General features: G+C 42.1%; 2 protein-coding genes across 2 annotated transcripts; both read right to left on the bottom strand.

The window, feature by feature from the left end:
• Window positions 1-31,396: 31,396 nt before the first annotated feature.
• On the bottom strand, window positions 31,397-41,569 carry LOC308077588 (phthioceranic/hydroxyphthioceranic acid synthase-like; the record flags this gene model as incomplete). The annotated part of the gene is made up of 6 exons (XM_080418333.1): window positions 31,397-36,964; window positions 37,233-37,414; window positions 38,293-38,499; window positions 39,292-39,452; window positions 40,261-40,414; window positions 41,512-41,569. 6 exons carry the CDS (start codon window positions 41,567-41,569, stop codon window positions 31,397-31,399), a joined length of 6,330 nt encoding a protein of 2,109 aa, XP_080274459.1.
• A 19,071-nt stretch (window positions 41,570-60,640) lies between these two features.
• On the bottom strand, window positions 60,641-71,601 carry LOC308077587 (patched domain-containing protein 3-like; the record flags this gene model as incomplete). Its single annotated transcript, XM_080418332.1, has 6 exons — window positions 60,641-60,655; window positions 62,405-63,084; window positions 63,268-63,978; window positions 68,229-68,374; window positions 70,225-70,352; window positions 70,915-71,601. 6 exons carry the CDS (start codon window positions 71,599-71,601, stop codon window positions 60,641-60,643), a joined length of 2,367 nt encoding a protein of 788 aa, XP_080274458.1.
• Window positions 71,602-72,089: the final 488 nt, after the last annotated feature.

Below are 72,089 nucleotides of genomic sequence, written 5' to 3'. Positions count from 1 at the left end.
CTCATACTTCCTCCTCCACACTGGAGATTATCTGTTCAGGTAACAAACAATGACTTCAGCAATGACACTTATCTATACAGTCTCTTCTTTCATCTATCTATCTATCTATCTATCTATCTATCTATCTATCTATCTATCTATCTGTCTGTCTGTCTGTCTGTCTGTCTGTCTGTCTGTCTGTCTGTCTGTCTGTCTGTCTGTCTGTCTGTCTGTCTGTCTTTGTGTGTATGTGTGTGAGTGTGTGTGCGCGCGTGCGTGTGTGCGCGCGTGCGTGTATGTGCGCACTCATTTGTGTCTGTCTGTCTGTCTGTCTAGTTGTATCCCAGCTTCTGGTCAGACTGAATTAAATACATCTTTTTTTTTTGGAAAATGTAGATTGTCTGACGTGTTTGATATGTATGTTTTATAATATTGAAATGTAATGATTCAATTATAAATTTGATGTTAACACACACACACACACACACACACACACACACACACACACACACACACACACACACACACACACACACACACACACAGAGAGAGGCAGAGGGATAATTGTTATGGAGGGTATCGATATGATCATTTGTGACCAGATGTGTTTTTACGTCAATTGAGATACATTGTTTTTATGTGTACTACTTTATTCACTATTTGATGTATCCTTTTTAAAAACATGTACATTAAAATGTCTCTCTCTCTCTCTCTGTCTGTCTCTGTCTCTGTCTCTGTCTCTGTCTCTGTCTCTGTCTCTGTCTCTCTCTCTCTCTCTCTCTCTCTCTCTCTCTCTCTCTCTCTCTCTCTCTCTCTCTCTCTCTCTTCTCTCCAGAGTCAGTGAGGTTGGTGAATGGGACTAGTTCATGTTCAGGCAGAGTGGAGGTGAAGTCTGATCAGTCGTGGGTCTCAGTGTGTGAAGGTGACTTTGACCAGCAGGATGCACAGGTGGTCTGTAGGCAGCTTGACTGTGGGGCTCCCTCAGTTCTCCAGGGGGCGCTCTACAGAGAAGGGAAGGCTCCAATGTGGACCAAAGAGTTCCAGTGTGAAGGCAGTGAGTCTGTTCTCCTGGACTGTAGAACCTCAGACTCAACTAGAAACACCTGCTCACCTGACAAGACTGTTGGACTCACCTGCTCAGGTGAAACACACACTACACTTTAGGTTTCATTATTATTTTACAATAAAAGTAATTGTGGGATCGCTTTAGCAATGTTATCTTCACTATTTATTATTATTATTGTCTCCGCCGGAGGCGGAGAGTATGTTTTCGCTTCGTCCCGCTGTGTGCCCCCCTCCCTCCTAGCCAAGCTAACATTTGTCAAGCTCCACGTGACAATATGTTGACACCAATGCTTTTGATTGGCTAGAGGGACGCATGACGAAATAAAATCCTATAAATAGGTGTGTCACTTCAAAAAGCCATTTATGCTTTTTGAAGTGAGGTAAGACAGGATCAATCAGTCTTGATTGGAACAGTACCTTCCAGTACAAATCACCTGTCCGTGCGTGTGTGTGTCCCTCTGAGAAAACCTAACATTGGTCAGTTTCACGTGACATCACAATATGTAATATAAATATATAAATAGCTTAGACAGGAGAGGCTGAGATCACACAATGAAACTAACTCCCATTATGCAAACTGAAGAAGCAGCAAATCAGCATCTGAAACCTTATGAAGAAGCAAAGGCGCAGAAGGCCAAAGCTAAGAAACAGAGAGAAAGAACACTAAACAGAGACAAAGAATCCCTAAATGACAAAAAACGAAGATGAGCCACAAATGCTGACAACATGACACAGCAAAGATTGCTACAATCTCTGGAAGAAAAAGTACAAGAGTCTGTAAAGAACATCGAAAGGAAAAGAAGGCACTGGTCACAGTATTCAAGTAATGAAAGACAACATCAACAAGCACATAACACCAGTAAGAAGAGACGCTACAGATCACAAGAACTAGAAGTTGATGAAGCTACGACGCGGATTCTATGGCAGAAATAAAAGGCAGAAATCTGTCTTCGTTCAAAGAGATATTTCGGAACTTAACGTCTACAAAACACATTTTTTATAATAGAGTCGGACTACACTCGTACAATGATGAAACGAGACTACAGACTACTGTTATAAAGATATTACCAGAAAACCGTTCAAAAGATGCGTCATAGTATTTATACATTTTTGTAATACAGTAATACATTTCTGACAATTAATATTATTGTCTGTTCTTCTTTTTTAAGAAATACATAAATAACCTTCTATATATGAATCTTTTTTTGTTCTCTTTTTTTCATCTTGTTTTATATTCAACAGTGCAAGACAAAATATGATTTTTAGAACATATTTTTGACAATAAATATTTCTTTATGTTCCTCTTCTCAAGGGTACATAAATTACTTTAACATTCACCTTTTAACAAACTTTTTGTTTAACTAAAAGATATATCTTTTACCCTACTGTATCTCATTAGTTATTGTTATGATAATATAATTGCTATATATCAGATGCGTCATAGTATATATACATTTTTGTAATACAGTAATACATTTCTCACAATTAATATTATTGTCTGTTCTTTTTTTTAAATACATAAATAACCTTAGATGTATGAATCTTTTTTTGTTCTCTTTTTTTCCATCTTATTTTCTTTTCAACATTGCAAGACAAAATATGGTTTTTAGAATTTTTTTTTGAGAATAAATATTTCTTTAACATTCACCTTTTAACACATTGATTGCCTAGATCGAGTTAACTCGTTTTTAGAATCCATCGCTTGATTGCCTAGATCGAGTTAACTCGTTTTTAGGTCTTTTCATTGGTATAAGGTAGATTGCAATATTCCACAACTTGTGTATTAATATTAAGCTTCTACGACAAAAGAAAAGTCACATGATCGTAAAAGTCACGTGATCTGAGCAAAACACTACAAATCCGGGTGCAGAGACGCATTCCTTGTGGCATTCTAAACAAACAACCAGCAGAGACAGACAGAGAAAGAGAGCGAGAGACGGTGACTGAGACAAAGAAGGAGCGAGACAGACAGAGAACGAGGAGCGATCGAGAGAGAGAGAGAGAGAAAGTGTGAGAGGAGAGAGTAAGATATATATATATATATACATATATATACCCATATATATATATATATTTATATAGTATAGTAGTAGGCGTACATTTGTTATAGGTGGGAGTCGGGACTAAAACGAGTCGCTCGTTTTTAGGGACTAAAACGAGTCGCTCGTTTTTAGGCGAATATGCCGGCTGTGGGAAAGAAATGCAAGGCCAAACGGCTTCGGAGGGACCCGACCCAACGAACAATTTTGGAGACCATGTCCTTCACGGCTCCCTCGGGACCACCACCACCACGACCTGTGGAGGAACCACCACGACCCATGGAGGACGAGAAGCCGTCGGCGGTGGCGTCTTTCACCGCTCCCCCGCGACCACCTTCACCACCTGGGGGATCCGCAGAGATAAAGGCGGAGATGAAGGCTCCCAATATCCCCGAGGGATCTGTGGTCGTGCAGCCATCTCTGTCGGCGAAAGACATTTATGCCTTCACGACCACAGAACCCTCGTCGCGACCACCTCCGCCATCGGAGGGATCCGAGGATGCGAAGACTGTCCCCGAGGGATCTGAGGAGACATCGGTGTCTTCGACCGTCCCCCGGCGCCGTCGGCGACCGGCACCGGCACTGAGGGCTACAAAGCAACCACCTCCGCCACCACCGGAACCCGAGGGATCTGCGGTCGTGAAGCCATCTCTGTCGGTGAAAGACAATTATGCCTTCACGACCACAGAACCCTCGTGGCGACCACCTCCACCCCTACCACCTCCCCCACCACCTGTGGCGGTATCTGAGGCTGAGCCTGAGGACACGAACCCACCGGTACCAGACATCGATCCCGGGCACGGGTTGCGTCGTAGCGGCAGACAGAGAACCGCGTCGTATCGCCCAGACCCAGATACTACTGACGGTGAAGAGAGCTCCAATTCGGACTGCTCTGGCAGCTGGGAGCCAAGCCCAAGGAAAAGATGTCTTGATCCGTTTACCAGTGGTAAGAATATATATATATATATATATTATTTTTTTTATCATATTTTACCTTTTGGTTGCACTCTGAAAATAGCAGATCTACAAGCTCACAACGCCTCGCGCTGCGACGCGTTGGGAGCTTGTAAATCGGCTATTTTTTGTACCTGATATTTGTATAAAGTCTGTGGGGCACTATTTATCAACCTTATATCGACATATAAAATGGTACCAAACGACTCGTTTTTAGGCGAATATGCCTATTGGAGACCATGTCCTAAACTACTCCCTCGGGACCACCACCGGTATGATCATTGAATGTTCGCCTAAAAACGACTCGTTTTTAGGCGAATATGCCTATTGGAGACCATGTCCTAAACTACTCCCTCGGGACCACCACCGGTATGATCATTGAATGTTCGCCTAAAAACGACTCGTTTTTAGGCGAATATGCCTATTGGAGACCATGTCCTAAACTACTCCCTCGGGACCACCACCGGTATGATCATTGAATGTTCGCCTAAAAACGACTCGTTTTTAGGCGAATATGCCTATTGGAGACCATGTCCTAAACTACTCCCTCGGGACCACCACCGGTATGATCATTGAATGTTCGCCTAAAAACGACTCGTTTTTAGGCGAATATGCCTATTGGAGACCATGTCCTAAACTACTCCCTCGGGACCACCACCGGTATGATCATTGAATGTTCGCCTAAAAACGACTCGTTTTTAGGCGAATATGCCTATTGGAGACCATGTCCTAAACTACTCCCTCGGGACCACCACCGGTATGATCATTGAATGTTCAGCGTCGCTATCCCGCACACACACACACACAATGTAGCCCGGTGTGGATTTCTAGGATATTGCACTCTGGGTCAGCCAGTTATAAAATATGTATTTATTTTATTCTGTATCTATCTATATGCATGTGATTTATTTGATTATGTTGACGATGTAGCCTATGCATTTGTTGACTTGTAGATCTGGGGGGGGGGGGGGGGTTTGGGGGGGGGTGGTCATTTCATGACAAATGTTTTGATACAGTTATGGGTCGACATGAGGCCATGTCAACAAAGATTTTTGTAGATCAGTTTTTTTTTGGGGGGGAGGCATACTTCAAAGGGAAGTCAACAAATGTTTTGATGCTGTTGTGGGTCGACATGAGGACATGTCAACAATGATTTTCAAATCCCTTTGATGGCTTTAGTTTTTGGGGTTGAGGCCAGGTGCACCGAGGGCCCCACCATCATAATAAAATTCATCAAAGGGGACTAAGGTCACCTTATGTCCATCAACATCAACAGTGTTTGATCTTGTTTACTTTCAGACGACGAATATGTGTCGGATGGTGCAGAGTCGTCATCTCACCATAGACAGTCTGCTAGTTGTAGGAGAGGTAAGACTTGAGTCTGTTTCAAACATTTTCGGTATGTAACTCTTGTGTGTACAAATGGAACCAGTGAAATCAGTGTCTAACTTCTTGGTTCGTTGGTTTTTATAGATGGCATTTTCTTCATAACGGGTCCATTTGGTTCCATTCTAAATGACCATTACAGTACAATGTTATTTCTGCCAGTAATGTCACACACACAATGATATGTTGTGCCATGTTGTACTTATTTGCATTCAGATTTACCACAGTAATACAAAATGGCTACAACCCCACTCTGCAAATGCAGATAAATGTCATTCATTCTAAGTTCCACAAAGTAATGCACCACCACATGCTGGCAGTGAAGATCATTGTACATCGTATTTACCAAACTATTTGATGTTTTACTTTGATTTCAGACATGATGGATTTGGAGGAAGCAGGGCCATCGCGTTCAACCGCAGTACCACCTGTCGGCCGTGAAAGAGGTAAGACCGTTTTCACAGCTGGTACCACACAACATGATTTTGACAACACATTTTGTTTCAAACATTTTCTGTTGACTGTTGGTTTTTATAGATGGCATTTTCTTCATAACGGGTCCATTTGGTTCCATTCTAAATGACCATTACAGTACAATGTTATTTCTGCCAGTAATGTCACACACACAATGATATGTTGTGCCATGTAGTACTTATTTGCATTCAGATTTACCACAGTAATACAAAATGGCTACAACCCCACTCTGCAAATGCAGATAAATGTCATTCATTCTAAGTTCCACAAAGTAATGCACCACCACATGCTGGCAGTGAAGATCATTGTACATCGTATTTACCAAACTATTTGATGTTTTACTTTGATTTCAGACATGATGGATTTGGAGGAAGCAGGGCCATCGCGTTCAACCGCAGTACCACCTGTCGGCCGTAAAAGAGGTAAGACCGTTTTCACAGCTGTACCACACATGATTTTGACAACACATTTTGATTCAGTTTTAGTCATAGTCTGTTGAATAAAATTCCATTTAGTTTTAGTCATATTTTCATATAAATATATCCTATGGCTGTCTCTCTGTATTCTATGATCCTATAGTTTACAGAGACACTATACAGTCTCTCTTTATTCTATGATCCTATAGTTCACAGAGACACTACACTGTCTCTCTGTATTCTTCAATGATTCTATAGTTTACTGAGACACTACACATGTATTCAAAAGTAACTGTTTTTGACATAGGCTTCCATTTGACAACAATATTATTGATATGTATGATTTGATGATCAGTCTTTCTGGGGGTTGACTTGGCGTTGTGTTCCATCCCGCTAAATCCTGTTTTGGATTGGAAGATCTTATTTTGACCACAACACCCAGTCCCCCATAACTCTTGAGTGTGTGTGCAAATGGACCCTACGGGTCCATTTGGTTCCATTTGTACTGTAATGGTAACTTAGGGCTAGCTATTTATGTGTATGTCTAGGTTTTCTTCAGATTAGGACACTGATTTCACTGGTTCCATTTGTACACACAAGAGTTACATACGTTTGCAATTGTATATCTATGATCATTATGATCCTAGTTTACTGGGACACTACTACTTCTACATGATCCTATAGCCACACAAATAAAAAAGATGTATTTTATGGTAATTGTGTATTTCTGTAATTCACAGGACGTGGTGGTAGGCCCCCAGCTGTAGCGACTGTGTGGAAGGACACCGATTGGGAACCTAGGGCAGACATCCCCTTCACCGCTAGTCCAGGTCCTCGAAATGCTGCAGCTGAGTTGCAGTCGACCATTCCTGTGGACTTTCTGGCGCTTTTCCTCACTGATGAGCTGCTAGGGATGATCGTTGAGCAAACTAACATTTATGCTCTAGCGTTCATCCAGGCCAGGTCTGATGAAGAAGTGGCGCAGCATCCACATAGCAGAGTGAAGCTCTGGAAACCGGTTTCAGTGGGAGAACTGAAAAACTTTTTCGCCCTGTTGTTCCTCACTGGCCTTGTGCGAAAGCCTGATCTAGCGCACTATTGGTCGACCGATGACCCTCTACTCACACCGTTCTTCGGCCAAAACATGCCACGCAACAGGTTCCAGATTATCTGGCGGTTTCTTCACTTCTCAAACAATGAGGCTGACGCTGCTGCTGCTGCCGCTGCTGCTGCTGCTGCGGAAGCTGCTGGCGAGGTTGCTGTTGTTGACAGGCTTTGTAAAATCAACCCGGTCTTGCTGTACCTAACGGACAAATTCAAGGAGATGTTTGTTCCAGGTCTCAACATCAGCATCGATGAGGGGATGCTTCTGTGGAGGGGACGCCTAGCATTCCGAGTGTACAACCCACAGAAGCCCACCAAGTATGGAATAAAGTCATATATTCTGTGTGATTCTGGAACGGGGTACTGCTACGCAATGAAGCCATATTCTGGACAGTACTCCTCACTAACAGACACAGTCACTTTTCTGTTGCAGGGTCTTACAGGGTACGGGTTTTCTTTGTTTATGGACAACTACTATAACTCAGTGGCCCTGTATGAACTCCTCCTTCAGAACAACACGCATGCCTGTGGTACTATGAGGCTCAACAGAGGTGAACCACAAGCCATGAAGGATGTGACGATGTCCAGCCTGAGAGTGGGAGAACGGAAGATGCTTCACAATGGCAAAGTGATGTTATTGGCCTGGCGAGACAAACGCATCGTTCGATTGATCACAACCCAGCACAAGGATGAGATGGGGACCCAGCTTGTGAGGCAGAAACACCACAGAGACAAAGTGCCACAGGAGAAACCAGTTTGTGTCCTGGCATACAATAAGAGCATGAACGCTGTTGATCGGCTAGACCAAAACCTAAGCTACTATCCCTTCATCAGGAAGACAGCCAAGTGGAGCAACAAGTTTGTGGTCTACCTATTCCAGATCAGCATGTATAACGCATTCATACTCCACAAGGCAAGGAATCCAGGTAGCAACTGTAAATGCATGTTCGACTTCATCCTCAGTGTTGTCAAATCTTGGACCGCTGTGAGATATGCCCCAGTGGAAGCAGATTATACCCCCCCACAAGATGTCCCAGCAGACCCGCCTGTCCCCCCCCCGGCCGCCTGTCAGCAGCAACCTCGCCAGCAGCAACCTCGCCAGCAGCAACCTCGCCAGCAGCCTCACCAGCAGCCTCATCCTGCACCCCCCCTGCCCCCCCCGCCCCCCCCTGCCCGCACCCGCCGTCAGGGGCCCCCTCCGCCCCCCCCTGCCCCCCGCCTGCGTCCTTATGCACCAAGATCGCGCGAACCTCGTGACCGATTGAGTGGCAATATGAAAGTCCATAAGCTTGTCGATGCCCCCCCCACCGCCAAAAAAGAGGGCCCAACAAAATGGTGCAGAGTTTGTAAGAGGAGAGGGACTCGGAGTGAGTCAAGGTTACAGTGCAAAAGCTGTTTGGTACCCCTCCATGCTAAATGCTTCCATGATTACCACACTATGGAGAAGTATTTTTGAATCATTTTGATTGTATTTGTTTGTTTTACTTACTAAAATGCACTTTTGTTTTAGTTTTATTTTGTATTTATTTTTACTCTGATTTACGACGTGAAGCCATCTCTGTCGGTGAAAGACATCTATGCCTTCACGTCTTATATCGATTATGCTTATGCTAAAATGCACTTTTGTTTTATTTTCATTTTGTATTTTTTTTTTTTTGATTTATGATTTATTATGCTCTGAGCCAGCCAACAGTTGGCAGTAAATGTGCTGCTAATGTCTCTCACTGCCCCAGAGGGATCTGAGGACGTGGAGCCATCTCTGTCGGTACAAGACATCTATGCCTTCACGTTCTCAGAACCCTCACGGGGACCACCTCTGCCTCTGAGGAGACATCGATGTGCTGGCCAGGCAAAACACACAATGATGATATATTGTCATTTTGTATATAAAATTGAAAGGTACTTGAAAAAGTTGTACTTGAAAATGTGAAAGCCATATAAAGTGTGTTCAAATGTGTCTGCCTGAGTCGTTTCAAACATTTTCTGTAGACGGTAGACTGTTGGTTTTATATCATAGAAATACAATTGCAAACTACCAGGTATGTAACTCTTGTGTGTACAAATGGAACCAGTGAAAACATTGTCCTAATCTGAAGAAAACCTGGACATAGACATACACAGAAATAGCTAGCCCTAAATTAGAATTACAGTACAAATGGAACCAAATGGACAATACGGGTCCATTTGGTTCCATTTGCACACACTCAAGAGTTATGGGGGACTGGGTGTTGTGGTCAAAATAAGGCTGTATAAAAGACTGTTGGTGAAAGCAAGCTATATTCAACTACCAATAGCTAAAGAACAGAGCATGCTAGGAACTCACTTTTTATCATAGATATACAATTGCAAACTTGCAGGTATGTACTCTTGTGTGTACAAATGGAACCAGTGAAATCACTGTCCTAATCTGAAGGAAACCAAATGGACCCTACGGGTCCATTTAGTCAAAATAAGGCTGTATATACTCAGACATGCAAAAGTGTCACTTTTCAGCTACAGTCACCTTTTTGAACCCAAATAGGGCAATTGTGTGACACCTGACCCGAAAGAAAACAACATGTTGTCACCTTTTTCACCTCGGGGCTGTTTGCATGCCTGTATACTGTAAGACTGTTTCACTCTAAAAAGTCAAACATTTTCTAATTTGATTGTTTTATGTCATAGATGCTATCTGGATCTCAGTGCTGTATGCATGGGATTCACAGAAAGCACGGTGTGTATTGAGGGAGGCCTCACTTACCGTTCATACAGTCTATATGTCTATATATGGTTTCTATCAGGGGTCATCAATGTCTACTAGATGAATCCAATACAGATGTAAGGATTTAATTTGACCACCAGAGGGATCCACCTAACCTAAATTATAAGAGGACTTCATTTATTCATATAAGAAGAAGTCATTTAGGAGGTTAGGAGGGTCCCCCTCTGGTGGTCAAATTAAATCCTTACATCTCCTAAAACTGTTCCATCTTGAAAGATGAGTCAGCCAAAACCTCTCCCTGTGTGTGTGTGTGTGTGTGTGTGTGTGTGTGTGTGTGTGTGTGTGTGTGTGTGTGTGTGTGTGTGTGTGTGTGTGTGTGTGTGTGTGTGTGTGTGTGTGTGTGTGTGTGTGTGTGTGTGTGTGTGTGTGAAAAATGATAATGGTGTGTAAACAAACTCAAACATTTGGCACATATAATGCCAAGTCTTGAGACACACACACACACACACACACACACACACACACAGGCAAAGATTTTATTTGTATTTATTTATTTTTGCACTAATTGCACCATTTATTGATGTTGAACTTGGAATGATTATTTATTTTATCATATAGTAAAAAAAAAAAAAAAGACTGAAAATAGTCACTTCAGTGTTCATGTTCATTCACTTTGGAGTGCAACAGAGCGATAAATGTACAATCTAAAGCATATTTATTTTATAAACAAATATTGTTTACATGACTGATGTCAATGAAGGCGCAAAATATATGTCAAAGACTTTTGAAATCATTTTATGCATCTAAAGTGTGTCTTTTACTAAAACGGCCATAACTCTGAATCTAAAAAAAAAGGTCTGTTTTTGGTGAAACCAAGCTGTATTCAACTACCTCTAGCTAAAGAACGGAACATGCTATCAACTCACTTTTTTTTTCAGATGAAAGAAGAGATTCTAAGCTTCGTTTTGAGATATTCCATTTGTTTATAGTCATAACACAAAAAATTCTGCGAGTCCTCAAATATGAGTCAGAATGGTCAAAATTCCTGGCACAGGCTGATCCTGTTATAGAAAAACCTCTGGCAGTCAATGTGTTAACAAAGAACTTTTTGTTTAACTAAAAGATATATCTTTTACCCTACTGTATCTCATTAGTTATTGTTATGATAATATAATTGCTATTATATAGTAACATGTACTATTTTAAGTAAGAATTAGGACATTCCTAGAGAACTATGGTTAAAGATAGGGTAAGTGATTTCATTTGATTAAAATAGCACGGGTCTGCTGGCGGAGACTTGTGCTCCGAGGAGCACATTTTCTAGTTATTATTTCCCCCGTTTTTTGGGTCATTTCAATGGAGAAATGCCATTTAGTGATGTCATAATGCATAATGCCATTCTAGTCATAATGCATAATGCCATTCTGGTGACGTCATAATACTGATGTCATTGTTATATGACCCTACTATAACACTACTAACACTATCAATACTCAATACCAGCAACATTCTTAGCGATCCCACACTGTTTCTTCAGGAACAGTACTTTCTAGTATAAATTGTTATAGTGTTTATTCTATGGTCTCTGTACAGAACCCATCAGGTTGGTGGGAGGAGCCAGGCACTGTACTGGTAGAGTGGAGATGAAACACCAGAGAGAGTGGAGACCAGTGGTTGATGATAGCTATAATCCATCCTGGAACCAGAAGTTATCATCTGTAGTGTGTAGACAGCTGGACTGTGGCTCTGCTGTTTCAACACAAAGGAGTTCTGGTTCTACATATCAACCTGCATGGAAGATTATATCTTCCTGTGTTGGATCTGAATCTTCACTGAGGGATTGTGGAACAATGGAGTCTCATAGTTCCTACTACAGTCTGGAGGTGATCTGTTCAGGTAACAAACAATGACTTCAACAATGACACTTAACTAAACAGTCACCTATTTCATCTATCTGTCTGTCTGTCTGTCTGTCTGTCTGTCTGTCTGTCTGTCTGTCTGTCTGTCTGTCTGTCTGTCTGTCTGTCTGTCTGTCTGTCTGTCTGTCTGGTTGTATCCCAGCTTCTGGTCAGACTGAATTAAATACATACAATTTCTTTAGGAAAATGTAGATTGTCTGACACACACACACACACACACACACACACACACACACACACACACACACACACACACACACACAGACACAGACACAGACACACATAGAGAGACAGAGAGACAGAGAGATCATTGTTATGGAGGGTATCGATATGATCATTTGTGACCGGATGTGTTTTACGTCAATTGAGATTGTTTTTTGTGTACTAATCTATTCACTATTTGATGTATCCTTTGTAAAAAAAAATTACATTAAAATCTCTCTCTCTCTCTCTCTCTCTCTCTCTCTCTCTCTCTCTACACTACAGAGTCTGTGAGGTTGGTGAATGGGACTAGTGTGTGTTCAGGCAGAGTGGAGGTGAAGTCTAATCAGTCGTGGGTCTCAGTGTGTGAAGGTGACTTTGACCAGCAGGATGCACAGGTGGTCTGTAGGGAGCTTGGCTGTGGGGCTCCTTCAGTCCTCCAGGGGGCGCTCTATGGAGAAGTGAAAGCTCCAATCTGGACCAAAGAGTTCCAGTGTGAAGGCAGTGAGTCTGTTCTCCTGGACTGTAGAGCCTCAGACTCAACTAGAAACACTTGCTCACCTGACAAGACTGTTGGACTCACCTGCTCAAGTAAAACACACACTACACTTTAGGTTTCATTATTATTTTACAATAAAAGTAATATACATTGTTATAGTTTTTATTCTATTGTCTTTGTACAGAACCTAATTCCATCAGGTTGGTGGGAGGAGCCAGGCACTGTACTGGTATACTGGAGATGAAACACCAGAGAGAGTGGAGACAAGTGGTTGATGAAAGCTATAATCCATCCTTGAACCAGAAGATATCATCTGTAGTATGTAGACAGCTGGACTGTGGCTCTGCTGTTTCAACACAAATTAGTTCTGGTTCTACTACAAGTCAACCTGTATGGAAGATTATATCTTCTTGTGATGGATCTGAATCTTCACTGAGGGATTGTGGAACAATGGAGTCTCATACTTCTAGAGGAAGTACGAGACTGGAGGTGATCTGTTCAGGTAACAAACAATGACTTCAACAATTACACTTAACTGAACAGTCTTTTATTTCATCTATCTATCTGTCTGTCTGTCTGTCTGTCTGTCTGTCTGTCTGTCTGTCTGTCTGTCTGTCTGTCTGTCTGTCTGTCTGTCTGTCTGTCTGTGTGTGTAGTTGTATCCCAGCTTCTGACTGAATTAAATACATACAATTTCCTTAGGAAAATATAGATTGTCTGATGAGAGAGAGAATTGTTATGGAGGGTATCAATATGATCATTAATGTGACCAGATGCGTTTTTTTACGTCAATTGGGCTAAATTGTTTTTTGTGTACTAATTTATTCACTATTTCATTTTTCCTTTTTAAAAACATTTTCATTAAAATCATAGACAGATCATTGTATTCTAATTAGGCTATGGCGTTTGATCAATATTCATGGCCAGTTGGTTTAGCCAGGGCCAGGAATTTAACCCTCTGTTTTCCAGATGGCCTCTCTGCCCATTCACCCCATGGCAGCCCTGTTACATTCTGCTGATATGCAAAAAGCTTTGCCTTTAAATAGTGTTAAAATTCCAATTCATGTTGTCTTCTTAAAGTGGCCATGCATTAATTAATTAAGGTCATGATTTCTGTTTGGCAATTTAAATTACACCTGGATAAGAGGTTTGAACCAGGGACCTTCTGACTGACTGGTAGATACTTTACCAACTGAACTACTGAAATGCCAGAATTTAGACTCAGAAATGAGCCCATGGACAGCTTTAAAAAAATATATATATTATCATTATTTGAAGCAGTGCCCTCTATAATGAGTTTACGATTCTCGTATCAATGTTTAGGTAGTCTCGCGAGCCAGGCTTTTGCCTCCTACAATTTTCAAATGCATGGAAGCTCTGAAAATGATAAAGCAGATGTGACGCCTCCTCCCCGCTTCCGTTTCGTCTTTACAGTCTCGCAAAAACAAAAATAAATCAAAATCATCTAAGCATATATAGCTTGCTGCTTATCAGAAATGGAAATTAGAATATCAAATGTTAAGATATTTTCAAATGTATTTTAGTGAACGGAAATGACAAACAGATGACTGCTTCTGGATAAGGGCGTCTGCTAAAATGCCTATGCCTAATGGTTTCATATGATGAAAACACACTCTCTGTCACACACAGTTATCTTGTCTGACATTAGATTGTTCCATCTATGTTATGTAGAAAATGCGTCATAAAGACGTTTTGGAAAATAGTTTAAAAACCAAATATGTTTAGGTGTTTCCCAAAGACCTCAACCTTCACAACAGACAGACTCAGAGAGAGAGAGAGAGGATTCCCCACTGACCACTGGTCCAAGTGCAATTCCAGGTATAACAACTGTTACACATACAAGCACGCACACACGCACGAGCACGAGCACACACACACACACACACACACACACACACACACACACACACACACACACACACACACACACACACACACACACACACACACACACACACACACACACAGAGAGAGATAATTGTTATGGAGGGTATCAATATGATCATTAATGTGACCAGATGTGTTTTTTACGTCAATTGGGCTACATTGTTTTTTTTGTGTACTAATTTATTCACTATTTCATGTATCCTTTATTAAAACGTTTACAATATAATCATAGACAGATCATTGTATTCTAATTAGGCTATGGCACCCATGGCAGCCCTATTACATTCTGCTGATATGCAAAAAGCTTTGCCTTTAAATAGTGTTAAAATGCCAATTCATGTTGTCTTCTTAAAGTGGACATGCATTAATTGATTGAGGTCATGATTTCTGTTTGGCAATTTAAATTACACCTGGATAAGAGGTTTGAACCAGGGACCTTCTGACTGACTGGTAGATACTTTACCAACTGAACTACTGAAATGCCAGAATTGAGACTTAACTCAGAAAGGAGCCCATGGACAGCTTTAATTTTTTTTATATATTATCATTATTTGAAGCAATGCCCTCTATAATGAGCGTTACGATTCTCGTATCAATAATTAGGTATTCTCGCGAGCCAGGCTTTTGCCTCCTACAATTTTCAAATGCATGGAAGCTCTGAAAATGAGCTTCTTATTGCTTTAAAGCAGATGTGATGCCTCCTACCTGCTTCCGTTTAGTCTTAAAACAAATCAAAATCATCTAAGCATATAGCTTGCTGCTTATCAGAAATGGAAAATGTTAAGACATTTTTAATATATTTTAAGGAACGGAAATGATGAACATATGACTGCTTCTGGATAAGGGCGTCTGCTAAAATGCCTATGCCTAATGGTTTCATATGATGAAAACACACTCTCTGTCACACACAGTTATCTTGTCTGACATTGTCCACTAGATTGTTCCATCTATGTTATGTAGAAAATGCATCATAAAGACGTTTTGGAATATGTTTAGGTGTTTCCCAAAGACCTCAACCTTCACAACAGACAGACTCAGAGAGAGAGAGGGAGGAGCCCCCACTGACCACTAGTCCAAGTGCAACTCCAGGTATAACAACTGCCACACGTACAAGCACGCACACACACACACACACACACACACACACACACACACACACACACACACACACACACACACACACACACACACACACACACACACACACACACACACACACACACACACACACACACACACACACACACACGCATATTTGCATTGCACTTCAGAATCAGAATCAGTTTTATTGTCACATCACAGGTTTACAAGGTAAAAAAGTGGGTGAAATTCTTTTTTGTACATCGTTCCCATCGCAACGTTAGTTTCCATAGAAAGAAGAGGGGGGGGGGGGGGGAGAAGAAGAGGGTGGGGGGTAAGTGGGAAGGAGATCAAAACAAGAGAGCAACAGAAGGCCAGACAAGTTATCTACATATTTACAAATACCTGAGATAATAAAAACTAAAAAAAACTAAACTAAGGTGCCTGAGCATAGCAGCAATGTATTGTATACTGTGCATGTTATACTTATACTGTGCATGATAGACAATGGACGTTAAGGTGCTTAGAGGAAAAGGAGCACAATAAAAAAAAAGACAAAATAAAAAAGTCAGTGCGTTATACAAGGGATTAAGGTGCAAAAGGTCAGTGCGTGTCCACCTAGAGTGGACCGACCCTAGTATAATCCGCAGGTAGCTCCATGAGGCAGTGCAACAAAAAGTCATTTGTACCTGGTGTAGTCCACAGGTGTGTCCGAGGGGGGGCTAAAGTCCAAGTCATTGTCCCTGGTATAATCCACAGGTGTGTTCAGGAAGAGCCAGAAAAGTCTGCGCTGCCTGTTGTCAGGCTGCTGAACAAGGCCTATGCCTCATTCAGGCTTATGCCCCATTCAGCATTCTGACAGCAGCCGGATTGAAACTACACCAGTACCTGGTGGTGGAACTCTTGATACTGCGGTAGAGCCCCTTGCCCGGTCGCGGTCGTTGTAGGGGGTTGAACAGTCTGTGACTTGGGTGGTGCTTGTCCTTGATGATGCGCTTGGCTTTGACCACGCACCGCTTTTTGTACAGATCCTGGAGCGCTGGGAGCTCGATTCCCATTATCCGCTCTGCCGATCGCACTACTCGTTGTAGGCTGATCTTTTCTCGGGCAGTGCAGTTCCCGTACCAGGCCGTGACACAGCCTGTTAGGATGCCTTCGACAGAACTGTTGTAGTACAGCCTGAGGATGCGACGTCCTACTCCGAGCTTCTTCAGGCGGCGGAGCCAGTACAGTCGCTGCTGAGCCTTTTTCCTCACGTGTGTGGAGTGCGTCTCCCATTTGAGGTCCTCCTCGATGTGTACTCCGAGGAACTTGAACTCGCTGACCCTTTCCACTGCAGCACCGTCGATGAGGATGGGCGCATGGTCTCTCCGCGGCCTCCTGAAGTCCACGATCAGTTCTTTGGTCTTGTCGACGTTAAGAGAGAGGTTGTTCTCTCGGCACCAGCGTGCTAGTGATTTGATCTCCTCTCTGTAGTCAGACTCGTCGTTGTTGACGATTCGGCCTATCACTGTCGTGTCGTCCGCGTACTTTATGATGGTGTTGGAGACATGTGTGGCTATGCAGTCATACGTGTACAGGGAGTAGAGGAGAGGGCTCAGCACGCATCCCTGGGGTGCTCCGGTGTTGAGGGTCAGGGGGTCGGATGTGATGCTGCCCATTCTCACCACCTGATGTCGGTTGGACAAGAAGTCCTGTATCCAGTCGCACATGCTTGGGTGTAGCCCTAGGTCTCTGAGCTTTTTGTCAAGTATTGCTGGGACAATGGTGTTGAATGCTGAGCTGTAGTCCACGAACAGCATACGTATATATTTGTCCTTCAGCAGCTTGTTGTCCATGTGCGAGAGGACGGTGTGGAGAGCCATGGCAATAGCGTCGTCGTCTTCAGTTTTGTCTGTCCTCTCCTGTCTTGTTACAGATCCACTGTTGAAGCCAAATATCAGCCTCTTCACCTCTATAAATGTGGTTTCTGAGAGCCAGCAGCAGGGGCTGCAGGTGATGGAGGGTTCCAACTTCACCATCAGCTGCTCTATCCAGCCACAGTACCCAGGAGGCTCCTTCCACCTCAACTTCACTGGATCCAACACAACACACACCTACACCCTGACAGCTGTCAATCACTCTGCCGACTTCCTGTTTCCTGAAGCAGACCACACCCACCAAGGGAACTACAGCTGCATTTATCACATCAATGTTTCTCATCATAACGTCTCCTCTGAGAGTGAGCTCCTCTCTTTCACTGTCACAGGTAACCTGAATGAAATTCTGTCTGTCTGTCTGTCTGTCTGTCTGTCTTGATTGAAGGTTACACTTTTTGTGGACACATTGTCATAATCATTGGCAGACGGTCAGATATCTCCACCTATAATGATACGTCTGTGTCACAGCCTCTGCCTCTGCCATAGCCTGTGCCACACCCATTCCCCCTGTGCCCTGATGACTACTTGTTTTCACCTGTGTTGCTCACCTCACCTGTTCCCATTTCCCATTCAGTGTTTAGTCTATATATAGACCTTGATGCATGCCTGTCCCTTGCACAATTATATGTTTGCTTTACGTGTCGGTTTGACACTGCCCTGTTGTAAAGTTACCCGAGCCTTCAGTAAATTACCATTTAAGTTCATACCTCGTTTCCTGAGTCCTTGTTATTTCTGCATTTGGGTCCTACCTGGTTTGGAGTCCTGACAGTCTGGGTACTTCTAAATTCAATTATCTTTTGCAATGAAAGCTGAAACATTGTCCTCAGTCTCAGAATTTCTAGTGTAGTTTGATTGATTGATTGATTGATTTTGGTGATATCACATTGCACTTGAGTTTTGTCTGTCCTCTCCTGTCTTGTTACAGATCCACTGTTGAAGCCAAATATCAGCCTCTTCACCTCTTTAAATGTGGTTTCTGAGAGCCAGCAGCAGGGGCTGCAGGTGATGGAGGGTTCCAACTTCACCATCAGCTGCTCTATCCAACCACAGTACCCAGGAGGATCCTTCCACCTCAACTTCACTGGATCCAACACAACACACACCTACAACCTGACAGCTGTCAATCACTCTGCCGACTTCCTGTTTCCTGAAGCAGACCACACCCACCAAGGGAACTACAGCTGCATTTATCACATCAATGTTTCTCATCATAACGTGTCCTCTGAGAGTGAGCTCCTCTCTTTCACTGTCACAGGTAACCTGAATGAAATTCTGTCTGTCTGTCTGTCTCTCTGTCTCTCTGTCTGTCTGTCTGTCTGTCTGTCTGTCTGTCTTGATTGAAGGTTACCCTTTTTGTGGACACATTGTCATAATCATTGGCAGACGATCAGATATCTCCACCTATAATAATGATACGTCTGGGTACTTCTAAATTCAATTATTTTTTTAAATGAAAGCTGAAACATTGTCCTCAGTCTCAGAATTTTGAGTGTTGTTCAGTTGATTGATTGATTGATTGATTGTTTTTGATCACATGAAAAGAGCACGGTAGCACTTCCTGACAAAATGAACCAAACAGAGAGCTTATTTTCATGTTGGCCCTCTTTATTATCAAAACGTTTGTTGTATCTACATATCTGCTATTTCAGCAAATCACCTCTTTCTTATTACAGATAGTCTGCTTAAGCCTAACATCACCATCTTCCCCTCCATAAACGGGGTTTCTGAGCAGAGGCAGCAGGTGTTCAAGGGTTCCAGTTTCACCATCCGCTGCTCCATACTGCCACAGTACCCAGGAGGCTCCTTCCACCTTATCTTCACTGGACCCAAACACACCCAGCCAGCTGTCAATCAATCTGACAACTCCCTGTTTCTTGAAGCAAACCACACCCACCCAGGGAACGACAGCAGTTTCAACACGACACACAACCACACCCAGCCAGCTGTTAATAACTCTGACAACTTCCTGTTTCCTGAATCAAACCACACCCACCAAGGGAACGAGAGCAGTTCCAACACAACGCAGAATCACACCCTTCCACCTGTCAATCACTCTGACAACTTCCTGTCTCCTGAAGCAAACCACACCCACCAAGGGAACGACAGCAGTTTCAACACGACACACAACCACACCCAGCCAGCTGTCAATCACTCCGCCAACTTCCTGTTTCCAACGGCAGACCACACCCACCGAGGGAATTACAGTTGCGTTTACCACATCAGTGTCTCTAATCAAAGCTTCTCTTCTGAGAGTGAGCTCCTCTCTCTCAATGTCATAGGTAACGTGAATGACTTCTTTTAAATCTACACATTTTGTGGAAATATTTGTCATTTGTCATTTTCAGTCAGGACAGTGTCTTCACCTGAACACAGTGTGTCCTCAGTGGATGCATGGTATGTTTCTGCACCATGGTTCAGCAAGGACCCGCTGTGATTGGCCAGTAGTCGCTGTGATTGATAGTTCTTACTTGTTCCTCGTTGTGTTCAACATATTTGTAGTGTTTTGCAACTATGCCTAACTCTAACCTCACAAAACTATAACTACACCTAACCTTAATCTTAATTTTAACCTTACAACCCTTACCTGATCAATAGAAATCTAGCAACCGCACGGCAGTTTATAACATTTCCAAAAAGAAAGATGACCGTTTAACTTTGTTTGGACGCTGATTGCAGTGTGTCTACGTAGGTGGTGCACCTCCTACTAGCTCCACTGTCAAACTGCAGTGTGTCTACGTAGGTGGTGCACCTCCTACTGGCTCCACTGTCATACTGCAGTGTGTCTACGTGGGTGGTGCACCTCCTACTGGCTCCACTGTGACGCCACGTGTGTCTATGTAGGTGGTGAGCCTCTTTACCCTCCTAGCTATGCCTTTGGTTGGCTCCCACATTGTCAGTTTGCTCGCCAACAGTTCCGTATGCCTGACATAATGCTCTGCCAGCCTCATCCTTTTCTCTCTGACTTTTTTATTTTTATTCAGAAAAACAAAAAACCTGAGACAAGAAATCCTGAGGATAGCACTTGAAAGCATGATTAAAGACACTTTGACTATTTCCAAAGTGGTTCTCAGTGACCTCCGTAGAGGTTCTCATTTTGGATTCGATCTACACAGGCTATGTGCGCCCGGTGCTGGAGTATATAGTCCCAGTCTGGCACAGTTCCTTGACTGTCGACCAGACTAAAAGACTGGAAAGCGTTCAGAAACAGGCTTGCAAAATCATACTTGGCCGGAGGTACTCGGGATGGACAGAGGCTCTCTGCACCCTCAAAGTGTGCATCCTAGCAGAGAGGCGTACTCAACTATGTCTTGACTTATCTGGAAGCTGTTTAGCTGAAGCTGAATAAACAAATAAACAAACAAATAAAACACATTTCGGATGTGGTCCGGTTTAGGTTTGGACACAATATTGAGCTAATCTGTCATTGTGCGCTGTCTTTCCAGGATCAATTATATTTCTAATGTATTTGCTATAACTAACATTTTCTGCTTTGTTTACATATCTGATGCTTCAGCTAATCAACTCTGTCTTGTTACAGATCCGCTGTTTAAGCCAAATATCAGCCTCTTCCCCTCCATAAAGGGGGTTTCTGAGGGCCAGCAGCCAGGGGTGCAGGTGATGGAGGGTTTCAACTTCATCATCAGCTGTTCCATCCAACCACAGTACCCAGGAGGCTCCTTCCAACTCACCTTCACTGGACCCAACACAACACACACCTACACTCTGCCAGCTGTCAGTCACTCTGCTGACTTCCTGTTACCAGCAGCAAACCACACCCACCAAGGGAAAGACAGCAGTTTCAACACAACACAGAACCACACCCAGCCAGCTGTCAATAACTCTGACGACTTCCTGTTTCCTGAAGCAAACCACACCCACCAAGGGAACGACAGCAGTTTCAACACAACACAGAACCAAACACAAGCTGTCAATAACTCTGACAACTTCCTGTTTCCTGAAGCAAACCACACCCACCAAGGCAACGACAGCAGTTTCAACACAACACAGAACCACACCCAGCCAGCTGTCAATAACTCTGACAACGTCCTGTTTCCTGAAGCAAACCAAACCCACCAAGGCAACGACAGCAGTTTCAACACGACAGAAAACGACACCCTGCCGGCTGCCAATCACTCTGACAACTTCCTGTTTCCTGAAGCAAACCACACCCACCAAGGGACCGACAGCAGTTTCAACGCGACACTCAACCACATCCAGCCAGCTGTTGAACACTCTGACAATGTCCTGTTTGCCAACTTCCCGTTTCCTGCAGCAAACCACATCCACCAGGGGAACTACAGCTGTGCTTATCACGTCGACGTATATTCTCAGAATTTCTCTTCTGAGAGCGAGGCCCTCTTTCTCACTGTCAAAGGTAACCTGAATGAAATGGACCGTTCAAGTTGCAATAGCACACTCAGTCAAACAACATGAAAGTCACATGACTTTGGAAATCTTAATTTTAAATTCTATTAAATTAAACTTTAATTTGAAATTCTATTGAATTAAACTCTAATTGAAAGCTGATCCATATGATTACTGATGATGTTCCTATCCAACATATGTCTCTCCCAGCCTCTCATCTGACCTCTAACATCATCAGACCTGGTCTCACAGTGTTGCTGCTGCTGCTGGTGATGCTGCTGATCAGTGTGCTCTATCGTCTCTGGAGGGTAATTATACATATATCTTTATCTAATGACAGACTGCAATGCAAATGAAGTAGCTACACTGTTTGTATTGAGGAGCCACATCCCATCCAGTAAGTTAAAGGGGAATACCACACATTTTCAACATTGAAATATGTCTTAATACACCTTAGAGCTGTTGTGTGGAAATAAGAAAAAAGCCCCCCCCCCCTTCTATGTTGACTAAAACTGGAGAATTGATTGAGGTCATGTGATCAGTGACATACGCACAGTGTACTTTTGGCTCCGCCCTCTAGGCTGCTGCATTCACTAGAATGGGGAATCTCACTTCCAGCTGAAACAGTGTGACTTGTAGTAGTTTATAATGGCATTATGGTTATATATCACATTTCACAAGACATAGTACTTGTAGATAATAGAGATCAATTGGCTGAAAATGCTCTAATAAGTCTTAACTTTATATTCAAGATGTTCATTGTTGAAAATGAGTGGTATTCCCCTTTAAAGTTGTGTGCTGCTGCTGTGTTTCTCCAGGCCACCAGAGGACAGAATGCGGAAGCGGAGAACGTTGAGTTGGTTTATTATAATGTGAGACGGGAGAACGTTGAGATAGTTTATTGCAACGTTGTCAGTTCTGCTGCCGAAGCTGCCGGACCCAGTGAAGAGACAGAATACCACCAGTATGAAGAGATAGATGTCCTTGTAGTTTCTGAACCTGGACCCAGTGAGGAGACAGAAGACCACCAGTATGAAGAGATAGATCCCCAAGTAGGTGGTGAAACTGGACCAAGTGGAGAGACTCGACACCACGTGTATGAGGTGGATCTCTAACTCTTTGACTGACATAAATAAAACATGATTTTGCTACGCCACTGCCAGCGATTTTTGAGTGTTTTCACTCAAAATTCATAGAATATTTATCTCCAGTATGATTGATCCCCCGATCGCTTTAAAAGACGTATCCGAGTCTCATAGAATGGGGGTGGGGGGGAAAGCGAGCCGCCGCGATCATCGTTTCCGTAGTTGTGGCAAGTTGAATGTAAGCTGTTTTCCCCAAAAAGCAACACAAACAGCGGAAAGCCATTCTTCCAGATCGAATTACAAGGGAGAGAACGGAGGATGACGTCACCCGCTGGTTCTCTCCTTTACTGAGAGCCAAACAGTGATCCATAGGCGAGCGAACAGCGCCATCTAGTGGAAAACCACTGAAAACACAAAAGCTCGTCAAACTCGTCAATGGCAGGCTGCGCCTTAGCAGAATCTGACGAGAAATCTCGTCAATGGCAGAGTTGATCCAGCTCGGTTGAGACAGGACATCACCTGTATGAGGTGGATGAGCTCTAATGAGCTCTTCTAACATACATTTTGTTCTCTGTTTATATTGGTGCGGCTTATTGTCTGTATCGGCCGAGAACGAGGGTGTCTATCCCCTTATCAATGCCCTCATCTGGAGAGAGAGGAGAGAAGGGGGACAGGCATCATATGTTGAGCATTTTGCTTTAATTAGGGTTAGCATTGGGGGAGTCAGACACCTTTATAGAGAAGATGGGGAAAGGAGCTGCCGATGTCATCAACCTTCTCAAAGTAGGTGCCAAAAGCGTCAGCTGAGACGGATGAAGGTGGGGTGGGGGGGGGGGGGGGGGTTAAGGAGGGAGGAAAAGGTGGAAAGGAGCTTCCTTGGGTTAGAGGCACAGGATTGAATCTTGGCATGGTAGAAAGAGGATTTAGGAGTGGATAGTAGGAGAGATAAGGCAAAAAGGAGTGAGTGAAACATCAGCTCCCAGTACTTACAGCAACACCAACCATCAGCTCCCGTACAGTTTTAGTAACCCAGGCTCAAGTTTTGATACCCAGGTATCAAACCCAGAACATTGTGGTCCAAAGGCTCTACTGACTGAGCTGCCTGGACTTAAAACAGAGATTTGAGGATTATATTCATAGTAATGAGGCATAATTATCAGTTTAATGTCAATGTTGATGTTTAGCAGTTGCATAGTGGTGTGATTTATATACATGTTGTTAATATTTTTGCTTTTAAACATTCGTAGTATCAGTAAACAATAGTGTGCATAGGCAGGTTTTTATGAGATGATTTAAAAGCTCTTAGTGGATAATATGAAGTAGTTCTAGTTTGTTTGTATGTGTATATATACTGTATATTGTTTTCTTTCTGAAATTGTTTTCTCAAGCTCTTAATGTTTTTTCATTCATGTAAAGTTGACTGTTTGGATGGACTCATTCTTATGACAGTGTTACACTGTGTTGAATTTATAAAATAATGTATGTTTATTTTTTTATATATATAATATAATAAATGTTTACTGTAATACAGGAGGTTGTCATTGGTTAATTTTGGGTCTGACACTGATAATACTAAGTAAAAACAATCTGTAAATATAATTAAAACACCAACAAATCCAACAGAGTTCATTATACAGTACAGTATCCAGTGGTTTATTGCAGGTGTTGAACACATGAAACAACAACTCATCATGGACTTGCTATTCCATTGACTTGCCAATATATTATATCACATGGGTCTTCAACAGGGGGTCCGGGACCCCTAGAGGGTCCTCAGAGTTACTACAGGGGGGCCGCCAAATCTGTGTGTGATAGAAACTTTTTCTTTTTGACATTAACCACTTGAACCCTAACATCCCTATTCTGGAGGGAACATTAGCCAACAATAGCAGATCTACAAGCTCACAATGTGTCGCACTGAGCTTGTAATTCTGCTATTTTTGGCAAAGAGATTTGGTGTAGACTGTAGAGGGAATAAGACCAGACCAAGAGTAGACCAGAGCAGAGGTCTGGTAATCTGTGGACAGGACCCAGTAGGGAGAGCCTGGAACACCTGGACAAAAAAACACCATTTGTTATTGAACCGTTAATTGATTTATCAAATCAAACTTTATAGCACATTTCCAAGAGCAAGGTCGAACCAAAGCGCTGCACAGAGCATATTAAAATACAGACAGGCAAGAAAAAGAGGAAATAAATTAAAACAGAGAATAAGAAAGAAGCTAAATAAATTGAACATGACACAACAAGAAAATGAAACGACATAATCAATATAATTATGCAGCATATCAAAGGTGTGCCGTGAGGGCCAGGGTAATTACACGGTCAAACAGCATTAAAAGCTAGCGAGAAATAATTCAGGATTTAAAACATCCTCAGGCTCAGGACATTCAGAATCAGAATCAACTTTATTGTCACATCACAGGTTTACAGGTGTAAAACAGTGGGTGAAATTATTTTTTGTGCAAGCTCTGTTGTTTTTGTTATGTTGATATTTTTATATAGTAGGCCTTATATTAGGCCTACTATAACAGTGGAAATGGACCATGGTCACTGGGGGTCCCTGCTAGGGGCTTGACTGTATTACTATGTATAGGGGAGACGAGTTTCATCCTGGAATTTGCCACGTCACCGAGGCAGAACTGCCAGTCAAAGCGAAGACTGGCCAATCACATCGTGTCCTCGCCGGACATGCTTGCAGAGACTCTTGGGTAATGAAGTCAAAGACGACGTCTGCCATGTTATTTGTGTCCAAAGTGGCCACTGATACCCCAAACTACATAGTGCTGCTTTAAGTTTAGGCATGTGTCACCCTGTCCAGATGTGTTCTCTGTCATGATCCGTGTCCTTTCTGTATCCCTGTTGTGTTTTATAGTGTTCCTTGTTTCCTAGCTTTTAGTTAGCGTTTTACTGTTCTGTTGTGTTCCTTTAATTTTGAAGTGTTGTGTATTTATTTTTTCTTAGTTGCAGTTGAGTTTTACTTTATTTTACTTGGTACCTTTATGTTGTAGTATGTTAGTGTCTCCTGGTTTCCTCTGTTGCTCCTGTTACCTGTCTTACCAGTCCTGTGATTAACCAATGTCTTGCACCTGTGTCCTTTTAGTTGTAGCCCATCCCTGTGTTGATTGCCTGTTGAGTTCACCTGTGACCTGTTAGTCCTTGTGCCTATATGAACCCAAACCCCCATGTGGTTTGTTTTTCAACAGATTATTGTATATCTTTATACTACTTTCTAAATTTGTATACTGTGAGCTGCTTTGATAACTGGACTTCCCTCCCAACAATAAAGGTCCATCTACTGTATAAGCACATGTTTTTACAGTAGAATTCTATTGCCTATCACTAATTGTGGGCTCGCAGCAGCAGCGTTTTGCAATAATGATAACTGTATTGTGGTAGATTTGCTAAATCTTCCACAACACTGAACCAACTTGCACCCGAAGGCCACCTAATGTGAATGTGCTGACCAGGACCAGAACTGTGGGTGACATTACAGTTATTTGCTGTCTAAACTTTCTTTCTTGCTGTTCCTTGCCCATATGTAATGCTCTATAAAAAGATGGTCCAACATATTCTTATTACCACTTTTCATATCTTTGGCAAAGGGCACTGCTGTATGTATGCAGTGGCAGAGCTACTACATATTGTTGTAGGGTAGTAGCTTCTGGGTCAAACAAGTAACCTGTTATCCAGAGACTAATAAAGTTTGAGGATGCAAAACAAATGTATTAACATATGCCTGTAGACGTGTCACGCTGACAGGTAATGTGTGCGAGACGGGCTCTGGAAAGCGTGTGAGAGTGTCATGCTGACAGACTGCTTATTTATTTGTATTATAGCTGGCTTTGTGTTAATTCCTTTTGATCTTGTGTGCAATCTGTGCATGCATGCCTTTCTTATTTCATTTTGAGTTGCTTTGGAAGCCAGTCTATTGCGTCAGTGTCAGCATTTTAGCATTGATGACTCCAAATTGGTGAGTTGAACAGGTGCAGGGCATGAGCTAACGACTCTATTGCAGGCTTATTTTTAACTCTATGATTGCAGGCTGCTATTGGTGCTTGGCTGGAAGGCTCTCCCTATTTAACGGCCACTGTTGGAGAGTGAGGTAAGGACCCCCAATTGGAAAGGAAAGTAGAACCCCCCCCCCCCACTTTACTCTGCTGTATTCTGCATTTTAAATACGGGGACCTGTGGCATCAATGACTCTTACAGTACTTTTAATGGCTTTTAACCCTGGACGGCTCTGAAAGACCCCCCAACCAAAAGAGACATTGGACTGATGCATCCCTATTCATAAAACAATGTGATGTATGGTGCTATGGGAGAACGATGCTCAATAATCAATCAATAATTTGGCATGACTGAAAACGGATGTTTTAGCCCATTTGTTTTCTCTTTCTCACACAAATTAAGCAATTAACCTGTGCATAGAAATAACATTTCAAATACTGCATGGGTGAGCATAGAAATGTTATTTTGATCATTGCTTGGTCCAGGAGTTGGATATCCTGTACATATGGCTTAGCCTAATAGCCTACAGACCCACCTAGGGACGTTCCATGTCCCATGCAGCTAGGCCTGTCACAATTATTACATAATCTTCCAATCGCTATTATTTTAGATAATCGCAATTATTTTTGCATAATCGTTGTTCATCACCGCCCACGCCCAGTGTAAGTTCATGTCAACAATGAACTTATTTTACTCTGAAAACAAATATTATTTACCAGAAAATGACACCATAATCACTTTCCTTGAAACATCTGTCAAGAAGAGAAAAAGCTGAAAAGGTTTCAATTAACACTTGTTTTACCCGACAAACCGGATGTACTCCTCCATGTTAATTTTAAGAGTTGATATATGTCCTCACTTGATATGTAATACTGTACTGTGTGCTCTAATATTGTTTATTGGTGATGTGTGCAGTGTTATGATTGTGCCACAGTAAGGCGCCATAGACCATATTCACACGGCGGCCATGTTTCTATGAAGTCAATGAAAGTAGCCACCCCGGGTGGCGGCACTTTCAATGTTAAATTCCAATATGGCCGCCGTGTGAATATGGTCTATATCACAGGGTAGGATGCATGCCTGCCTCCTATATGTTCTAATTACATTATTTTCACCACCTGTGTGGAGACTAGTGCATTCAGTGGGGGCTGGGGGTGTGAGACTGATGTTTGCACAGCCATACATAGTATGCCAGGCTTGACTAATGTGGCTCTATCTACAGTACATAATTTTATCTGAATGCAACGTTAGCTGCAAAACTACAGCATAACTTAACAGTTAAAAAGTTTGTTTCATATTTATAATATATAATAATGTTGTGCAGCACATGGCCTCCAATTTACAACAATTTGTACCACCCTTGAAGTTACAGCTTCATTTATGAATTAAAAGATTAGCCTTTTTTTTTTTTCATATTCATGAAAAAACATGGGACTATTTTTCTACATTTTCAACAGATTTGTATAAGGGGATATACACCAGGTCCCATGCACTGCTCATCCAATAACAATTAAACAACTTTCAAACTTTAAATTATTTTCCTCAATTATGTTGCTCACCTTGAATGTAAATTCACATTTCATATGTGTGGCATATATATGCTCTATAAGTCTTTGTTTTCCCAACCTCCTCCTGTTAAGCATTAAAGCATCGTTAAGCAGTTAGAGTAAAAGGTTCCCAAACTTTACAGGCCGTGACCACTAAAATTAATTAATCATATTTGAACACACACACACACACACACACACACACACACACACACACACACACACACACACACACACACACACACACACACACACACACACACACACACACACACACACACTTACTAGCACTTGTAATTGTAGAAGTTGAGGCATTACACATAGTTTGACTCGGTTCCACAGATAAATATTGTGAACAAATATTTTCACTATTATCACAACGCCATGCGAGGCGTTGTGTTCTTGTAGATTGTCTATTTTCAAAGAAATTGCCTGTTTCTTAGGTAATATTTGACAATTAGGCCAATGTTTTGACCATTTTTTATAGTATACTGTGTTGGTTACTTTTGACGTAGTAATGGTCATGTTCGTTTATTTCCCCCCCTTTTTGAAGGATAAAACAATCTTTACATTGTTACTTTGTGCAGATACTCTGTATACACTTATACTGTATGTTGCTTTGTTTACTGTTGAGTGAGAAAACCATGTTGCACATTAAGCCAATCATCTGAGGACGCCCCAAAATCATTTGGGATCCCGAGCACGACCCCCAGTTTGGGAACCACTGAGTAAGAGTACGAGTTGCCAGGTTCTGGAAAGAAACAAGCATCCAGTGTTAAATCGTTCGGCAGTAGCGCTAGCCTCTCAGGCTAGCTACTCTCATGTTTGACTATCATGAGACTCCACAATGACTAGCAGTAGAGAAAAAAACAACTTTGCATCGGTTATAATAGACGAATCTCCCTAACCCACGCGCTCCCATTATGACAACGGAGGGGGTTTAAAAAATGACGACAGGGGAACGCCACTTTTCACGTCAATAGGTGAGTAACGAGACATCAAAGACAACACTGAATTTGTCCGGTATTCTCCTTTAACGTCAGACGTTAACTGTAGCCTACTTTAAACACAGTGCTAAGTACACAACACACATGGACTGTTGACGATGCACACCATCACTCTAGTGTCACTGCTCACATTATTCATTCTGCCAATCATATTCCACCGTTACATTGTGGGTGTTTGTAAGACAATTAAAGGAGTAGTTCACCCAAAAAAGTCTTATTTTCTATCAATTACTTACCCCATGAAGCCTTGAATTCATGGAGATTTTTTTGTTTTCGTCGCATTCCTGAGACAATAATTTGATGACCGGCGGTCTCCGAGACATTAGCATCTTTCTACCGGTCATCAAATTATTGTCTCAGGAATGCGACAAAAACAAAAAAATATCCATGAAACAATGCTTCATGGGGTGTGTAATTGATAGAAAATAAGTCATTTTTTGGGTGAACTACTCCTTTAAAGTGCTGAGACAGGTAACTGAAGCTAACTGAACCCTTTCCAGTCCATACAAAAATACTGAGAGTAGTTTCTGCAATCTTTTGTATTTGTGGAATGAAGAATTCATGGCACAATACATGTCTGTCTTCTCAAACAATTGGAAAAAAAAACTATTAAATGTAGAATAATGTATACATACTGTGTGAAATTGTGAAATGTGAAATTTCTCTGCAGAAAAGCAAATAAACGCCTTTGTTCAAAATAAATAAAAGAAAGTAGAATAAAACACACATTTATATCATCAAGAAAAAAAAAATATTCAAACAATTTTCTGCAAATCTTTTTATTCTCTTTTAACAATGTGGTTATGTTACAGCATTGTCAAAGATGTCTGTGACTGTAAATGGCCTAGTGGACTACTGTCATTGGACTCATGCTTTTTTTTTTGATAGCATAACAGTACACATTGTTCATTTTTTATACCAGTGCCAGCATTTCTGCTAATCTGCATCTCCTCTTTTGATATAGTTTTTTATTTATGAGATCTAGATTCTGGTTTAGTAACTGCCAAAAAAGTTTCTGTTGCTCTTTTCATACCCACATTTAATTTGGTTTTCTGTGAACAAATTATCTTGACTGAACAAGAGCAAATAAGTGTCAAATAAATAATAATAATAATAATGTTTATTGTCCCCAAGGGGAAAATTGTCTTCACAAGGTCTGTTCGTTACAACAAACAACAAAAACAACAAAAACAACATAACAACAAAAACAACATAACAACAAAAACAACATATCACAAAGACAAAGACATGAGGTCCCCACTGTACACAGAAAACCCTCCTATGGACGGGACAGTTGGTTTAATGCCGCGATGGCTGAGGGGACAAAACTCCTGCTAAAAATAACCTTTTTCCACTTTAAGGTTCTGTATCTCCGACCAGATGGCATGAGGTCAAAGTAGCGATACAGGGGATGATCAGTGTCATTTGTTATTGAAAGTGCTAAGCGTGTGATGGCCTTATTGTTCATATCAGCAAGTGTGGGTGTGGGAAGTCCGATGATTTTGGAGGCAATACGGGTGATACTGTAAAGTTTGTTTCTGTTAGGCATGGACATTATGGTGAAAAAACAAAACAAAAAATCCACCCGTGTCAGCTTCAGGATCACTCTTGCCAGTTTTCGAACGCCTTGCTGGATTCAGAAAAACTGAGAATGTATTAGCTAAAACGCATTTGCAAAAATTGTACAATCATACAAAGATACTCTGACTATATGCACAGTTTCTGTGTTTGACAGTTCTAAAGCCTTGTTGAAATATAATCTGTCTCTTGAATCAAGGTGGACTCTTGGTCATCGTTCATATGTTCACTGCTAGTTCCTTCAGTTAAGATAGCTACCACAGTTGATATTGTGGCATTGGGGTTCAGCAGTTTGACCAGAGGCACATTCACACCTCTCTCCTGAAAGATGAGGTTCTGCAGAGTCATCGCCTGCATTGAGTCAACGCCTAAAGAGGAGAGCAACAATTCCTCACTCAACTCACTCTTATCAATTCCAACGGTCTCACTAAGTAGAGATTTGACATAGTCACTTGGTGTGACTGAGTCTGCTTGTTTTGTCTGGGAATCCAACTGTTTGGACTTTTGGAAGAACTCTTCCACCAAAGGTCCCAAACGCATTGCCATGGCGGAATTTTGGGAGAGGACGTTGGACCTGATGTTTTTGAAGTTAAACCTGCACACAGCCTGTTGGGGTCTGTTGATCACAAGGCATTGTTCCAAACTTGAGTGAATGTCAGCAACATCCAGCAGCATGATTCCCTTTGCTTCCAGAAACCTCTGGAAGTGTTCCTTGTTTAAAAGAAGACCCAGGTTCAAAGCCCCCCAGTTGATAGACTGGCCTGGGAGCCCAAGCTTGCGTCTATAATGGCAGAATGTGTCGAGGAACGAATTGGCTGCTGCATAGTTTGTTTGTGATGCATTTCCTAGGAAGGCAGAGACGGAGGAGTAACACACAAAGTAATCTAACTCACAATGTTGAGTTGCATGATGTAGATTCAGAACACCATTCACTTTGGGCTTGAGGACCTTCTCGTAGAGAGATTCGTTAAGGGTTTCAATCAACCCGTCATGCAAGACAACGGCACTGTGGAACACTCCTCTGATTGGACAAGCGGGGAATTTCTGGCCAATTGTGCCGATAGTCTTGCACACATTCCGAGAGACAGATACATCACATCCCATGGTAATGATGGATGCCCCACACTGTTTCTCTACATTTTGTATCTCATGCTGCATCTCTGTTGTTGGACTGCTTCTGGACAGTATGACAACATGTCCTCCACCTCTTTGACAAATGAACCTGACCGTTTCAAAGCCCAACCCTGACAACCCGCCTGTCACAATGTACACAGCTTGCTTACGGAAAAGCTGTTTCTTTGTAGGCAGCAATGGAATAACAGATAGAGCACCTTGTACATCTTGTGTCAGTGCCACCACAGGCAGGGTCTTTAAGTTGAAGTATGACTTTGATCTTTCCAGTGGGAGGATGTCAATACTTTCGGATGTCACACTTTGCAAGGTCAAATTCTCAAGGGAAAATGATTTCCCATCCAAGTTCATGGACTTAAGCCAGTGGTAAACATGGGACCTCTTTGCTGTCAGGGCGCCCTTCTGTAGTACCACTGGCATTTGAATGGTCTGCAGATGAACACCTTCCTTCACATTCTGAAATGTGTCCTGAGCCACTAAACACCGGGACTGAGATTCACAGACTACGACGACATTTCGTACACCAGGCGCGTTGCAAAGGTTAGCAATCATAGACTCATCAAACTGGGGCAGGAGGACGAAGGCCCCCACTTGGTTCTGATCTACAAAAGACCCATTGCACTGTGTACTACCTATGACATTCCATCCTGATTTTTGAGCTGTGAGAGTTAAAACTTTCATCAGCACAGAGTCGGGGACTGACGATATAATTCCCAGGTTTTGTTTCTTCCCGGCCAAAGCTCTGCGCAGGATCTCCCATGCTAGGACAAAGTATGAAACACAAGGTGTTCGCCTCAGGAATGGGAATCGTTTGCTACCGTAGCATGCATCTACTGGCACTGAGACTGTGGTTGCTGCCTGAACAGGGTAACAAGCAACAACATGATCTCCAACTTTAAACTTTCTAACATCCTTTCCAACTGCTGTGATAGTGCCACTGAAATCAAGAGCGAGCAGATTATGGTTCTGAGATGCTTGTTTGTTGTAGTAGATAGTCTGGCCATATTTCATATGTGAAACACTGACAGGATAATAGTCAGAAGTATGAGCACACATCTTACTGATCTGAATTTCAACCGATGACTCTGCAACTGGCTGGTGGTCATTATGATTGAAAGGAACAGCGGACAGCTTGGTCATTGTATATGCATCAGCTGTCTGAAAGATGCAGGGATCAGACAGTGTGGAGCAGCAGAAGTTGCCGTCAGAGCTGTTAATATCACTTTTAACAGGGGTACGGACAATGGAAGGTTCCAAAACTGACCCATCTTTTACTACCAATTCTGGGTACTTACTGCATGGGTATGATCTCAGGATCTGAGACAGTGCAGTGATGTCCTTAGTAGAGATTGAACTTATGTCAATCAGTTGAAAAGAAAGCTCTGGTAACTCTGCAGCAAATGATCTTGTCATGCCAAGCAGAGCAAAGCCTGGGCTTATGTGGTCTACTGTGTTTTCAGCAGCACGGTAGGTTATTGCTCTGATGGAGTTAGGGAACCTCATTAGCTTCAGTTCAAGAACTATTTGGCGGAATATCTCACAACAACTCACCAAATTCTTTAGGACATTATCGGCTGCCACCGAGGAGAGATCTTCTTTGCCCCACAAAAACAAGACCTCATCAAAATGTTTCCCTATTTCTGTGATGTTGAGATTTACCAAAAGAGTATGGAATCCATGACTCAAGATTTCCTTTGCATGTGAGAAGGAAATGAATCGAGATCTTGAGTCCAGGTGTTGTTGCATTGCTTTACCTATGCCTAAACGGTCACAGAAGACCAAGGCCTTAGGAAGATCAGGGGAGGTGATGTTTTCAGTGACAACATTGTATTCATTGTGGTAGAAGTATTTCTCAACCACATGAGTGTCACTCCCAAGGTACTTGACCAACACATGTTTGACCTCCACCAGCACTCTGCCCTCTTTATCTGTGAAGAAGCCACAGACTTCAAAGTGATCAACACTACCAACATCAATTAATCTAAGGTAGATAATCATCTCATGCTGAAGTGGTTCCAACACTGTCAAACTTCCAACTTTGGCAGGGAATCCTGGTCTTCCTGCAAATGCAAATGCTACCGTAACCGGGAGAAGTTGCATAAGGAAGTCGAGTACAACAGGATGGATGCAGTAGTCGTATAAGTGAGGCCGTAAGTCCTCTGGAACTGTTACAACTGAATATGCCTCCATCAATTCCTCCCCATAATGTATATCGCCCTTATTCTGGAAAACAGTCCCATACTGAAAGCCTGCCTGAGAAAGAAACGAGTAGAGATGATCAGAGCTCACGACAGATTTGCATCTTTTGTAGATGGAGTTTAATGCAATACTTTTCTCTTCAATGACCCTTTCTTGCTTGCAAGCTATTGTGCCTGATGCATAAATGATGGACGAAGAGAACACCTTGAAAGTAGACTCTTTCCCCGCTGGCACTAGTTGCACATTCATTTCTGGTGTATTCTGCGTTAATTCGAATGGAGTATGAAAATCTACACTTAGTTGAAGAGAGCTGAGTGGTATCTTTGATTTGGCGTTCGCCATGAAAGCAGCCAACCCCAACTCGACATAGAAGGCACCAGGGACGATGGGTATGCCATTGTGTTTATGCTCTTGCAGGTATGATGATGAGTCAGACAACAGATCACAGCTGAATGTGTTGCTGTCCTGGCCAGTTTGATGCAGCACAGGGTGGTTAGTTGTTGTGCTTCTCTGTGCTGCTTCAATGATTATATCCCGTTTAGAGCAATCAAACTGGTATCTTGGGAAGGGCAATGGGGTTGTCTCACATCCTCTGTAGAACTGGCTCCAGTCTACCTGAACCCCTAACTCAAAAAGCTTAGACACAAGGCTCAGCATTGTTTCATGATCATTCTCTGGCAGAACTGATCCAAGAACAGGGGTGTTGTTTCCTAGAGTTTCCATGATGTTCCTTTGGAGGGCTCTCCTTGGGCCTATCTCTACAAACACTGCATTCCTCTTTCCTTTAGATGCTGCTCTCACTGCCTGCTCAAATAAAACTGTCTCCCTGATGTTTCTGGCCCAGTACATGCCTGTGCTAAAATCATGCTGCGCTACCTCCTTGCCTGTCACTGTCGAGATCAGCTCTGACTCTAGGTCATTCACCTGTAAGGAGCCAATACTGTGTGTTATGTCAGACAGAATTGTATCCATCATGTGGCTGTGGTAAGCGGCAGGGACATTCAGAACACGGAGGAACAGATTCTGACTACTGTCTGATGCATGCAACTCACTGTAGAGGCTTTCTATAGCATCTGCATCACCAGAGAGAGTGCAGGACTGGGGACTGTTGACGGCAGCGAGGCAAACCTTGTTAGAATAACGCGGGATGACATTAAGAATCTCTGACACAGCCATGTTGCTGATCACCAGCATCTTGCCTCCTGTAACCTTGCTCTGGAGGCTACTGCGGTAGTAGATCACCTTCACTGCATCCTCAAGAGACAAGAGGCCAGAACAGTGAGCAGCAGCGACCTCACCAACAGAGTGCCCAAGGATTGTATCAGGTTTGACCCCCCAATACTTGAGGAGGGTGGCAATGCCAACCTGTATAGCAAATAGGAGTGGTTGGATGACATCTGGGCTTGAGAAGTCACTACTCTCAAATTCACTCTCAAGTCTGTCCAAAATGCTCAGTCTACTGAATCTTTGGAAGAGTTGCTCAATCTCTTTGACCTTATCTCGGAATACAGTCTCCTGTTTCAATAGTTGCTTACACATGCCATGGTAGGTCACACCATTCCCACAGAAGACAAACACCAGCTTCACATCTGAGTAGGAAGGGGTGATATTTTTGCTCAGGGTAGATTTTAGTTGCCCCATAAGCTCGGCCAGAGAAGAAATCACAATGGCCTTCCTGTATTTGTGTTTTAGATGGCTTCTTCGACAAGCTGATGTGTAAACCAACGAGTCTAGGTCAACAGCGCTGTCTGCATCTACCTGTTTAATGGTGTCTTCCATTGTGGAAATGAGGGATTTAGGAGAATTTGCTGACATGACAAAATACTTATTTTGTTTCCATGTACTCTTTTGAGGAAAGTTTGTCTGTTTGTGTTGTTTGACAATAGCGTGTGCATTTGTTCCTCCAAAACCAAAATTGTTTACCCCAGCAATTCTTTCACCAGAGAAATTCCACATCTCTACTTCAGTAGGAATCTTTACATTTAGGGCTTTGGCATCTATACTGGCACTGTGTTCTGAGTAGAACACAGTTGGAACAATGGTTTCATGCTTCATCATTAACAGTACCTTAATGAGCCCTGCCACCCCAGCTGCAGATTCTGTGTGTCCAATGTTGCTCTTCACAGAGCCGATGCGGAGTGTCTCTGAATGTGGATGCCTAGCTTTGGCGATGACGTTTGAGATGCTCCCAGCCTCTGTTGGGTCTCCAACCGGGGTTCCAGTCCCATGTGCCTCTATGTACTGGACGTTCTGCAGGTCAGACTCTGAGTAGACGCGGCGCAGCAGCTCCTCTTGTTGAACCATGGAGGGTTTGGTGATTGGAGTCACCGAGCGTCCATCTTGGTTGACTGCCGTTTTGGTAATGACACCCCAAATATGGTCGTGTTCTTGTAAAGCCTGTGTAAATAATATACAATTGTAATGTTATATCCACGGCAACCAGGCCTGGCGGAGATCTGTGCTCCGAGTGCACTTTTGTAGTTAAAGGAGTAGTTCACCCAAAAAATTACTTATTTTCTATCAATTTCACACCCCATGAAGCCTTGAATTCATGTTTTTTTGTTTTGTTTTTGTCGCATTTCTAAGCCAATAATTTGATTACCGGCAGAGAGATGCAAATGTATCCGGTATAGGGGACACAAAGTAGACTTTTTTCAATCCGTACCTTTCTCAGTGGTTTCAGCAGAACCACCCCACATCCCTCTCCTCTGCCGTAGCCATCAGCTGAGCTGGAGAAAGGTTTACTGGTTCCATCAGGTGAGATCATCTTTGCCTTGCTGAGAGCAACAAAGACTGTTGGATCGATCAAGCAGCTGACTCCCCCACACAGAGCCATCTCACAGTCTCCTGATGAGAGAGAATATATGACTTTTTAAGCAGTAATTCTTTTTTGCAATAATTCACGCCAGATTAATCACATGAACCCTATAGCATCTTTCTTCTGGGCATGTCATAATTAGCCTCGATCTCCAGGCTTTTATTTTCCTTCGCTTTTTGCTCAAAAATAAGAGCCTGGACCAAGCTGTTCACATTCCTGGCATAGGAAGTGGGAGTCAACCTTTAATTTTCCCACCAACAGAGTGCAGTGGGCGGGGGGCGGGGGAAGGCGCACAGATCGGTGAACCAATGGGAGCCCACGGAGATTTTCTCCGGAGATTTTGAATCCGCCCCTCTAGACCAGATATCAGACGCGCTGGGGCAGGCTATGTCATAATTGATGAACAATCTGTGAAAATAGGTCAACATTTGGCAAAAATAGCTGATCTAGGCTACAAGCTCACATCTACAAGCTCATTGTGAGCTTGTAGGTCGGCTATTTTTGCTATTGACGTACAACAATGTATAAAATGTAATCCTACGCTTGGCCAAATACGACAGTTTCGGCAACAGCCGGATGTGTCACTTTCGGCACCTTCTGTCGCCTCTATAGGGCTATAGCAGTGGCTAATGGGCTCTTTATCTGTGGAACCACAAAATGGCCACCGCTGCTACGCCCTATTTTTAAACAGATCGATGGCTTTCCCCCTAATTCCCAGCAAATTGAACCCATGCAGCCTATAAACTCATTATGCCCAATTGCCCCTGCACTACACTGATTACAAGTTATACACAGGTACAAGTTATAGTACCTACGTAAAAATTGCATCCAAATAGTTCTAGAGGTTTTTCAGTAACCTTTTTTACAATTGTCCCGGTCTCCCCAAATACACACAAAAACTGCCAACCTTGTTTAATGGCTTGACAGGCCAAATGAAGAGCCACCAGTGATGATGAGCAAGCGCTGTCTATGGCCATGGACGGTCCGGTGAGGTTGAAGACGTAGGAGACTCGGTTAGCAGCGATACTCATAGCCAGCCCGGTGCCCGTCCAGTGGTTGATCACACTGGGATGCACGTGTGCTGCAGTTTGCTCAAAATCTCTGTTCATCAAGCCTGCAATATAGTTACACAGTTTAGTGGTACAATTATGGGGTGCTGTTGTTACTACATTTGTATGATCTATTCTAAAAGTTAATAAAATGATAATAATAGAAATAGCAGTTTAAAGGTTTCATGACGTTTTACCACACATTAAAAGTCTTTGTCATCAAACGTGTATAAAAAGTTTTAACAAAAAATTCCACTCCATTGATCCATGGCAGGTGTTTTTCTCTCACATTTCTAAAGCCTTTTCAACTGCAATGAAAAAAGAAATCTTTGCCTGCGGGTGTCGCTGGTGAGGGATTTTGCCTGTCAATCATCGCCTCTGCTCCGCCCCCCCCCCAAAGGAAAGGATAGGGGAGGGGAGGGGCGAGGAGGAGAGTGGGCGGGATTAATCGCCTGTGACTTCACTGCCGAAGGGCCAAGCTCAGATTACTTTTCAGCCTAATTATTCAGAAAACGCCAGACCACAGAAAATCAACTGAATGTTCAAAGTTCAGATTTTTTGGGTGTAATTGAGGTCATAAAACCCCCCAAAAAACATAAAAAAATTAAAAAAGTGAAAATGAATGTCATAGAACCTTTAAAGCTGAACTATGTAACTTTCCTCCTCTGCCCCGGATTTGATTTAAACCCGGTTTGATGCGCAAGTGCTGATATATTTTACCATTGAGCTAGTAGAGCCGGCCTGCTTGCTCAGGGGATAAACTGAATCTTGACCATCAGGTTGATATTCGTGTCAGATCCGGATGTGTCAATTTCAAACATTGATTTTACTGTGTAGCTTATTTTTTACCACCGTACCCAGAAACACTCCTGTGTTTGTGCCGCTGGCCTTTTCCATGGGCAGGCCTGCATCCTCTAAAGCCCTGTACACACACTGAAGAACCATCTTCTGCTGGGGGTCCATGCGCTCCACTTCACTGTCACTGATGCCAAAGAACCTGTGGTCAAATTCATTGAACCTATACAGGGAAATTCACAGACATTTGAAAAAGTTACTTATAAAAAAATGATTTACCAAACATTAGTTAGTTAGCAAAACATTTAGAATAAAATAAAAACATTTAGCTTCTTCCATTTTGTCAAGCAATTAAAACATTTCATGTATTTACCGGTACTCATCATATGGTCCTATATTGATACTGTATTGGGTTTCATACAGTGTTGATTTTGACAGCACATTTTGAGTTAGTTTTAGTCAGTCTTTTGAATAAAGATCCATTTAGTTTTAGTTATATTTTAGCCATCTGAAACGTTAACATTTTTGTCTAGTTTTAGTTGACTAAATATCATAAGATTTTAGTCGACTAAATCTACAGTTGATTTAGTCGGCTAAAATGTATGTTGGCGGTGCCTTGATGGCGTCGCAATGGCTGATTTTACACTGCATGCTGAAAATAGCCGATTTACAAGCTCACAACGCGTGGCAGCGTGACGCGTTGTGAGCTTGTAGATCTGCTATTTTCAGAGCGCAACACCCGAGCACAACCAAACATAAAATGACTTGTCTTTCAGCTCTACTGGATCTCTTCTCCACTCGTCACTCACTAACATTTTAGTCTAGTTTTTATTTGTTGATGAAATTGCCAATATATTTAGTCTTGGTTATAGTCATCATAGCTTAGTTTTTATTTTGTTTTATTTAGTTTTCGTCAGTGAAAAAAGGTCGACGAACCTTTTTCGTCATAGTTTTAGTTGACAAAATCAACACTGGTTTCATATTAAGATATTCATTCATATTTAGTGTGAGAAAAATATGAATAACCGTACCCCTCAATGAGAGCAGCCTTTGCCGTGCGGGACTTGCCCGCTTTGTTGTCATCAGGGTCATACCAGCTCGCCGGGTCAAACCTCTCCCTGGGAATCGGCACAGAGCAGTTCTTCCCATTCACAAGAACCTTCCAGAAATTGTCAAGCCCCTCTCCTGTGTACAATGAAATATGATTAATTTCTGTCATGATGTGAACATGAATATTTTAACTGCTGGAGTATTGTATTCTGATAAAACTGTTGAGTTGTGCATATCAGAAACAGTTTTTAATCATGTGGACTAAACAAGACATCTTAGGTAGAAAAAGGTAACCAACTGTCAGCTTAGCTATACATACATTGTACAATTTAACACACCAATACATTAATATCAGTTAAAACATACCGGTAGGCTAAAACATAGACACTTTGAAAAAGATTTAGCAAGCGATTCCCAATGAAGCCAGTCAATTTGATGTTTGCAAATTTTAGGCCTTACAGTATAATTGGGACAACTGTATGGACTAAAGAATACCTGTAATCACTACGGCAAGTAGGCCTACATTAATTTAGAATGTGTGTTCCATTTTGGTCGAACAGAGTGCTGCTATTGTGCATGTTGGCTCACTGGAATGACTCTGCTACACTAAATAGAACAAAGCCTTAAAAGCGGTACCCTTTTTAATGAATAAAATAACATTTTGTCCAGTATGTTAATACAATATAACTTATACAATTGGGGTGGTTGTATTTTGTCTCCTTGCTCTTCTATTGAGACATTTAGATCGATTTGCTCTGTAAAGCGACTTTGAGTACCTAGAAAAATGCTATATTAATCGTATGTATTATTATTATTATTATTATTATTAAAGGTCAGCATGTCTCACCTAGACACAGGATCTGACACAAATACTTGATATTAAGTATAAATACCTGATGGTCAAGAATCAATTTATCCCCTGAGCAAGCAGGCAGGCTCTATTAGCTCAATGGTAAACAATTTAGCACTTTTGCAGGAAACAGGGTTCAAATCCGGGGTAGAAGAGGAAAGTTGCATAGTGCACCTTTAATTAGTATCATTACACCTGTGAAAGAACTAAGAAGTGGCCCAATTTTCTGCCAATATGGCTGCTGTGCATAGAACCTATTGTATGATTAAATCACAGCGCTGGTATAATCTAAACCTCAAGGATATTGTTTTTTATTTGTGTAGTAAGAAAGGTTGAAATGTACTTCTTAAAATGGCTTTTGAAAGTAAAATGCTGTACTTACCCCCCGGGAAATTGCATCCTATGCCCACAACAGCAATTCCATCTTCAACTTCTTCCATGGCTTCACTGCATCACTGTGAACAACTTCAGCCAATCTGACAAACTGGATGAGCAACGATTAAAATCAATGTAGTGTTATATGATACGCCTAACAGTCGAGTATGCCTCTCGTACCATTTAGACCTGTATGTGTACCTGGCTTACTGGTGATACTTATAGCCCACTTTGTTTTTAATCATAGCCATGGTGATGAAGGACTTTGATGCCCACTTTTCATAGGACTTTGAATTCACGAGTTTGATAAGTAGGCCAGCTCTTTGCACGGAACGCACTTTCATCCATCTCTCACTTGGCCAGGAATGGTCAAGGTCAGGCTGTGTAGATAAAATAGTTTAAAAAAAAAGACTGAATGTGGTTAATTACTAGTTAATGATTGTTGTTTCCTTGTTCCGTCCAGTAAGTTGTCTATAATATCATAGCCATGTTGTTGCACAAATCTTACAGTTTTATGTTCCCTAATTAAGTTGAAACGGTCAGGATAGATAGTGAACTTTATTGATATAGTGCTTTGTGAAATAAGGTTACATTGTGCTTGATAAGAATTACAGTAACATAACCTGGAAGAGAAAATAAATAAGTAAACATATAAATAAAACAAATAGAATGCAAAAACACATAAAATTAGATAAGCTTGAATAAAAGAGAAAAAAACTAAACTATAAACACTATTAAAAGGCCTTGACATAAAGGTACGTTTTCAGAAGTGATTTAACATGATTAAAGCCTTTCATGGCTGGGCTGATCGCCCAATAAGGCAAGTTTAAGGACCATCTAAGATGACCCTTATGAACCTGATGATCTGCTCAGGTTCATAATAAGCATATCGTTGCTGTCGGGCAGAAACCTCTTAACTCCAGATTATAACTATTTGCCGTACTTGATCATACTACATCGTCACACAAAAGCATCCAAAATAGCAGGTCTACAAGCTCGAAACGTGGCGCGAAGCTACACGTTTTGGTCTTGTAGATCTGCTAATTTTGCTCATTTTGAATTTGAATCCTGAAAAGTAACAGTTTTGGAAATATGAGGTTTCCACCCGACATAGACGATATCTACAATATCAAATCTCAACATCAAATGACAGAAACAAGCAATTGGTAATTTGTGACCTTTTCCGGTTGTTTGAAGAAAGCATAACCGGACTGTCTTTTAACATGAACTGTCGTGGAATTCTGGATCAATCCGTAACTGATGAGGCAATAGGAGTTGAGACAGTATTCTGAGTGGTGATGGTAATGCTTTGATGTACATTATACTGTATCATGAGAAGTACAATAACACTCAGATCAGTGGTAATGAAGGTAGTTCTGCCGACGAGCACAGGGCTCAGACTAGCTGATACAAGGACAAGCTGAACCATAACAGATAGGCTGTAACAAAACAATAGCTATCAGGCCTAGCTGAGACATCTTGGCTGCTACAGGCTACCGAATATCATGACATATCATAATGTATTATTGTATTGTATATAAGTACTATACTGTAAGTGATGGTCAAATATAAAGGTTAGATACAAACAACCATAATGACAATGCAGTATAATGTATAATTATTCTGCAATTTCCTCCATGTGGTGATTTAGCCAGGTAGGGCATAAAGTTTCACAAATGTAATTTTAAAAGGTGCAATATTGTCAAGAATATTCAAGCATAAAACCGCTCTACGTCCTTAAGCTGGCTTTGTTTGTATTTCTGTGATAAAAATTTGATTTTGCACAACGATTCTGAGACCAAGAATCGTCATACAATGACTTTATTGATTGAACGAATACTTTATTGGTCAGAAATGTAAACGGCACGTGGTGCAGTCAGACATTAAGGCTAAAAGGATAACACAAAAAAGTCCTGGGGGACTGGGGGCCTATGTATTCAATTAATCAACATAGCATAAAACAATAGCAATAATATATCTGATCATCTACAAATACAAAACACTATTATGTACAAAGGGGGAAAAGGATTCCACTCTGCTATCACAACATGGAACAGCCTTCCCCCTGCGGTTGTTGGAGACATTACATCAAGTAGTATTCATGCCTTTAAGAAGAGGCTGAACAAACACCTCCTCAGTAATATGTGACTGTAATCCCATGAAGTTCAAGGACATTAAATCATCAAACATTCAGTTTATATATACCCCTGACTGAGTAGCTGCAAATCAGTGATAGGTTCTTTGAATGTTTTTTTCATAAAGCCTGTATCTGCAAAAGCTTAATAAAAAAAAAAGGAAAAAAAAAAGGGGGAAACGTCGGCAGTGAATGACGTGATGTTTTATGGAAAATTGCATTTACTTCCCCTTGTGGTCTCCTGATAGAAGTCTTTTCAGGCTAGTTGTGAAAGAATCCAGTGATGTAGAATGAGAATGTTCCCATGTTTGTTCTATATTTGGGTGTTATACCAGATCGTTGTCGCTCCCTCTAGTGTTGTGGCTGTCACTCACTTTGGAGAAGTAGCTAGTCAGAGACAGTGGGGGCAGTAGCGTGCCACTTGGACACAGGAGACAGTGGGGGTAGTAGCATGCCACTTGGACACAGGCCGGGGTCTGATCAGCCTCGGTCGGGTCACCTGGAGGAGGGTGTCTGTTGCAAGACCCCAAACACCCAGTGACTCCAGGAAACAACACTGATGATGTGTCCAAGTTTGTGCATCAGTTGATGTTTTATTGTTAACAGTCATTTATGAGGGTATGAGGGCAATGCCCCTTTGACTATCTTAAATACGTAATCCATTTTTGATTGGGAATGTAATTATTATTTCTGGATTTTCCTCTGGTGCACCGGAAAATGCTGTCTCTGATGTTTGAATCATTCTGAAAGATATGAGTTATTAAAGCTGCACTATGTAACTTTCCTCTTCTACCCTGGATTTGAACCCGGGTCTCTGCGCAAGTGCAGACATTTTTACCTTCCAGCTACAGTAATAGAGCCTGCCTGCTTGCTCAGGGGAGAAACAGGATTGTGTCAAAGGTCATGTCTCACCAAGATACAGGATCTAAATGTCTCAAGCAGGGAGATCAAATACAACCAGCCCAATATATGTTATACTTTATTAACATACTCTACCATACAGATTGGACACAATTACATTACATTAAATGTTAAATTACATTTTTTACATTAGACATTTTCTTTAAGTTTTGATAAAGATAATGTTTTTTGAGTGTTTTTGATTTCTTCCTTATGTTCTACAATTCTAAGAACCCAAATGTATAAAAAAGATGTTCTTCCTTACACAGCTTCTGGCCTACATGTAATCTTTTACCAGACGAGATTAATAAATGATGAGGGGATATAAAACCATAATGGAGTGCTATACGGTGCCGTCATCAGTAGTTAATGATTGCTGTTTCCTTGTCTCTTCCAGTAAGTTGTCTAGTATCATAGCCATGTTGTTGTATAGATGATAAACTTTATTGATATAGTGCTTTGTGAAATAACATTCTGCTTCCAGTTGTTCCAGTAGTTAATGATTGTTCTTTCCTCGTCTCTTCCAGTAAGTTGTCTAGTATCATAGCCATGTTGTTGTATGAATTAAGATAGATGGTAAACTTTATTGACATATTGATTTATTTATTGATACACCTAGTAGAAAAAGTCCTTTTGCACGCCTAGTGCAATGGACAGGTGCGTAGGAGTAATGAACTTGAGAAAAGCTCTCTCTCTCTCTCTCTCTCTCTCTCTCTCTCTCTCTCTCTCTCTCTCTCTCAGCTAAGTGGCCCTTTGCCTGAAAAACGTTGAAGACCCCTGACTTGCAGCAAAAATAGTTTAATGAAGATGCAACTTTTCAGTTGCTTCATCCCTTCATCAGGCATTATGCAGGATGAAGGTCCGAGCGACAGAAGCGTTGCATCTTCAGTGGCAGTGGCTCAGGGGTAGAGTGGCCGGCAGAGCGGCCGGAAGTTTGATTCCGGGCTCCCCCAGAGTTAGTGTCGAAGTGTCCTTGAGCAAGACGCTGAACCCCTAATTGCTCCCGATGAGCAGGTTGGTGCCTTGCATGGTTTCCTCTGCCATCGGTGTACGAATGTGTGTGTGAATGGGTGAATGTAATGCACAATCTATGTAAAGCGCTTTGGATAAAAGCGCTATATAAATGCACGATTTACCATTTCATACATTGTATCTCCTCTACATTGTGCTTCACAAAACAATCACAGGAATATAACATGGGAGAGATAAAAAAATATATAAATAAAACAAATAGAATGTGTTAAAAACATACAACGATACAAGCTTGGATAAAAGTAATACTGGTAATACTGTTAACTCAGGGAAACTAGACTGGACTAAGCTATCTAAGGAGGATATTGACAGGTATTCTGTCCTAACTGACAGCTTAATAAATAATGTTGAATTGCCAAGAGACGCCTTAATGTGTTAAAATGTGAATTGTGCTGACACACATCATGTTGCTGATCTTTGTAACATGTACGATAACATCACCATACAGCTCTAAAAGCCTCTAGAGAGCCATGCAGGGCAAAAGCTATAACGACCAATTAAACGGGTGTACCAAACTTTTCTCAGTTGATCCTTATGTAATATGTAATGACGTAGAATCCATTTCTGCTTGGGACATTTTTGTATCGTGCAGTTAATGAGATCATTTGCGTATTTGAATAAACTAGCATAAATAATGAGTAGCCTAGAGCAGGGGTTCTCAAACTTTTTGGGCCCAGGTACCCCTTGGAGGGGAGATATTTTTCCAGGTACCCCCTCATCCTCGCAGCACCGATAAGCATATACTTACAACCACATGTGTACATTTAGATGTCATTGTAACTATTCGTATTAAAAACTTTTCATTCAAAATCATTCAGACCCATGTCATAGTCATAAACATAAACCACTACTACTATATGAATCATGTGCCAATAGTCATTTTATTCAAATTGCTTTTTTGCAAAACCTGACGGCACACTTTTCAAGTAACTGATCTTAATGGTTCACACTTCAGAAAATTAACACTTCTATAGTCCTAATAAAAACAGACATGCAAAATGACCAGTCTAAAGGTGACTTTTAGTAGGTGCTTCTCATGTTAGGGATGTTCGATATTGACCTTTTTGCCAATATCCATCCATCCATCTTCAACCGCTTATCCGGAGTCGGGTCGCGGGGGCAACAGTTCCAGCAGAGAGCTCCAGACCTTCCTCTCCTGAGCAACATTAGCAACTTCCTCCTGGGGGATCCCGAGGCGTTCCCAGGCCAGTGTGGAGATGTAATCCGCCCATCTGGTCCTTGGTCTGCCCCGGGGTCTCCTCCCAGTGGGACGTGCAGCGAGGACCTCCCTAGGGAGACGCTCGGGAGGCATCCGTACTAGATGCCCGAACCACCTAAGCTGGCTCCTTTCCAAGCGAAGGAGCAGCGACTCTACTCCGAGTCTCTCCCGGGTGACCGAACTTCTCACCCTATCTCTAAGGGAGATGCCAGCCACCCGTCTGAGAAAACTCATTTCGGCCGCTTGTACCCGCGACCTTATTCTTTCGGTCATGACCCACACTTCATGACCATAGGTGAGAGTAGGAACGAAGATTGCTCGGAAGACCGAGAGCTTTGCCTTCTGGCTCAGCTCTCTTTTCGTCACCACAGTGCGGTACAGCGACTGCAATACCGCTCCTGCTGCTCCGATTCTCCGGCTGATCTCCTGCTCCGTCCTCCCCTCACTCGTGAACAAGACCCCGAGATACTTAAACTCCTTCACCTGGGGCAAAGCCTCATTCCCTACCCGGACTGCACAATCCACCGGTTTCCTGCTGAGAACCATGGCCTCAGATTTGGAGATGCTGATTTTCATCCCAGCCGACGCACACTCGACTGCGAACCGATCCAGTGAGAGCTGAAGGTCCCGGACCGATGGTGCCATCAGGACCACATCATCCGCAAAAAGCAGTGACGCAACCCTTAGCTCACCGAACCGTATACCCTCTCCGCCACGACTTCGCCTCGAGATCCTGTCCATGAAAATCACAAACAGGATAGGTGACAAGGCGCAGCCCTGTCTGAGACCAACCCCCACTGGAAAATAATCCGACTTACTGCCGAGCACACGGACACAGCTCTCGCTTTGGGCGTACAGAGATTGGATGGCCCTCAACAAGGTCCCCCTCACCCCATATTCCCGCAGCACCTCCCACAGAAACTCCCGGGGGACCCGGTCATATGCCTTCTCCAAATCCACAAAACACATGTAGACCGGATATGCATACTCCCAGGCCCTCTCCAGGATCCCTGCCAGAGTAAAGAGTTGGTCAGTTGTTCCACGACCAGGACGGAAACCACATTGCTCCTCTTGAATCTGAGGTTCGACTATCGGCCGGACCCTCCTTTCCAGTACCTTGGCATAAACTTTCCCAGGGAGGCTGAGTAATGTGATACCTCTGTAGTTGGCACACAACCTCTGGTCCCCCTTTTTGAAAAGTGGGACCACCACCCCAGTCTGCCACTCCCTCGGTACTGTCCCAGACTTCCACGCGATGTTGCAAAGACGTATCAACCAAGACAGCCCCTCAACACCCAGAGCCTTCAGCATTTCTGGACGAATCTCATCAACCCCCGGAGCTTTGCCACTGTGGAGTTGTTTAACTACCTCAGTGACTTCCTTCCGGGAGATTGACGCCGATCCCCCATCATCCTCAGGCTCTGCTCCTGTCAGGGAGGGTGGGTCTGATGTCATTGGGTTTAGGAGTTCCTCAAAGTGTTCCTTCCACCTCCCTACGACTTCCTCACTTGAAGTCAGCAGAGCCCCATCCTTGCTGTATACAGCTTGGATGGTTCCCCGCTTTCCCCTCCTGAGGTGCCGTATGGTCGTCCAGAACAACTTTGGTGCCGCCCGAAAGTCCTTCTCCATGGATTCCCCGAACTCCTCCCACACCCGCTGCTTAGCCTCCGTCACAGCTGTAGCTGCCGCCCTTCGGGCCTGTCGGTACCTTGCAACTGCCTCTGGAGTCCCCTGGGATATCATACCCCGATAGGCCTCCTTCTTCAGTCGGACGGCTTCCCTGACCACCGCTGTCCACCAGGGTGTTCGAGGGTTACCGCCCCTTGAGGCACCTAAGACCTTCTGACCACAGCTCACAGCCGCAGCTTTAGCAATAGAGGCTTTGAACATTGCCCATTCCTGTTCAATGCCCCCAACCTCCACAGGGATGCCAGAGAAGTCCCGCCGGAGGTGGGAGTTAAATTCCTTCCGAACAGAGGTCTCCTCCAAACGTTCCCAGTTCACCCGCACTACACGCTTGGGTTTGCCAGGTCTGTCCAGAGGCTTCCCCCGCCATCTGAACCAACTCACCACCAGATGGTGATCAGTTGACAGTTCCGCCCCTCTCTTCACCCGAGTGTCCAGAACATGCGGCCTCATATCAGCTGATACGATTACAAAATCGATCATTGATCTTTGGCCTAGGGTACTCTGGTACCAAGTACACTTATGAGCATCCTTATGTTTGAACATGGTGTTTGTTATTGTCAGTCCATGACTAGCACAGAAATCCAATAACAAGCCACCACTCAGGTTCAGATCAGGGAGACCGTTCCTCCCAATCACGCCAGTCCAAGTATCCCCGTCATTGCCCACGTGTGCGTTGAAGTCCCCCAGCAAGACTATGGAATCCCCCACCGGAGCCCCATGCAGGACCCCATGCAGGGTATCCAAAAAGGCCGAATACTCTGAACTCTTGTTTGGCGCGTACGCACAGACAACAGTCAGAGTTTTCCCCCCATCAACCCTTAGGCGGAGGGAGGCGACTCTCTTGTCCACCGGGGTGAACCCCAACGTAATGGCACTCAACCGGGGGCTTGTGAGTATCCCCACACCCGCCTGAGACCTCACACCCTGAGCAACTCCAGAATAAAACAAGGTCCACCCCTTGTCCAGGAGTTTGGTTCCAGAGTCCTTGCTATGTGTGGAGGCAAGCCCCACCAGGTCTAACCGGTAGCGCTCTGCCTCCCGCACCAGCTCAGGCTCCTTCCCCACCAGCGTAGTTACGTTCCACGTCCCAAAAGTCAGCCTCTGCTGCCCCTGATTGGTCCGTCTGGAACCTCTGCTGTCACTGCCACCCATCTGACAGTGCACCCGACCCCACTGGTTCCGATCGCGGGTGGTGGGCCCACGTGGCGGCGAAGATCTGCCCACGTTCCTTCTTCGGGCTGTGCCCGGCCGGGCTCCGTGGTTAGCCCGGCCACCAGGCGCTCGCTGACGAGCCCTTCCTCCGGGCCTGGCTCCAGAGGAGGGCCCCGGGCTTCCTCCGGGCCGGGTCGCATCACTTCGTCTTGAATTGTCCATGAAGTGTTTGGTGAACCATTCTTAGTCTGGCCCCTCCCCCGAGACCACTTTGCCATGGGAGACCCTACCAGGAGCACTAGGCTCCCGACAACACAGCTCCCAGGTTCATTGGGGCACACAAACCTCTCCACCACGGTAAGGTGATGATTCATTGGAGAGGTTGCCAATATCCGATATTTCAATATTGTCCAACTCTTAATTTCCGATTCCGATATCAACCGATACCGATATATGCGGTATCTTTTCACCAACAGTCAACTAATTGTCAGGTAACAACATCACCTAATCAAATAAAATAGCTAGAATATCAACATAATATCTAATAAATATCTCATACATCTAATATAATACAGTGATGTTGTTAGGTTTTCAATGAAATGAGTCCCGGTATTCACTGGTGGTCATTTGAATGAGTCCCACTAATCTTAGGTCAGTTGGCCTATTTGACAGTGCAGAAACATAATTGCTTTGATGCCTGTAACATTAACGACCGTCAATAAGTGCTAGCTGGACACACACACACACACACACACACACACACACACACACACACACACACACACACACACACACACACACACACACACACACACACACACACACACACCTGCCCCCTGTAGTGCTCTAATTTGAAAGTGACTGGAGTCTGTCTTATTTCTCTTCAAAAGCCCTTGAATATGATGGAATATGATTAAGGATTACTGTGATTATGGTAAACTCAAATGTCATATCACACACACCATACAGAAAGAACTCCTGTAACATTCACTGTCATGTCATTTTCTGTTAGGTAAGTTTTCAGAAGTGATTTAACAACTGTGTCATTTTTAGATTTGAGCTAAAAAGCATTATTTTACACTTTGGGCTATTCAAAAATAGCAGATATACAAGCTCGTAGCGCGGCACCGAGTGCCGCGCTACGAGCTTGTAGATCTGCTATTTTTGAAAAATCGTGAAAATGTGTGCAAATCTTTGAATATATATATTTTTAAAGCGAACATTTTTTACTCAAATCTTTGCTTCTGGGGGTCCCTGGAACAATATATTTTGATGGGGGTCCGCGGCCAAATACATATCATTTTGTGGGTCCTTGACATGAAAAAGATTGAGCACCACTGATATAGAAACATACGTTTTTCAGAAAACTGTTGAGCTTTAGGAGACATGCAGAATCGGCTTCAGGTCTCAATGGGTTAAAGCAAACCAAATTTGTAATCATGGGTAATGGGTAATGATGAGCTCTTTTTGTCACTGGTGTAATTTCTCATATTTTACTGTAATTGCCATCTTGTCATGATGTACGAATTTCACCCACTTTTTTACCTTGTAAACCTGTGATGTGACAATAAAACTGATTCTGATTCTGATCTGTCTCCTGTATTATGTTTACTTGTCTTGTACTGTATTGATACTGTATGTCTGTTTTTGTATGGATAGTTTTATCACCACTTTATAACAGCTAACTCAGGGACTACAGATGAAAATTAGCTTCTGGCTAACTCTGGCTCATTTACATGGATGTGAAAACTGACATGTTGATTAATGTGCACTGTCCCTGGTAAGTAAATAAATAAATACATTCCTGTTATGATGTGAACATGAATATTTTAACTGCTGGAGTATTATATTCTGTTAAAAGTGTTGAGCTGTTGAGTTGTGCATGTCAGAACGTCTTTATCATGTGGAGTAAACAGGACATATTAGGTGGAAAAAGTACTTATTCTTTTACACTTCAGTAAAAGTATCAATACCACAATGTAAAAATACTCTGTTACAAGTAGCCTAGAAGTAAAAGAGTAAAAGTTCATCAAAGTATTGGCATCAAAATATACCTACAGTACTTACAGTACCATTACATTACAGTCATTTAGCAGACGCTTTTATCCAAAGCGACTTACAATAAGTGTATTCAACATAGGTAGGGAACGAAAACTACTAATCACCAGAAGTCTTTAGTGCATTTTCTGCAAAAACAAGCAACCAAGAGTATACCTAGCGCTAAGGTAAAAGTGCAATATATCAGCTACCTATTTCCTTAAACAGATGAGACAAAATAGCTAAATCAAATGAGCATGAGCTAAAACAAATAAGTGTATCGACTAAACAAGATCCAATAAACAATCCAATAATCCAATAAACAATACAGCAATAGAAAACAAGCGTTCGTACAACTAGTTAACAACAAGTAGGTCAGGCAGAGAGGAAGGGTAGTGTTTCCTGAAGAGGTGAGTTTTCAGCCTGCGGCGAAATATGGGCAGTGACTCTGCTGTCCTAACATCAGTGGGAAGTTCATTCCACCACTGTGGGGCCAGAACAGAAAAGAGTCGTGACCGTGTGGATCGGCCAGAAGGACCCTTGAGTGACGAGGCAATCAGTCGCCCCGAGGTGGCAGACCGAAGTGGTCGGGCAGGGGTGTAGGCATCGACCATAGCCCGGAGGTAGGAAGGAGCTGTTCCTTTCACTGCCCTATAGGCTAGCACCAGGGTTTTGAACTGGATGCGAGCCGCTACGGGGAGCCAGTGTAGAGAGCGGAGAAGGATGGTTGTGTGGGAGAACTTGGGGCGGTTGAACACCAGACGAGCCGCAGCTTTCTGAACAAGCTCCAGGGGTTTGATGGCAGATGCCGGAGCACCAGCAAGGAGGGAGTTGCAGTAGTCCAGGCGGGAGATGACGAGAGCCTGGATGAGCACCTGGGCTGCCTTCTCCGTGAGGAAGGGGCGAATCCTCCTGATGTTGTAGAGCAGGAATCTGCAGGACCTCGTCACTGATGCGATGTTTGCCGAGAACGTCAGTTGATCGTCCAGGGTCACACCCAGATTCTTCGCAGTCCGAGTTGAGGTCACCACAGCATTATCAATGGTGATGGCCATGTCTCGGTGCGGACAGCCCTTCCCCGGGAGGAACATCAGCTCGGTCTTGTCCAGGTTGAGCTTCAGGTGGTTTGTCGACATCCACTCCGAGATGTCAGCCAGACAAGCAGCAATGCGTGTCTCCACCTGGGTATCAGAGGGGGGGAATGAGAGGATTAGTTGGGTGTCATCGGCATAGCAGTGGTAGGAAAAGCCATGGGAGTGGATGACAGCACCCAGAGATGTAGTGTAGAGAGAGAAAAGAAGAGGACCCAGAACCGAGCCTTGGGGAACCCCAGTTGTGAGCCTGTGTGGTTCTGACACAGACCCTCTCAGCATCACCTGGTATGAGCGACCCGTCAGGTAGGATGCAAACAGGGAGAGTGCAGAGCCTGAGACACCCATCCCCTCGAGGGTGGAGAGGAGGATCTGATGGTTCACCGTGTCGAACGCTGCAGACAGGTCCAGGAGTATCAGAACGGAGGAGAGAGAGTTCGCTCTAGCGGCATGGAGCGACTCCGTCACTGCCAGGAGGGCAGTCTCTGTCGAGTGACCCACTTTGAACCCAGACTGGTTGGAGTCCAGGAGGTTGTTCTGGTGGAGATAGGAGGACAGTTGTTTAAAGACAGCACGTTCGAGAGTTTTAGATAGGAAGGATAGAAGGGAAACCGGTCTGTAGTTCTTGATCTCAGAGGGGTCAAGTGTCGGTTTCTTCAGGAGGGGGGTGACTCTGGCAGTCTTGAAAGTAGAGGGAAAGTAGCCAGATGTCAGAGAGGTGTTAATAAGGTGGGTTAAGAAGGGAAGAAGTTCAGGTGCAATAGACTGCAACAGAGTGGATGGGACCGGGTCCAGAGAGCATGAGGTGGGGCGACTAGAGGTAATAAGGAGAAGGACCTCGTTAGGGGAGAGGGGAGAGAAGTGGGATAGAGAGGGGATGGGGGGGGGGAGAGGAGTAGATGAGGGTAGAGAGGGGGGGGTGGCAGGCAGACGGGTGTGGGTAGTGCGCAGGGCACCAGCCGGGGGAGGAGGGAAGGAGGATCGGATATCGTTCACCTTCTTGTCAAAGAAGTTGGCGAAATCGTCGGGGAGGAGGGACGAGGAGGGAGGAGGGGGTGGTGGTTGCAGGAGAGAGGAGAAAGTTTCAAAGAGTTTTTTAGGGTTGGAAGCAGAAGCCTGAATTTTAGTGCAGAAAAAAGCAGCTTTAGCAGCTGATAGAGAGGAGGAAAAAGTAGAAATGAGAGATTGGAAGGTGAGAAGGTCCTCCAGGAGGTTGCCATTTCTCCATTTGCGCTCAGCCGCTCTCAGGCTCCGTCTCTCAGTCCGCACTGAGTCCGACAACCAGGGGGCAGGTGGAGTTTGGCGTGCAGGCCTGGTGGTGAGGGGACAGAGATGGTCGAGAGAAGAGGATAGAGTAGAGAAAAGAAGATCTGTGGCGGTATCAGGGGATAGAAGAGCAAAGGATTCAGGGGCAGGGAGAGCAGAGAGAACAGAGGAGGAAAGAACAGTGGAGGAAAGTGAGCGAAGATTGTGACGTGAGGCAATCATGTGGGTAGGGAGGGGCTGTGAGGGGGGAGAGGAGAGAGAGAGAGAGTAGGACATGAAGTAGTGATCAGAGAGTTTCTTACCCTTTTCACTGGAAAGAGGAGTGACAGACAGGTTAGCAATAGAGCAGCCTCTGGTGAAAATCAGGTCCAGTTGGTTGCCCGCCTCATGGGTAGGAGGAGATGGGCAAATAACTAGGTCAAAGGCGGCGAGAAACGAAAGTAGTGGGTCTAGCTGCTTCTCAGTCGGGAGGTTGAAGTCACCCAGAAGGATGAATCCAGAGCCATCGACAGGGAAGTGGGAGACTAGATGGTCCAGCTCCTCCAGGAAGCCACCAGCAGGGCCCGGTGGGCGATAAACAACTGCAATGGTGAGCTTGACTGGATGAGAGACAGTGACCACATGAAATTCAAATGAGGTAGGAGAGAATTGTGACAGTGAAACAGGAGAGTATTTCCATTTTCTGGAAATTAGCAGACCAGCCCCACCACCTGTCCGCACAGCTCTGGGAGTGTGAGAGAAAGAGTACACATCTGACAGAGCCGCGGGCGTAGCAGTGTACCAATGTACTTTCCACCACTGATCGTGATCTTATCGTGATCGTGATCTTATCCATTCATTATATATTTACTGCTCATGTAAATTAATTGTCAGTTGGATTAATTTAATTAAGACAAATTTGCTCATGTATCTGCAGCTCACATGGTTCACACATTTTGGCCGTAAGAACAATTTAGAAATATAGTGAGGAATCTTGAATTGTATTGAAATATATCTTCGGTAACCAACTGTCAGCTTTGCCAGATACACACATTGTAATCAGTTCAAACATAGGCACGCAACAATTCCCAATGAAGCCAGTCAATTTTATGTATACAAATTTTAGGCCCTACAGTTTAATTGGGACACTTTTGCAGGAAACCGGGTAAATAATCCGGGGTAGAAGAGGAAAGTTGCATAGTGCACCTTTAATTAGTATCATTACACCTGTGAAATAACTAAGAAGTGGCCCAATTTTCTGCCAATAATTATGGCTGCTGTGCATAGAACCTATTGTATGATCAAATCACAGCGCTGGTATAATCTAAACCTCAAGGATATTGTTTTTTATTTGTGTAGTAAGAATGGTTAAAATATTTGTCTCAAAATAGCTTTTGAAAGTAAAATACTGTACTTACCCCCTGGGAAATTGCATCCTATGCCCACAACAGCAATTCCATCTTCAACTTCTTCCATGGCTTCACTGCATCACTGTGAACAACTTCAGCCAGTCTGACAAACTGGGTGAGCAACAATTAAAATCAATGTAGTGTTATATGATACGCCTAACAGTCGAGTATGCCTCTCACAACGTACCATTTACCTCTGTATGTGTACCTGGCTTACTGGTGATACTTATAGCCCACTTTGTTCTTAATCATAGCCATGGAGATGGAGATGCCCACTTTTTATAGGACTTTGAATTACCTCACGAGTTTGGTAAATAGTCCACCTCTTTGCACGGAACGCACTTTCATCCATCTCTCACTTGGCCAGAAAAGGTCAAGGTCAGGCTGTGTAGACAAAAATGACTGAATGTGTTTATTGTTACTAGTTAAGGATTATTGTTTCCTTGTTCCTTGTAAGTTGTCTATAATATCTTAGCCATGTTGTTGCACAAATCTTACGGGTTTATGTTCCCTAATTAAAGGGATATTTCACTTTCAAAAAAACCTTTGGTCATTTTATCGTCTACTCAGGCTTGAACCCCCCATACAGTTTTTAAGTTGCTTGATTCATTATTTAGATATTTTATATTCATTTTATCAGACACGCCCCCTTCCTATACAAACCCATTGTAACTTCAAACTTCATTTTAACCATGTTAGATTCATCAAAAACACCCGTTCTGGTGACTCACCCTGCCCTCCTAATGCGTGAGGGGGCCGTCATTTATTTTATATACATTTTTTATTGTATTTTATTTTCTTCATTTTCCCAAAAAAATATTAAAAATAAATGAAAAAAGTAATTGAAAAAACACGGCCCCCTCACGCATTAGGAGGGCAGGGTGAGTCACCAGAACCAAGGACGGGTGGTTTTGATGAATCTAACATGGTTAAAATGAAGTTTGAAGTTACAATGGGTTTGTATAGGAAGGGGGCGTGTCTGATAAAATTAATATCAGATATCTAAATAATGAATCAAGCAACTTAAAAACTGTCTGGGGGGCTGACAAAGGCCTGAGTAGATGATAAAATGACCAAAAGTTTTTTTGAAAGTGAAATACCCCTTTAAGTTGAAACGGTTAGTATAGATAGTTAACTTTATCAGTATAGTGCTTTGTAAAATAAGGTTACATTGTGCTTCACAAAAATAAGAATTACAGGAACATAACCTGGAAGACAAAATAAATAAGTAAAAATATAAATAAAACAAATATAAATAAAAACACATAAAAAGAGATAAGCTTGAATAAAAGAGAAACAATAAAAAAAACTAAATTATAAACACTATTAAAAGGCCTTGACATAAGGTACATTTTCAGAAGTGATTTAACATCCAACAGCCTTTCTAAAGCCTTGTTGGCTGGGCTGATCGCCCAATAAGGCAAGTTTAAGGAACAACTAAGATGACCCTTATGAACCTGATGATCTGCTCAGGTTCATGTTGCTGTCGGGCAGAAACCTCTTAACTCCAGATTTTAACTATTTGCCCTACTTGATCTACTTGATCTACTACACAGCACAAAAGCATAAAAAATAGCAGCTCGAAACGTGGCGCGAAGCTAAACGTTTTGGGCTTGTACATCTGATAATTTTGCTATTTTTGAATTTGAATCCTGAAAAGTAACAGTTTTGGACATACTGTATGAGGTTTCCACCCAACAGAGACGATATCTACAATACCAAATCTCAACATCAAATGACAGAAGCAAGCAATAGGTCATTAGTGACCTTTTTCGGTTGTTAGAGGAAAGCATAACTGGACTGTCTTTTGTCTGAACTGTCGTAAAATTCTGGTTCAATCAGTTAAATTGATTGATTGAATACTTAATTAGTCAGAAATGTAAACAGCACATCGTACAGTCAGACATTAAGGCTAAAAGGTTAACACAAAAAAGGACATACATCTGTGCCAGTAGGTCACAGATGTATCTCCATAATTGTTTTCCCACATATGTTTTACACTTTTTGAAATATCTAACTGTAATTGTATGTGTTCAAATATGCAAATGATCTCATTAAATATGCACAATACCAACATGTTCTCAGCATAAATGGATTATAATGGTAAAATCACAATTTCAACTGTTTATAAGACCATTGGTTTCCAAAAAGTATTATCTAGAAGTCATATAAATGATTCACACACATCATGGTAGATTTGTTTAGAGAGTGATAACTGCCATTAAGCTACTAGATTGGCAGGGCTATCATACCTAAATATAAACTGGAGACATTTAGGAAGGCAAAAATACAAAATAATTAAGGTCACCTTAGGTGGTACCAAAATCTGGCTTGGCCCCTGGACTATTGCATTTACTTCCCCTTGTGGTCTCCTGATAGTTTTTTTTTTCAGGCTAGTTTTAAAAGAATCCAGTGATGTCAGGGCATTACACATTTTGGTGGGAGAGCAGTAGAATGATAACGTTCCCATGTTTGTTCTATATTTGGTTGTTGATGATGTGTCCAAGTTTTTGTTAACAGTCATGTATGAGGGTATTGAGGGCACTTCCCTTTTGACTATCTTAAATACCAATCCCATTTTTTAAAAAAAAAGTAAATGTAATTGCTATTTCTGGGTTTTCCTCTGGTGCACTGGAAAAGGCTGTCTGATGTTTGAATGCTATGGATCATTCTGAAAGATATGAGTTATTAAATCTGCACTAGCTGTAACTTTCTTCTTCTACCCTGGATATGCTCAAGTGCAGACAATTTTACCTGCTTTGCCTGCTTGCTCAGGGGAGAAACAGGATCGTGTCGAAGGTCATGTCTCACCTAGACACAGGATCTAAATGTCTCAAGCAGGGAGATAAAATACAACCTCCCCATTTGTATAAGTTATATTGTATTAACATATTCTACCATACAGATTGGACAACATTACAGTTTTGATAAAGAGACATTGTTTGAGAAGAACCCAAATGTATAAAGAAGATGTTCTTCCTTACACAGCTTCTGGCCTACATGTAATCTGTTACTAGAGGAGACTAATCACCCATTTCGGATGCTGTCCAGTACTTGCACTGAATGGGACATTATCACATTTAATCAGAATATTGATGGGTCTAAGTACGGGGCTCAGTAGGTGGTTTGTATAAAGTATAGTTTTGGACCACGATGGAGCCATGGAGGCGTCTCAAGTGAACTTGAGCCACGAGAGGCACCACGAGCGAGCTAAAGCGAGCGAGTTGCCGTGCCGAACGTTGCAAAGCGCCGTCCGTGTTATGTACCGCTGGGCACAGAATCGTGGTTCGTGTTTTGGGGTGAGCGTTTGCCCCAACTTTCATCAACCCACAGAATAACGACAAAACACCTCCCGTCGGTAGGTCAGTATCTCACCTACTTAGACCAATCAAAAGTCTGATTAAACGTGATAATGTCCCATTCAGTACATTGACAGCATCCGAAGCCGGTGCACCAATAAAAGATGGAGGATGTACAAAATATCCTATACGGTGCGTCACCAGTAGTTAATGATAGTTGTTTCCTTGTTTTTTCCAGTAAGTTGTCTAGTTTCATAGCCATGTTGTTTTATAGATTAATAACATAGATGATAAACTTTATTGATATAGTGCTTTGTGAAATAAGGTTACATTCTGCTTTCAGTTGTTCCCTTAGTTAATGATAGTTGTTTCCTTGTTTTTTCCAGTAAGTTGTCTATCATAGCCATGTTGTTTTATAGATCAAGAACGTAGATGGTAAACTTTATTGATATAGTGCTTTGTGAAATAAGGTTCTGCACACCTAGTGAAATGGACAGGTGCGTACTGCGTAGGAGTAATGAACTTGAGAAGAGCTAAAAGAAATGCTGTCTTCACTCACAGCAGGGGTCTTCAACAGGGACCCGGGACCTGGGACCCCTAGGGGGTCCCCAGAATTACTACAAGGGCTCGCCAAATCTTTGTGTGATAGGAACTTCAACCCTAGCATCCCTATTCCGAGGGGATCATTAGTCAAAAATAGCAGAGCTTGTAGATCGGCTATTTTCGACAAAGGGGCAAAGACGTTTGGTGTAGAGGGGAAAAAAAGAGCAGTACAGAGCCAAAGTGGTTAAACGTCTGAAAATACATATTAATAGAAAAGATAACGTGTAATTAAACAATCCAAAATATTAATTTACACAACACTGATGATAGTGCTGTCAAACAAGTCTATGAAGCTATCTATGAAAAAGTTTGCAACACAATTTTATACAATATTGAGTGGGGGTCCCTGCTTCATCTCTGTCTCTCTCTCAGCTACGGGGTCCTTGGCCTGAAAAACATTGCAGACCCCTGACATTAAAAATAGATCCAACTCTTCGGTCGCCTCATCCCTTCATCAGGCCTGATGAAGGTCGGAGCGACAGAAAAGTTGTATCTTCATACATGTATCTCTACATTGTGCTTCACAAAAGAATTACAGGAATATAACATGAAAGAGAAATAAGTAAAACATAAATAAAACAAATATAATGTTTAAAAACACATACAAGCCTTACAAGGAGATGAGCATGGATACAAATTTATGAAACTGCTTGCGAGAAGTGTCCCGAAATACAATTAGAATTAGAATCCTCATATTGGTATGCTCAGCAAACCTTTCAGATCAAATGGGATAATGCCCCATTTCATGTGGGCATTGGGGTCCGTCAAGGTGGAATTTTACCCTTTTTTATTTAATGTATATATGGATGACCTCTCAAGACAGTTAAATGCACGCAAAAAAGGTTGTATTGTTGGTGATAATGTCATTAATCACTTCATGTATGCAGATGACTTAGTCATACTTAGCCCATATACTGCGTGGTTACAACAGTTATTGAGGCTATCCTCACAGTATGGCGAAGAACATGACATTACATGTAATGCCAAAAAAAAGTAGCATCATGGTTGTCAGATCTAGGGCAGAAAATCCACTTTTCCAGTGTTCTCTCTCTCAGATGCTGCTCTGGGTGTGTCGAGGGAATTAAAATATCTTGGACAAATCCTCTCAGAGGATCTCAGGGATGTCAGTGACATCCAAGGACAGTGTCGCAAAATATATGCTCAGGCCAATATGCTTTTAAGGAAATGTTCTATGTGTTCTGTAAATGTAAAATGTGCACTGTTCAGAGCATATGTCACCCCCCTGTATATACGGCTCATCTATGGTTGTATTACAGAGTGAAAAGCATGCAAAGGCTTAGAGTGGCATACAACGATGCCATGAGGTTACTTCTTGTGTTCCTAGGTGGCACAGTGCCAGTCAGTTGTTCACTTCTGTTGGTGTGCCCGCTTGTGAGGCACTGTTAAGTGAAAATAAAAAAAGATTGATTGAATACTTTATTAACAGTTTGCATACACAGAGGTACAATAATAAATACAGAGGTACAATAATGCTAAAAGGATAAAACAAAAAGCCCTGAGGGCTTGTTTCTATATATTCAATGAATCAAGACATACAATACTATACAAGAAATCATCAATACTAGGAGCAGTAAAAATATATTTACAGAAAAACAGTGGGGGGAAATTTCTTTTGGAAAGCTAGAAGACTTGTCTAGGTCCAGTTGCACATTGCAGACAGGTAGAGTACCTTTATTAGAAGGATAACCCGTATCTGGAGCTGATGTCCAGACTTTTAACAACTTTCAACCTGGCGTCCTCATTTTCATCATCTAGAACAGCTGGTTTAAATGTCATGTGCTCATCAAGCCATTTATTCTCATCAGTAGGCTATATCACTGTTTCCCAAACAGTGGGTCGGGACCCATCTTTGTGTCGCAGACCAATTTTTATAGATGGGTTTCCTGTTTGTAAACATGAGAGGATGATGCGCGCGCAGTGGAGGGTTGAGCAGTAGAGGGCGCTATTACCCGCAGCAGCTCTAGTCAAATGTACATACATAAAATAAATGGTCTTCACCGGGTTTAATGAAAGTAGATTAAATGATGCAGTTTGTAATATCTTCTTTACTCAATAAAAATGATTTGTCGGAAGTTGGATCTGTTTGTATATAATAGCAGCATTATGCCTATTATGCCTAAAATAGCAGCATTATGCCTATCTAAATCCCGAAAATAACAACAGAGTGAATGGCGCTTCCGGTTCGTTCTACCACCCGCATGCGCAGATTGCGCACTCTGCTCTGTGATGACGTCGCGCGGAAACCCATCTATGGGTCTCAAGTAAATATATTTTTTTTCCTTTGTTTCCTACATTAGAACAAATATATGATTTCAAAAATGTTTAGAGAAGTTTAAACAAAATAAATCACAACTTTTCATCAATTAAAAAAAATTCCAACATTTTTCAAAAGTATTTCATAAATAAAATGAAAAAACAAACAAACAAATAATTTCCATAAAAAAAAAGAAAAACGTTAATGAAGTAGTGAAAATAGCAGATCTGCAAGCTCACAACACGGGGCAAAGCAATGCGTTGTGAGCTTGTAGATCTGCTATTTGCACTAGTTTGGGTAACAGGCAAACATCCAATTTCTCTTTTGGGTCTTGAGCTCAAAAGTTTGGGAACCAGTAAGCTATATGACAGCACTGTTCAAAAAATAACTATCAATGAAATGTAAGTGACTATGACTAGTGACTAGTGACTGACAAGAAACACAAAGGCTGACACTGAGGTGAGCAATAAACTCACTGTAGGACTTTCCAAGATTAGCTTCCAACTATAACCCATTAAAACAGGGAAAGTATCTGTATCGTTTTAGATCTTAGCTATATATATATATAGCACATTGAGAACTCAATGTTCACTTTAACCATTATTTAATACTTTGTGCCGCGCTATGAGCTTGTAGATCTGCTATTTTTTTAAACTCGTAAACATTTTGGCAAATCTTGCTCCTCCTGAATCTTTGAATATATTTATGTTTTCAAGCGAATATTTTTAACTCACTTTGTTTCCAGGGGTCCCAGGAACACACGGTTTATTGTCCAATGTATTGATATACTGTCTCCTAAAAGTGACTCTTCCAACTAAGGTCAGAAAAACTGGTAAGAAAACGATGCCGTGGACCGCCCCGAAAACTATGACCAGGAACATGATCTTGAAGAACGTTCTGAAAATGTAGCTTTTGGCAGCAGAAAGCACCACTACTCCGAGAATGGTAGACACGGCGCCTTGTATGATAGGATAACCCAGACTCACGACGGCCTCTGTGGCCTTTTCGTTCGCCGAGGGTTTTTCGCTCGAGACGAAAGCATACGTAATGTGAGCGGTGAAATCCACCGAGAAACCAATGCATATGACGAGATTGATCATGGACACAGAGTCCAAACTGATGCCCCATAGTGCCATGAAGCCGGTCACGCCCACTACGATAGACACGACGGCAAAGGTTACCCACAGAGAACAAATAGGGTTAGGAACTAGACACAGTGAGACCACCAGCATGGCGAGAGTGGCCACGAGAACATTCTGGATGGTATTGGTGACGATAACTGCATACTGGTCAAAGAAAATGAAAGCCGGGTGGTAAACGACAAGAGAGCCTGGACAAACGTTCGACTTAGCTGTCTCCCTGAGTTTATTCAGCAGGTTCTTCTCATCGAGGGGCGTTCTGATATTTATCGTCTGGATGAACATCCGTGAGGCGTAGACGGTGTTCTCGGCAACTGAAAAGTTTACATCTTGTCTGAACAGAGATGTACTGGGTGCTGCGTTGAAAAATTGTGGTAAATTTGAAATAAATGTGCTTTTGTCATTTTGATTTAAGCTTGCATTCTGTAAGTATCGCAGGTATCCCTGAAGCCAGGATACGGTCAGTTCTGGATCGACTCGTGATTCATTCTGAAAAGTCAAATTTCCAAATGTTTGCAGACAGGTGTCTAGTTGATCACGGCTTCTCGGATCCCAATACGTGAAATTTCTGTCTGTCACCACAACCATAACATTAGGACCATAGTCGGAAAAATAATCTTCATTATCGTAATATTTACCCACGTAGGAGTCATCAGACGCCAAATGCTTTAGCTCTATGCCTTCTTTCATGTTGAAGCAACCGTAAATACTTGAGGCCAAATATCCGACATATAATACAATCACAATCATCTTGGTCCACTTGTTTGTCAGGAATGGCCCGTAATTTTTTTTAAGAAAGATTGTGACTGGCATTGGTTTCTCCTTTTTAGTGACCGGATCTACACAATACATGTCAGCTTCATCAACTTCAAAATCTGGAGGTTTTGGCTTTGGAACTACTTCCGAACAAGTAAACCAGTGCCTATTGCTCCACTCTCGTTTTCCGTTCAGGGCTAAGAAGGCGCCGAAGAAGGTGAGGTTGTACAGGTAGCAGAATATCACGGCGGTGCCGGTGTACATGCAGAACGACTGCACAGAACGGAACGGAGTTAGGAGGCCGATGTAGAAGGCGAGGAGATCCGTCAGAGTGGTGATGGTGATGGAGACGGCTGCTTCTTTGTAGGTGGCTGCCATGCGATCTTCTACGGCTGCTGCTTTGTAGTTGGCTGGCATGTGATTTCCTACCCTCTGGTAGACTTGGGTCTGCTGCCAGGCGTTTATCATGATGAACATGTCATCCACTCCAATTCCTGTTGAGACAAATATTAGCCGAGGAGGTAGAATGTGAGATATAAATGATATACACCATACATGGGTAATTGGCGGCCCAGGGGCCATATGTGGCCCCCCACCTTCACTTAATGCGGCCCTCAGGTTAATATCGGAATACTGATTATATTATTGATTTCAGTTGTTACAATTCCAAACATGCAAACATGACCCGCTTTAATTACTTCAGTCTATACACGAATCCACGGAGCGCTGCCCTGCGCGCAACCATTGCTGCGGTGTCAGACTCATTCAGCTGCTGCTGCGGTGTCAGTCAGCTGCAGTCACCGACTGCTCACGTTACTCTTTTACCTGCTTTTTACTAACCTTTACTAACACTAACTTCACAAAGATGTACAGAAAATCGGGACGAACCACCTACGTCAGGTGCCAGTAGGCTAGTTTATGGCTGCTCTGCCAACGTCAACAGACGGACAGAACCGCAGCAGCTGACTGACCGCAGCAATGGTTGCCTTGCTGTATGTTATGACACACAGTCAAAGGTACATAGGTGGGCCTTGCTGTATGTTATGACACACAGTTAAAGGTACATAGGGGCCTTGCTGTATGTTATGACACACAGTTAAAGGTACATAGGTGGGCCTTGCTGTATGTTATGCCACACAGTTAAAGGTACATAGATGGGCCTTGCTGTATGTTATGCCACACAGTTAAAGGTACATAGATGGGCCTTGCTGTATGTTATGACACACAGTTAAAGGTACATAGGGGCCTTGCTGTATGTTATGCCACACAGTTAAAGGTACATAGGGGCCTTGCTGTATGTTATGACACACAGTTAAAGGTACATAGGTGGGCCTTGCTGTATGTTATGCCACACAGTTAAAGGTACATAGGGGCCTTGCTGTATGTTATGACACACAGTTAAAGGTACATAGGTGGGCCTTGCTGTATGTTATGACACACAGTTAAAGGTACATAGGGGCCTTGCTGTATGTTATGCCACACAGTTAAAGGTACATAGGGGCCTTGCTGTATGTTATGACACACAGTTAAAGGTACATAGGTGGGCCTTGCTGTATGTTATGCCACACAGTTAAAGGTACATAGGGGCCTTGCTGTATGTTATGACACACAGTCAAAGGTACATAGGTGGGCCTTGCTGTATGTTATGACACACAGTTAAAGGTACATAGGTGGGCCTTGCTGTATGTTATGCCACACAGTTAAAGGTACATAGATGGGCCAAAATAGTTTGCCAACCGGTCCCGTACGTTCCCAAATCACGCGTCAAGGACCCCCAAAATTATATGTATGTGGCCGTGGACCCCCATCTCAAAATATTTTGTCGACCCCCCAGAAGCATGTACATAGCTAAAATCTAAAATGACACAGATGCTATACCGGTTTAATGGGTTAACCAAAAAGTATCACTTACACCAACTTTAATGATTGGGTTTTGGACAAGTGGGGTTAATAGTTAAACTATGTAACGGTTTTTTTATGAATAAAATGTAATTTTGTCAAATCTGTATGGTAGAGTACAGCAGTGTATATAAACCCTGGCAAACGTCCCAATTTTGGGCCGGGGCTACTGCTGAGGTGTGCCGCGCCGTTTGAAGGAGGTTTGAAAAAAAATCATTCTTTTTTTGTTTTTTGTTTTTTTGTTTTAACAATAGAAATAATCAGGCATGCAAACAGCCCCGAGGTGAAAAGGGTAACAACATGCTGTTTTTTTTCGGGTCAGGTGTCACACTATTGCCCTATTTGGATTCAAAACGGCTAGTGGAAGCTGAAAAGCTACAAGTTTGCATGTCTGAATAATGCAAAGATTACATTTATCCCCTGAGCAAACAGGTCGGCTCTATTAGCTCATTGTATACAAATGTCAGCACTTGCGCAGGAAACCGGGTTCAAATCCAGGGTAGAAGAGGAAAGTTACATAGTGATGTTTTAAGTCAGACAAAACTGCATTGCCTACTGAACCTACTGTCTTCTCTATACAACAGCACATATGTATGGACCTTGTGACTATCAAACATATTGTAGCTACAATGGAGCTCTGACATAGGCTAACTTTGATATTAGAGTCACAATGCCTCATTGACATTGATGCATTGGTAACAGGAAGAGTGGGCACTAAGGAAGAGTGGGCACCTTGATCAAAATGGCTATTTTGTCCAAAATATTCAATTATATTAATTATTTCAATTTAATATTTAGAAAAAGCTCTTAAGTAAAGTAAAGTAGAACATGCTTGAATATTTTACAATTAAGGTCTAATCCGAGAGCAGTTTGGGTTGGTGCCCCAGTCTGTGTCTTCCGTGAGGAAGACGCCCAACAAATCCACGGTGAGGCCTTTAGGAGGGCCATTTCAAGCGGGTCATGCCTATGTTCCCTCAGCCCTATGTTCCCTCAACCCAATGTTCCCCCATATCAATTTAGACCCTATGTTCCCTCAGGCTTATTTTAAAAAATAAATAAGGTAAAACCGCTGGCAGTGGCGGATAAATTGATTAATTAATACCTGGCAATGAATGTGTTAATACCTTACAGAAAGCCCAAATATTTAAATGTTTAAAAAGTGTCCCACTCCGATCAATTATTAATGTTATTAGTCAGAAATCTCGGCCGTCAGTGACACTTCGGGGTTCCTACACAATCATGTTCCATTTCAAAATTCCATACTTTCCAGATTCAAATTTTCAGAATTCTCTATTGATTCTTCAGACCATATTTGACATACAAGTATAATAGCTACATGTAGATGCTTATTATGTAACAAAATAGTTTTAAAATCCAACTTTACTGATATACCGATATACCTTCAACCCCTACAGTAACAGGGATGTTCATGTACAATTGACCAGTGAACTAGAAAGGAGAACTAAAGTCTATTGACATTACTTTATTGGCTGTTTAATAAATGACTATAAATAAAGACACTCCTACACAGAAAGTTTGTGTCTATCTAAGGCTAAAGGATACCTTTATGGCTTCCTTATCGTTTCCTTTATGGCTGTGTTCGTTGTCATTTCAATAGACACTGTGAATAGACTGTGACACAGAGCTTTTTTCCCCCAATTCATTTTCGGTTCTTATTTATGAAAGAGACAAAAAATATGGAGGGGACAATTATTTATATATATATATATATATATATATATATATATATACTCATTGTCATGGGACAATAAGTATACTGTAGATAGCACTGCGCCGGTTAGTTTGTGTCCTCGGCATAGATGTTTGACAGTGGAAACTCGTCAAACTTTTCTGTGTATGAGTGACTTTATTTATAGCCATTTATTAAACAGTGTTGATATGATTGACCTAATCTAACAGCCAATAAAGCAAAGTAAATAGACTTTAGTTATCCTTTACCAGGTGAGCACTTTATATTATTTATGGAGATGTACGGGCCTTAAACACGGAACTCCAAACACTATTTGGGGAAGTATCCAAGGAAGGCTGTCATAGTTACTCAATTGTCATAATCAATAAAAATAAATGTATGACCGTGATCCAAGGCCGGTTTCCTTTTGCAGAAAAGATAACCTGTTTACTTTTCTCATAATTACATGACTGCATGAATGTTCAAACAAGTTTTAGATTATTTGTGATGCTATGTACTGTATATGCAATTGTGCACAGACAATAAGAATAATAAGAATACAATTGAAGCTGATAAATGGGTTCTCTCTCCTGGTAGGGTGAAATTGGTAGCCCACCTGAAAATATATTTTCTGTTTATTAAAGAGCTGGAGAGACGGGGAGACCCCTGTTACTGAACAAACACTCTATAGCAATTATTGTCAGAAAATAGTGTTTTAACCTTTAACAAAAAACATTTTGTTTTAGCAAGAAAATATAACTTAGAGCACCTTTATGTATAAACCTTAAAAAAAATAACATTTTTTTACTACATACATACAAAACATGTATAGGCCTATCCAATCATTTTGGGCTTAAACAAGAAGTTGAAGTGTAAATTTAGGTCTGATAATGATGTACCGTGCATGTTCACATCATGTATACTGTACATTACTTAAGACCATTTTTCCAATATTTTTTTTTTTTTTTAACATTTTGGACAAAATATCCAGTTTTACATCGAGGTGTCCACTCTTCCTTAGTGCCCACTCTTCCTTAGTGCCCACTCTTCCTTAGTGCCCACTCTTCTTGTATCCTATGTATTGATGTTATTGAATGAAAATGAGATGGAATTGGAAAATAACTGAATGAGACATTCTAAAAGCGTTATCAGTACCGAGAATCAGGAAAGGAGCCGTTGCTACAGTCATGGAGAAAGGCATTCCACAGTACAGCAACAATCCAAAACTGGACAAAACGGCCAGGCCAGTAGACAGGACACCAAACACAGCGACCCACACCTTGTTCCTCACACAGTCCAACCTAGAGACAAGGAGACACAAATGGCCTGTTTGCTCATTATCAACAGTGGTGGAAGAAGCACTCACATTTTGTACGAAAGTAAAAGTACTAATACCACAATGTAGAAGTACTCTGTTAGAAATAAAAGTCCAGTATTAACATTTTTCTTTAGTACAAGTACAAAAGTATTCACTTTAAAATATACTTAAGTACTGAAAGTAAAAGTACTCATTATGCATAATGTCCCATTTCACTAGTTTCCAAATGTTTTTGAGTTTTGAGTTTGTAGATTGGCTATTTTCAAATATAGGAGGTATACATAGGGCTGAAGTGGTTAATGTATGTTTTGTAATAATAATCATAATCTAGTGGAGTAAAAAGCCTCTGAAATGTAGTGGAGTAGAAGTAAAAAGTATTGAATATTGGAAACACTCCAGTAAAAAAAAAATAGGCCTACCTCAAGAATGCACTTAAGTACAGTACTTGAGTACATGTACTTATTTGCTTTACACCACTAATTATCAACTATATATACACACACACGCACACATTTCCAAAATTTACTTTTTTAGGAAATGGAGAAAAAATACATGTTTTAGAACAACACAACACTGCCTCATCAAAGTTAGTATGGTGACGTTATACATGGTCAGATACTTGAATGTGTTCTTACATTATCATCACTTTACCCACATACAGCTCAAGTGGAGTTAGGAGCTTTTTGACCAGTGATGAGGAGATAGTTGTTTTGTCCATCATTGATTAGAATGACCAAGTCAGACGGGAAAAAAAAACTAAGTTGGAGTTAGGAGGTTTGACCGACAGTTTGAGGATCCAATGGGGTTAGGAGGTTTAGTCACAAGTGCTTTTTAATACCTTTCATTCAATATAGTAAAACCCACACACAGATGTAAAGGTGGTCAATATAACTGATTTATTAAAGAAAATAAAAAAGTTGAAAAACTGAGATAGTTGGTTTCTGCCCGACAGCGACAATATATTAGTATACTGTATTTTAGACATTGCTCATGTGGATGTTTGATTGTGGAACAAAATTCAGATAGAACAGTGGTTCTCAACCTGTGGGTCAGGGGGGTCCCCACATGATTTTGGGGGGTCCCCAGATAGTAAAGAGACAATTTAAAACCGCATCAAAAGTAATCAACAAACTATACTATAAAAACGGGTCACATATTGGCCAAATTGTAAATAATATAAGAAAGAGACAAACATCATGAAAATAGCCGATCTACAAGCTCGGAGATCTGCTATTTTTACAATATTTATCTGCGGAACCGAGTCAAACTAAATGAATGCCCCAACTCCTATTCCAAGTGCTTGTCAATAGTAGGGGGTCCCCAGTTCAAATACAATTATTTTGGCGGGTTACGGCCTGAAAAGGTTGAGAACCACTGTGTTAGATCTAGGCCTGTCAAAATTATTACATAATCGTCTAATCGCAATTATTTGAGATATTTGTACTTCATTTTGCATAATTGTCATAATCGTTTCCATGTTGAAAAATGTTTGCACATTTTCAAATATTAAAAAAGCAGAAATAACAGATCTAGTTCTGCTATTTCTCCTTTTTTAATAGTATAACATTATTAAATGTCAATCATTTCTTTTATATATTTAAGTTATTTGTCATCTGCCTTGTGCAATTTTTGATTACAAAGCATAAAGGCAAACAGATTTTTTTTAATTTTTATTCATGTGTTCCCATGTTCAATGCAAAACACACAATTAAATCGCAGTTATTTGAGTGACAATTAATGATCAACTTAAATTTGTAATCCTGACAGCCCTAGTTAGAACATACTGTAAACTGAAGCTCAAAATAGACTAATACAAAGAGTTCTTTGTCTTACCTCATGCAAGAGAAAATTGAGAAATTAATAGCCAGGACATAAGTTATTGAAAACAATGGAATGATGGAGTCAGAGTTGCTCTCGAACTCCTCTTCTCTCGACAGGGAGGTGAAATAAGACACAGCAACCTGAAGATATTACACAATTAGTTATGCTTAGGTTTGTAAAAATCTCAAATGATGATTAATTTCTCAATAATAAATTAACTCAATGCACAAGGGAAATTAACCCATTCAATCCGGGAACGCATCAGTGTCACTTTAGATTTCTTTGGCTATTCAAAAAAAGCAGATCTACAAGCTCATAGCGCGGCACCGAGTGTATTTGTGTATTTGTCCGCGGACAAAATACATATAATTTTGGGGGTCCTTGACATGAAAAAAGTTAAGATTTATATTAGAAGATATTTGTAGAATCCCCCAGAAGCAAAGATTTTAGTTTAAAATGTTGGCTTTAAAAAAACATATATATTTAAAGATTTACACAACTTTTCACAATTTTTCAGAAACAAAATCGCAGATCTACAAGCTCATAGTGCGGCACTCTGTGCCACACTATGAGCTTGTAGATCTGCAATTTTTTAATAGCCCAGATAATGGTTATAGCTAAAAATAGAAAAAGACACAGTATGCGTTCCTGGATTGAATGGTTTTAAATACACGTAGCGTAGGTCACATTGGTTAGTCTTACCTCTTTCCCTTGTATTTCTGATGCTGTGCTGATGAATTTCTTCAACCATAGGTTATTCACTGTTACGTTGTCCTCCTTTAGAAAATAAAAAAGCCTAATTGCATGTGCACTCTTTATTTGTGTTGTTCCATCAATCAGTTCCACGCCACCGATCTCAGAACCAAGGAAAGTATTGTTATTCATGGGGTAATTAATCGTGCCGTCGGAACTGCTCACAACACCGAAGATGGAATTTGACACGCATTTTCCACCAGCCACAGCACAGAGGCTTCTAAACGTCTGCTTATCTACTTCTATTCCTAAAATCCGGTCGTTAATTTCAATTATCTCGCTAAAAGGTTCGACCGCCAGGATATTCGCGGGCGACGTAAAAATGAGGGACCCGTAGGTTCCTTCCGTGTACAGCCTCTGACGAGAGAATTCGAGCTCGTTGTGCGGAAAGTTGGTCTTGACGACCAGCCTCTCGTCTTTGGCCGGTCCGTTCACGGGCGTAAACTGGTTTTCGATGCCTTTGGCCTGGTTCTCCATGTCGCCGAGAAAGTTAAAACCCCCACCGAGCCCCGCCGATATCACCAAAGGAATGATTAAAAACCACCAAGGATGACTCCCGACGAATCTTCCGAAAATTTCAAAAGCCTCGGTTACGGGTTTTTCAATGCAATTTGTGTGGCACTGACATCCCGCCATTTTCTAATCCAACTATTTCGGCAAGACATTAATATAGTTGTGTTATTTCTGCTTTCCCCGATGAGCACCGGCTACAGTCACAGAGTAGCTAATAACAACCCTCTCACCACACATATCCATAAAGTTCCCCTAATCCTCGTTAACCATTAACTACCAGACGTCATTTATTATGGCACCGCGGCAAGTAGGAAAAAGATAGATTACTGTAAGTCTAATAATAGCCGTGGTGTAAAGTAACTAAGTACATTTACTCAAGTGCTGTACTTATTTTTTACTTTACTTGAGTATTTCCAATTTTCAATACTTTTACTTCTACTTCCACTACATCTCAGAGGCAAATATTGTGCTTTTACTCCATTACAATTATTTGAAAATGTTAGTTACTAGTTACATCGTAGATTTTGATTTTGATTACAAAACATACATTAACCACTTCAACCCATTTCGGCCATTTGAAAATAGCCGATCGCGTCACATCGCGACGCATT

The sequence above is a fragment of the Gymnoscopelus braueri genome, assembly GCF_963280865.1.
Source record: "Gymnoscopelus braueri genome assembly, chromosome: 21".
Classification (NCBI taxonomy): Eukaryota; Metazoa; Chordata; class Actinopteri; order Myctophiformes; family Myctophidae; genus Gymnoscopelus; species Gymnoscopelus braueri.
Note: the sequence above shows the minus strand (reverse complement) of the source record. Positions and strands in the feature narration are given on the sequence as shown.